The 72,089-nt window shown below is 39.7% G+C and overlaps 1 protein-coding gene across 1 annotated transcript; it reads left to right on the top strand.

Annotated features, from left to right (window-relative positions):
- The first annotated feature begins 49,757 nt into the window (after nucleotides 1-49,757).
- Nucleotides 49,758-53,855, top strand: LOC131675235 (uncharacterized). The gene has a single exon (XM_058954142.1). The coding sequence runs from the start codon at nucleotides 49,758-49,760 to the stop codon at nucleotides 53,853-53,855; it is 4,098 nt and encodes a 1,365-aa protein (XP_058810125.1).
- Nucleotides 53,856-72,089: the final 18,234 nt, after the last annotated feature.

The raw sequence follows: 72,089 nt of genomic DNA, 5'->3' as shown, positions 1-72,089 counted from the left end.
ATAGTAATCAATACTAACTCTTGAATACGAATATGTTTGGATAGGTATTATTCGCTGCTTTATGCTGTGCGGCTAGCCTGTTGCTGCTGTGTTTTGCTCGCTCTCTCTCTCTCTTCGCGGCTTATAACGTCACGGCGGTCGAGTTTCTTCAGCGCGCTGCCATACTACAAGCTTGCGCGCTCACTTTACCGTGCTCACTGTATACTTCTCTGGCCTCGAAATTTTGTTTTTGTTAGTAAGTACTCTCGGCCTTACAATGGTCTATTTATACAATGTTTATTTCGTGGCCAGAGTATGCTCGACTAATTTTACTGCTTTGAAACCTCGCGGTGTTTCCTTTTACACACACACACACTTTCTTTTTAATTTAGCGCGAGTCTCTCTCTCTCGGAATTTTCTTCGCGCGCGCCCTATCAATTCTCTTGTCGGGGTTCGTTCTTTTCTTTATGCTTTGTTTTCTTGTGCTTTGGGCGCTACTGTAACGGTTGTTGATTTCTTCAAAAATAAATCGTCATCCGTTAACAAAATCTATATGTCACCGCTGTTTTTTCCTTCTGGCTAGCTCTGTGCTCGACGCGCAACCTGAAAATGAGCGCGAAAGCACGAAGCAGCAAAGAGAAGCGATGGTCGAAGGTTCCTAGAAAACGTTGCGTAGGAGAAGGGAACGTAGAGAATGGTCAGGATTGTTAAATAAATATGTCGGCTTGCTTATACATTTCCGCCAGATTTATTCACTATTTACAATTATAAGGGCGCGGCTACTCATGTTGACCGAGAGATTCACGATGCGCAACCTAACCGTACGTACGTGCGAGAAAGAGACAGAAAGTACAAACTTGGCCTGCACGCAGCCGGCGCTGCTTACATGTGCTCGCTTGTCGGAATACCCTCGCAATCCCAAAAACAAGGGAAGGGACTTTCGTGAATGAACGCTGCTGCAGACAGCTTCACTTTTTATCTCGAGCCTGGTTACACAGAGGCCGTCGCCCAGGGTCGTCGAGGCTGGGAGGCCTATGAATCGACCCTCACGGATTGTGGGCGACGAGCCGGCTCTCACTATTCGGATGGCGGTCTTCAATTCGCTCGTCCTCACACGTGGATCTTTGCTGGATTCCTTCCTCGGTCACTGTGCTCGCACTTCTCGAATTCTCAATCCGCGGGATCGATATCTCACTCAATTTTTCCACACCGAAAAACAAAAGGATTCCGAGCGCGTGTTATCCGCTTGCTGATCTCACGTGTACTGGCCTGCCCGCGTGTTCTAGCTATCTCTCTCTCTTTTTCGCTACGCGGGTCTTTTGCGCATGGCGCGCTATTTCGAAGATCGCTCATTTATTTCTTAACGAGCCCGCTCGTTACATGTTTATTCATTAGATTATTTATTAAATACAATTTTATTTTACAATATAAAATATTGTTACGTGACATCTTATTACGTTATAATTATATTTTATCGAATAATATTTTGCTCTTGAGATTTCCGCTCGGACATAGTATAGCTAGCAGTATATTCGTGTGCGCGACTCGGTGGGAATGAGCGGCAGAGGCTGATTCACGCTGCGCTAGTATGCTGAGACAGCATGCTGCAGTCAGCGTGCTTAGCTAGGTAAGACGAGCCGACACGAGGAGCGTAAACGTCTAAAGCATATGCGCGAGAGAGAGACGGATACAGGGGACAAAGGCTATATAATAAACCGGCGAAAACAACGCCAGAGAATTAGTCAGTTAGGAGTGAGCGCTCAACTAAGAAGCCTGCATTTTTCCTACTGAAGTTAAATCCATAATAAGAGTTTGAGAATATAACTGTTCGAGTTGCGATTAAGTATTAGAAGTGTCGAGTACAATTGTTTTAATAATTTTGTGTAAAGGAAAATCATAGGAATAATCATTTTCTTGTGTGTTGCTACACTATTGGATAAAAAATATATTGGACCAGGAAAATCATACGAATTATCATTTTCTTGCGTGTTGATACACTATTGGATAAAAATATATTGGACCAGTTGATCTGATCAGATTCAAAGAAAAAGTGATTGGCCACATCACGAAGCAAATAATATTTTGGACTAATTTATATTTACAATATTAATACAAAGTGAGTAATACTTTTTATGTAACCAAAAAAATAATAGACATCGCGAGGCGAAAATTACGCGTCTGAGAATTTATATATATATATCTCTCTATTCTGCTTAACTTATTTATATTGTGAAAGAGACTAGAATAAATAATATAATTATAAACGCCTATAAGTGTATCCATATGCTTCCCCATTATATTAAAGAAAATCGCTATTACATTTTTCCTTTTAATAAACAAGCGAAAAACGTTATAAACGTTCAATTATTTATTTTACAAAAACGATATCGAGTGTCGACTTATAATTAACAGGGATTTCATTATTGACGCGCGAACGGGCCGGGGTGCCCGAAAGCCTGACTGCCGCCCGAGTCTAAGGCCGCTCGGCTGTTAAAAAGACCTTCGTACGGGACAAACTCGCCTCGCGCGAGTTGTCACCTATCAATTGGTAGCAGAGCGTGGTTTCTCAGGCTTTATCTTTTCGCTTTTCTCGCGCTGATAAAATCTTAATAATTAAGTGAATAACTTCACAAAAATTAACACACATTGATTAATTTATATTGATTGGCACGAGTATTAATGTTATAAGTAATACACTATATTATTAGTATATATATATTATTGATTGGTGTTGTAATATATAGTAATACATAGTGTTAATATATGTTGATGCGTATTAATTAATATTAATACATATTAATTAATCCGCCGTCTTTATCATTATTAATATTATTTTTTTTTCCTCTCATATCTCACACCTTAGTCTTGTGTAATATTTATGATTAGAAAAATATAATTTCTTTCCCGTGCTGTACGAAACGTGATACGGGTGAATAGGACGCTTGTTTTTGAGCAGGCTAAATTAATCCACGCCGGAGACGTGGAAAAATTGTTTTTCACAAGATCGGGCTCACAGGAATTTATCGGAGTTTCATTTTTTGGTCGCGTAAGCGTAAACGTCTTCGCGTCTGAAACCGGGTGCGTCCTTTTTCCGTTCCCACATTTCATGCTTAGTTGACGGAATAGCATTGGCAACTTGATTCTTTTGCTTAAAAATATTTGAAAGTCGAAACGCGGCTTAGCAAAATTCCCTTGGGGTATTATTTATGAACGATCGTTTAAAATTTTGATGTGCGCGTTTGCGAAATATTTTATTTCTTTTTTTTTATTCTGTTGTAATAGGGGACTGACACGTGGCATTATCCCGTACCATTCAGTTATTAAAATTTCCTTTAATTATTTTTACTTTTACTTTTATTACTAAACGATAGATATATATTAGTTAATAAAATATATATTTTATTGGTTAATAAATTAATTTATTAATCAATGATTTATTTTATTAATATAATTTATTTATTGATTAATGGAATAATATAAATTAATTATTAAAATAAAAACTTATAATTCTATATATATATATAATAAATTATAACTGATTTATAATAATAATTAGTATTTTATTGGTAATTATTATTTGAACAAATTATTATCTTGTTAGAAATCATTATCATTGTATTATCGGCTTTATTCATTTATTATTTATATTATTACTAAAAAAAAAAAAATAAATAAAAAATAAGACCCTGGGCCACATGAAATCCATAAACTATTGCGAAAAAATTTAGTGCTACCTTTTATGAAAAAGCAAGCAAGATACATAGCAAGATAGCAACGTATATAGGACCATAACGAAATGGAGTCGGCTACTCTACAGTTATTGACTAGTATGTCAGCGAGCTTTACCCTACAGAATATAGTACAAGGGATTACAGAGTTCGATGGAAAAAATGTGCAGCTCAAAGACTTCATCTAAGATATCCGCAATGGAAGAGCATTGATTACGGATTCACAGGAACAGAATTTTATCCAATTACTAATTGCTAAACTACAAGGACCCGCACGTGACTGCATTTATGGAAAATCCATTAATGCTGTCGACGACTTAATCAGGATCTTAAAGGAACGGTTCGCACCTTGTAAAGACTTCGCATACTACGATTCCAAGATCCATAGCCTGCGTATGAAACAAGGGGATACTGTTGGAGATTTTCATGACAGGATAAACATTCTGCTGAACTGTGCACAGAGTGCGTTGAAAGAAGAGCTCGGAGAAGACTACACCGAGACGATGATGACCCCAATGCGCAATTCGACTATTAAGATTTTCATAGATGGATTGCCAAAAGAAATTGGAGATTTAGTAGATATTAAACAGCCTAGAACCCTAGAAGATGCTTATAAGGAAGCATTACGTATAGAAACCAGAAACAAATCAAGGGCGAGGCATGGGGAGTTGAACCCTAATAAATGGACGAATTTATTGCGCGGCCTCAATGTTAACTTCGTTCAAGACCAACAAAACGACCAAGAGGAAGAATTAGAGGATAGTGGGATGAATTACCCGCAGAAATCCAACAATTATTTATACAGAGAAATCAAGGACAGCAATCGTATATGAATAATCAGAATAATCAAGGACAGCAACAGGTTCGATCTCAAGGGCAGAGATCGAACCAAAATAGGAATTGGAAGCCTCGTTACAAAAATTATCAGGACAATGGACCACATGCAGGACGGCTATATAACCCAGACAGACTCTTATCATCATCCCTCTGGAAAACGCTTAACAATAGCTTACGACCAGCAGCAAAGAGGCGAGCTTAGACCTAATCCAAAGTACCAGCAACATAATTATGTAAGTAATTTAAACTCAGATGGGGCTCGCCCAGCAGCGAATGGAACGGGCCCCTGTCAGACGTGCCGCCAGAACCAAGAGAAAGTTCAACCGAATGCGAAGACGATGTTGACCGAAATTCAGGAAGTATCAACGTCCGAAAAACCGGGAGTACCTCCATCAAAAGTAATGATACTACTAAAGAATCCACAATCGTTAATGAACCAGTCATCGCAGTTGCCTCAAATTGGGGACTTAACGCAGGAAATAATCAGATCTATGCACCGACAAGAGTAAGGTTTCGAATACCGGAAACCTGTAAAAAGTGGACCGTGTTCATGGTTGATAATGGATCAGCCGTGAATTTAATTAAGTTTAGCGCGCTGAACTGGACCACGAGGCTTGATCCGAGGGAAATTACTACCCTGAGTGGTATTACGGCACACACTGTTCCGAACATAGATACGGCAAAATTAACTATTAATGGAAAATCCACGAAATTCCACATAGTATGGAACAATTTTCCTATTGAAGAGGACGGGATGTTAGGCAGAGATTACTTGATCGATACCGATGCAGTGATTTCGTATTACCATAACAGCCTAATGGTAAATAGCGACGTAATGAACCCGATATCGTTTTTACCGAATGATGTTCCCATTGACCGATTACAAGATGATCTGATACAAACTATGAGTATTAGAGCTCGTGAAGATGAGGTATCGGATATTGAAATTGCAGCGGACCTAGATCGAGGAATAAATCAACTGGGTTGTAAGGAAAACGTGAATAATAAGATTGCGAATAGCGAAGAGGGACTGCCGGTTGGCACGGTACGATATACATTAGCACCAAGGACTCGTCATGTTATACAGATTAATTTGCTGAAGAATACGCTCGCAGAAGGGTATTTACCTAGAATAAATGTGGCGGATGATAAAGTGTTTCTTGGGAAAGGCATAGTCATTAACGATCATGGCCATCAATACCCATGAGAGGGAAGTAACAATAAAAGTGAACCCGAAGAAAATTATCCCATTTGAATATTACAAATCGGAATTCTCTAGTGTCACGAATTCGGATCGAAAAGGTAGCCTTCAAGGACCACAGACTATGGATCAACCCGAGAACCGATATAGGCAATTATTGCAACTGATTAGAACAGGACACCTGAACCCGCATGAACTCAAGAGTATTAAACGCTTATTGAAGAAATATCCAAATGTGTTTCTACTTCCTAGAGAACCTTTACCGTGTAATAATTTAATAGAACATGAAATACACTTAGAGAATAGAATACCGGTTAATACCAAACAGTATAGGCATCCCCCTGTACACCGAAAATTTATATCGGACCAAATTAAAAAACGATTAAGGAAAGGAATAATCGAAGAATTAAATTCACCTTATAACTCGCCGCACTGGATTGTTCCTAAAAGCCCGGCGAGTGATAGCACACCAAGGTGGAGGTTGGTCATTGACTTTAGAGAACTAAATAAAAAAACCATTGGTGATGCCTACCCTTTACCTAACATCGCTGATATTCTAGATCAGTTGGGAGGTTCGATGTATTTTTCAACGTTCGACTTAATCAGTGGATTTCAACAAATTCCCTTAAGAATTGAGGACAGGGAGAATACAGCATTTTCGACCTTTGATGGACACTTTCATTACATCAGAATGCCAGAAGGACTAATGAATGCGCCAGTGACCTTCCAACGAATGATGAATGCGTTGTTGCGAGCACTCTTGAATGTAGAAATGTTAGTGTACTTAGATAACGTCATAGTTTACGCTAAGAACCTACACGAACATGAAGTAAAAGTAGGGAAATTATTTGGAAGACTTACCAACGCAGGACTAGTTTTACAACTGGATAGGTAAATTTTCTATGCCGGGAAGTAAAGTTCCTGGGACACATTGTTAGTGCTCGAGGAGTTGAGCCAGACCCTAAATTGGTCGAGGCCGTAAAGAAATTTCCAAAGCCCAATGGAGTAAAAAGCATTAGGTCTTTTCTTGGACTCTCTGGATATTACCGACGGTTTATCCAAGACTACTTGAAGATAGCCAAGCCCCTCAGTGATTTAACGAAAAAGGACAAAGCCTATAACTGGGGACCAGAGCAGGAAGAGGCTTTCGAAAAGCTGAAGCAGATGCTTTGTAAGGCTCCGATCCTAGCCTTTCCTGATTTCAGGAAGACTTTTACCTTAACCACAGATGCTTCGGATTATGCGATAGGAGCGGTCCTATCGCAGGACGTGGATGGCCATGAAAGGCCTGTAGCGTATCTTTCAAGATTATTGAATAAAGCGGAAAGAAACTATACTACCACGGAAAAGGAGTGTGTTGCAGTTTTATACGCGATGAATCAGTTCAGACCTTATCTCCTATGTAAGAAGTTTACTCTGGTTGCAGATCACGAACCTCTAAACTTTATGCATAATCGCAAAGACCCAGGACAAAGGCTAATGAGGTGAGGTGGATGTTTAAATTCACAGACTACCAATATACATTCAAATATAAACCCGGAAAATTAAATTGCAACGCAGATGCACTCTCAAGGAACCCGATTAACTTGCAAGAGTATTTAGACGAAAAGGTTGAGAAAGAAAAGGAGCTGAATGAAAATATCCCGATGATTCAGGTAATGATGCTAAAACGTAAGACCGGAGGAAAAGAAATTGACGAACAAGAGACAGGAGAGCCACGGGAATCGATTGGTAAACGTAAGAGGGCTCATACGATTTCGAATGAGCCAAGGACAAGAGGAAGACCTGTTGGGGCCAAGACGAATAAGGAAAAACCAAATTTAGATCACAGTACCATTGCTGAAAGAACCCGAAGCAAGAAGGCTGTGAAATCCACAGAAAAAACTCTCCGATTACCGAATGAGCTCAGACCCGGCACTTCTAAACTCAAATTGGGAGTTAAAAAGGGACTAAATTAGACAAGGATAAACCCTTACCCAAGAGGCTAAAGGCGTTACGAAAAACTACATCGGATGCGGCAATAGATAATCCCGGATTGAAAACCGGTGAATCGGACAAGGAAACCTCGCTTAAAGTTACAGAGTGGGAAGGAGTAACGACGACTGATGAATCTGCCATCAAAGTTGCCGTGAAGGATATCGATAGCAACGAGTTCTTTAAAGATTCGTCTTTTGGACAATATCTGCCGAGTGGACGACAAAACGGGAACAGGATATTTTAGATCGACTGGAGAAGGAAAACATTAGTGCCAGTATTTCAGACTCCGACAGCGAAATCAGAATGAAACCAACAAGCTCCTATCAGGGACCCTTGTTATCCTCAACTAGGATAGAGGATAAAGATCCGAAAAATGTCCAAGACAGTACGGATGACAGACCCCCGATAGAAGATCCGCGACATAATGGGCTGAGAAAAGAAACCGAAACGGAAAGGGACGACTCAAGCGATGAAGTTCAGAGTGATAAATCGGAATTCACTAAACGAATAGAGCTAGAAGTTAGTGGACCTCAAACCATCGGGAACTCTGGAAAAGACGATGAATTATCAGAAAATGAAAGTTCTATTAAAAGATGCGAAGAACGAGCCCCGGGACAGAGGACTAGTTTATCGGCAAACGATGTGTGGGAATCGGCAGAAAAATTCGAAGCCAGTTTGCGAAGACATAAAAATTTAGATAATGAATCGTACTATTGGGACGACATGGGCCTTGCGCGAGACAACCGAATTATAGAAATGCCTTCTCATTTCTCAGATGGGGACGAGCCCCCCCGAGAGCTACAAGAGACGTTATGGACCCTTGACCCATATGACGAAATAAATGATTCTGATGAGGTAATGGCGAATAGGATAACGAAGTTAGTAGAAGATTCGCAAAAATTAATGGAAACCCACCTAGAACGCGCCAGTGACTCGGACACGCATCGCCCGGACGAAGATGAGCGTCGACGTCTCTCGGATGAAACTAAAGGGGCAAGTCCTGAAAGAATTAAGGAAATTGAAGAAACTTTACGGCAGCGGCGATATCGAGAGATATCGGTAACCCCGATTATTAAAACAGGAATGCCGGGAGCCAGAAGCACCCCCATGGTTAAAGGACCTCGACTTATGACAAAATTCGAAGGGCTAGAGGGGATACTCGAAGAGTCAGACCTTAGTAACAAGAGCCCTGTAGAGTTACACTTTTCGAAAACACCCGTAGATGATGAATTATTCTGCTTGTTACCGTCAACAGGACCAATTAACCGATATCGAAGACCGGAAGACTATTAGAACCTGAGTTCCAGCAGTAAAACCGGGAGCGGAAATTCTTCAATAGGACCTGCAAAATATATCTTACAAAATAATGTAAGCACGAGCCAACAATGTTTAACCTATCGTCGAGATAACATTGTACATTTTGTGTCACGAGACTGTAATAACCAAACTGCTATCTCGAAATTATTAAGCGAAATCGGGGCCTACGCAATATGAAATCTTTGAAACCTAAGGTCGGACAGATACTAACAACCAAATATAAAAATATGTTTCTCTGTAGTTATAAAAGACAGATATAATGACTTCATTACTATAGAGGCTATAAAAGTTGGACTTACAAATTTGAAGAAGATACTGATTAAAAGAAATATAGTAAATTTCCGGATTGCTAGACGAGAGAACATTGATGACCTTGGACCTGGATTACTAACGGAAATATTAATAAGAATTTTTGAGAAGAGTACTATAAAAGTAATTGTTTGTTATGGAAACATGGTTCTCCCACCGGCAAACCAGCGGATGGAAATAATTAAAACACTACATGACAGCCTAATGGGTGGCCATAAGGGCATTAACCAGACATACTAAAAAATTCGAGCAAGATATTATTGGCCAGGACTACGAAAAGACATATTAAATTATGTACGGAAATGTCCAAGTTGTCTTGAGAAGAAAATTGATCGCCACAAGACTAAGGAACCGATGCTGATTAGGGACACACCAATCGAGGCGTTCGACAAGGTATCAATAGACACCGTAGGAAAATTACGAACCACTTCTAGTGCAAACTCTCACCTGCTGACCATGCAATGCAATCTGACCAAATACATAATTGTAGTGCCGATAAAGGACCTTAGAGCAACCACTATCGCTGACGCGTTAGCCAGACACTTAATATGCCAATTCGGTGCCCCTAGAGCAATATTGTCAGATCGCGGGACAAATTTTCTTTCAGAAATTGTAGAATCATTATTACACTTATTCAAAATCCATCATTTAACAACTTCCGGATATAGACCTCAGACCAATGGGTCTCTTGAGAGAAGCCATGCACCATTAATCGATTTCTTACGAATATACTCGGAGCGTTTTGACGATTGGGATCAATTAACTCCCTTTGCGGTTTTTACGTATAATACGAGTATACATAATGGAACTGGTTATACCCCCTTTGAGCTAGTTTATGGACGAATCGCTCGTTTCCCCATGAAGATACCGAGGGAGGAAAAATTAGGGACCTATAATCAATACCTACGCGATCTAGTCTTACGTTTAACAGAACTAAAGATAGCGGCGGGTGATAATCAAATTCGTGAAAAGGAAAAATCTAAAGACCAATATGATAAACACGCTAGACCCTTTAAAGGGAAAATCGGTGATTACGCCTGGATACTAAACGAACCTCGGGTAAGAAAAGCCGATAGTTATTATAAAAAATCTCTAAAAATCGTTGAAATTTTGAATCATAAGAACGTTTTATTAGAACTACCCAATGGAAGAACAATACGAAAGCATATGGATAAACTTAAACTTCAGGCGTAGCTCTATAAGTACAATTACTCGCTTATCTTATCTGTTCTATATTCTTCGTCTATACTATTACTTTGTTCTGTTCTTTCAGGTACTATTTCTTTTAATATACTTCCTTTCATTTAATATGTATCTAATCTTACTTTCCTTTCTCTCCGTATTCGCCCCGTCTACTATGGACCCCCAAGCTTACTCTATAGAAAAGTTAGACAGCAACCCAGGACTTTATTACGAAAGAATAAATCCGATGAGAATAAAGCGGGCAGATTGGAAAGTATACATATCCATTGACTTTAATTTGTTTTTGGCGAAGACCACTGGTATAATTGACCTACAGTCACTTCTACAAAATTGTACTAGGCATCTCAATGAGGAAACTTGCGGTAATATAATCGGCATGGATCACATTGATCTGAAGACAATCGCTCTTGAACAACTACGAATGAAGATTTAAGGAGCTATTGAAAACATGGGACACATTCAGCCATCCGATGTCCAAGGACCTAAAAATATCAGGGTGAAAAGATTGGTACCTTTTGGAGGCATAGAAAGACTGAGTCATAGTTTATTTGGATTAGTGACCATTGACGAAACTGAGAAAATAGAAATCGAAACCCCCCGCGACTATACCTAATCCGTTGATAAAATCTGGAAATTCCTTGGGTTTACAAATCCAGACAGCAGAGCCTGTATGAACTTTTTTATCAAAAAAAAAATTTTTATTGATCATTTGTTTCAGTACCCACTATCGTCAAGAGTGACATGTCCGACCACTTGATAATAGACTCGACTTGCATCAAAATACGGTACTTAAAGCATAAGCCGCTGAGCGAACTCTTGACACGATTAGATAGTATCGGACCCATAGAGGAGTTTCATTCATTACAAAATCTCACGAACAACAGTACGAGAATTATTCTCTGCAAATTTACTAGAATTAAATATGCAGTTGAAGCAAGAAAAATAAAAAACTAGAACAAAAGCGAGATAAGTCGTGCCCGCATTGGAAAACCAAAACCGTCACGAACAAACAACTCTAGGCCCACAGAGAAAACCCGACTATTTTGTCGACTCCCCTGGACAATTGAAGAGAGTTATAGGGAAATCTCGTTTTTCCAACACTTCGTACAATTCGGACCCTTAGTGTATCATAAAGTGGTACGAGATAACAAGGGAGCCCTTGCTATAGGCTACGCTCAGTATTACAAAGCTGCTGATGTAGCAACAGCCTTAAAAGAATGCGACCCTATTTACGGCGCTAGATATGCTGATATAAGGAAAAGAAGATGGGACCACAGTGATGAAACTAGGCACCACTGGCTTTGCAACAAATGGATAGACGCATCAATCTATGAGGAACACGATACCACTTGCAAATGGCAGCACCAAAATAAACTCAGGGAAGGAAAAATAAATAAACGATACCCTAAATCAGAAGTGAGAAAAATATATAAAATGAATTCTACCAAAACAAGCTAACCTAACATAGGATTAAACAAATATGGACCCTCTACAGATCTAGTTACGCTCGCGGAAATTAAATCAATGGAGCCTACTCCTAATCCACGGGCAACTTTACGAAAAGCCCGACGAATTGACCTAACGGAAGAAGACGTGATAACAGGAATCGACCCTGAAGATAGAAGATACTTCGAATCAGCTGTATAAATTATAAGTCATAGGAAAATTTATTGACCCTTTCAATTGTATTATTATTATGTCATTTAGTGGACCTATAACTTTTAATCTGTGACCTATTTCATTACTCTTGTCTATGTCTAGTCTTGAACCTATGTACTTTACTTTCTCTCGATCACGCAACTAACCGGACCATATTTTACCTTAGGATGGAAGAAATTAACGGAATTCGCCTTCGAGCTGTTGCACCGGTAGATGACTCCCCCACTGCAATTCGAGTCAAATTTGATGACCCGCAACAAGAAGCTGCGGTCATCAAACTATTTAGTATCGTGGGGACTGTACTACTGGGGACCGATCTGCTACAACGGTAGCAGGCCCATCTTCCTCACATTATGGAGAAATCATTATTGAATTTCTTCATGAGGATGATTACGTTGCGGCAGTATTACGATTCTTCCCGTGTGCCGCAGGAGAATGGTCACCTCACATTTCACGTGAGCACTCTTCGGAAGATGAAGATGAGGAAGCAACGAACCCAATTAGGTTCACACCACGATCGACCACACCAGGTTATGCGAGGGAAGATGACGCCGATCGACGACTACACTTCCTCATACCGCACCGAGATAAATAGAATAAACCATGGCCAGAACAACGGGTCCATGACGACTTCGCGCAATTTGGACGAGTAGACTATATTAAAATATGGCAAGGCTCTTGTGGACCTATGGGAATAATAAAATACATATTTAGTTGAAGTGTAATTTCAGCATTAAGCAAGTTGAATAAGCGTTATAAGGCGAAACATTCGCCACCTCGACATCTCACAGCCAAACTCCGGAACAGGTCCATGTATGTTTACCATGGTGCCTGCAGACACTACGTCACCAAAACGGAATTAGAAGCACATAGGACCATTTACCAGTACCAAAACAGGAATGTGCTGAGAACGCATTGGTTCTGTAGAAGAGCAGTGTATCTTTCCGATTGGGACCAACATTTGCAAAACTGTAATCTAGAGCCTTACGACTACAACGGGTTCCCCTTTGATAGTATAAACAAGCTGACCTTGTTTTTGAAAATTCCCTTAGCCAAACCAATGGACCAAATTTTGTTACTCCAGGACCAAACTTCCTGTCTACAAGACTTAGAGGGGCTAGATCTAACAACCGGACAGGATAACCGCCAACTTGCGTTGCGCAAATAAAGATTGGACCAAATTGACGAGCTTTTGCCTCCTTCTATTAACTATTTTGCTTGCATATCAATAAAGAGGACCATTTATATTATTTTACTATTATTATTTATCATTATTGTGCATATTATTATCTTATTCTTGTACTATCCTAGTTGGACTCAAAACATTACCGAGGACGGCAACGATTCTAAGGGGGGAGGGATGTTACGTGACATCTTATTACGTTATAATTATATTTTATCAAATAATATTTTGCTCTTGAGATTTCCGCTCGGACATAGTATAGCTAGCAGTATTCGTGTGCGCGACTCGGTGGGAATGAGCGGCAGTTGCTGATTCACGCTGCGTTAGCATGCTGCGACAGCATGCTGCAGTCAGCGTGCTTAGCTAGGTAAGACGAGCCAACACGAGGAGCGTAAACGTCTAAAGCATGTGCGCGAGAGAGAGACGGATACAGGGGACAAAGGCTATATATTAAACCGGCAAAAACAACGCCAGAGAATTAGTCAGTTAGGAGTGAGCGCTCAACTAAGAAGCCTGCATTTTTCCTACTGAAGTTAAATCCATAATAAGAGTTTGAGAATATAACTGTTCGAGTTGCGATTAAGTATTAGAAGTGTCGAGTACAATTGTTTTAATAATTTTGTGTAAAGGAAAATCATAGGAATAATCATTTTCTTGTGTGTTGCTACACTATTGGATAAAAAATATATTGGACCACGAAAATCATACGAATTATCATTTTTTTGCGTGTTGCTACACTATTGGATAAAAATATATTGGACCAGTTGATCTGATCAGATTCAAAGAAAAAGTGATTGGCCACATCACGAAGCAAATAATATTTTGGACTAATTTATATTTACAATATTAATACAAAGTGAGTAATACTTTTTATGTAACCAAAAAAATAATAGACATCGCGAGGCGAAAATTACGCGTCTGAGAATTTATATATATATCTCTCTATTCTGCTTAACTTATTTATGTTGTGAAAGAGACTAGAATAAATAATATAATTATAAACGCCTATAAGTGTATCCATATGCTTCCCCATTATATTAAAGAAAATCGCTATTACATTTTTCCTTTCAATAAACAAGCGAAAAACGTTATAAACGTTCAATTATTTATTTTACAAAAACGATATCGAGTGTCGAATTATAATTAACAGGGATTCCATTATTGACGCGCGAACGGGCCGGGGTGCCCGAAAGCCTGACTGCCGCCCGAGTCTAAGGCCGCTCGGCTGTTAAAAAGGCCTTCGTACGGGACAAACTCGCCTTGCGCGAGTTGTCACCTATCAAATATACAATTATTTTTTTTATTAATAATAAGTTTGAATTTGTTTAAGTATTTGTCAAAAAAATTTCTCTATTATTAAAATTAATTGATTTATATCATATATACATCATTCATAAGTGGTTTTTGAATTGTTTATATCTTTAACATTTCTTTGAGTTGATATTACACTGTCGATCGAAAAACGTCCAATTTATAACTCTACTGATTGTGAGTGTACTCTCGAAACAATTCTAAACGAACTTAGTGAATCACTAATTGGTGAGGAATCGACTGTGCAACAAAAAAGAACGCACGAATGGGAAAAAGGTGTAGTAGACGAATTAAAAACATTTCATACTAATCAGTTTAAGTTACAAAATGATTTTTAAACAATTTCTGAAATTATTAATAATTTAAGTAATAAAGTTGATAGATTGACAAATAAAATAATTGAACAAGATCAAATAATTAAGAACTTAGAATCAAATTTAGAAAAGTCAAATGAAATTATTTCTATTTTAACCCATTAAAGCCCACGCTAAGACTGGTTGAGATAGCGACAAACAAACTATGCTATCTTTTGCATAAGTGAAAAATAAAATATACGTATTTTTTTTTATGTTATTTTCAATTGTTTATAACAAATTATTTAAACAAATTACAAAAAAATTCATAATTATCAAAATCTAAATGCGGGAATCGATTCTGGAGGTGAAATCAAGACGAAAACCTATATAACACTTTTTTGTCAGAATTCAATTTGTTAGTGTAACGTAGGAATAAACAATTGCATGTTGGGGAGAAAAAGTGACCATGTCAAGTCCCAAGCAAAATCTATCTGGAATAGCAAAAAATAAACTGTGCTATCCTTTGCATAAGTGAAAAATAAAATATATATATTTTTTCTTATGTCATTTGCAATTGTTTATAACAAACTATTTAAACAAATTATAAAAAAATTTATAATTTTCAAAATCTGAATGCGGAAATCGATTCTGGGGGTAAAGTTTAGACGAAAACCTATATAACACTTTTCTGTCAGAGGCCAATTAGTTATTGTAATGAAGGAAGAAACATTCGGCCTCCTGAGAGTGTTTCAAAAAATCGTATAAAATGAAGCTAATTATTGTATTTATCCATCAATATTGGCATGAATTATTGTAAATATAATCGGTGGGATTGAATTATTGTTCATTGCCATGTCCTTCTTTATGACTTTTGCAAACAAGCATAGAACATTTCTCACAATACCATTCCGTTCTTGTCCGACATGTTGAAATTCCACATTTCCTAAGACTCCCATGTTTCATCACGTGTTCTTGGGATGAAGTTTCACTCTGTTTCTGTCGTTTGGGGGGACGTTTGGAAGATAACTTGTCAATATAATATTCACAAACTTCTTGAACAATATCTTTGGAACCTTTTCTTTCGTCTGGATGTAACTTATTGTAAATCACTGTAGCGTTTGCTAAGGATGCTTGGATGAGCCGTAATACAAGGCACCATGTCCATTTCTTACTTCGAATTGTAGGCATCAAAGCATTACAGTGTTGATCATGTAGATCGACGCCACCCATGTGTTCATTATACATAGAGAAACAATGAGGAAAAAGAATAGATTTTTTCGATGATTCCTGCCATCTCTGCATTTCAACTTTTGGTTCATTTCCATATTTCGAAGAGAGAATCGATACTGGCTTTGAGTCCATAACTGTAATATAATTCAATTTTGAATTCACTTCATGCATTGAAATAGTGTATCCTCTTTTAGCTTTTTTTGGCATTTCGACTTTCACTTTCACACGATTATGCCGAACAGTTCCTGTCGCCGATAAACCATTTTTTTTCAAATGAATCATAAGATCTGGGTTTGTGAAAAAGTTGTCAAAATAAATATGATACTTTTTCAGTTCTTCTCTCTGTGTTTTTTCTAATAAATTCGAAAGTAACTTTATCACCACTCTAGACCCTAAACCAACGGCAACTAAAGGATTTCGTTCATCGATTCCTGATTTACCAGTGTAAATATCAAGATCATATATATACCCATCAGAAGAACAGACTGCCCATTCTTTTATTCCAAATCTAATGGGTTTATTCCTTATACATTGCTTGATACCAAACCTACCAAAGTATTTTACCATTATCTCATCTATTGATAAATTATAGTCAAAGAAACCAAATTGCATACAATTCTCACGAAACATATCATACAGAGTTCTAACCTTCCAGACTTTATCATTTTGATCAGTTTCTTGAAGTTTATAGAATCGTATGTTCTTTTTTATGGCAACGAAATTATTTCTAGACATAAGTTCCGCAATTACTGGACACTGAAGTATTCGCTTTTTTGACCAGTAATCACGAATACTTTTTCTAGAATTGAAGATAGTAATCATTATGATTGTAATAAATTTTTCTAGATCATCCATACATAAATCAAAATGATTTTCAGAAGTGGCTTCAATGATATGGTTTTTCATTGATTTCGAAAAGAAAACCTCAAACAACTCAAAAGCATTTTTGGATTGCAATGATGAAATAGGTGAAATATTGAAGTTGCTCTCGACATGCGGAGAAATATCATTCAAAGCATCATTTTTCCAACTGTACTTATGATTCGGTTCCAACAATTTCTGAGTACTTGTGTATGTACTTTTAACATGTTCGTAAGAACCTGATGGTAATTCATTTGATAATGTATCTTCATTTGGATCACCGTCCGAATCTCCATCTGAACTTTCATATTCATTAGGAATGAATGCTATATCAATATGTTGACCTTCATCACTATCAGAATCTTCAACTAAATTTGGTAGATCGCTAATTCTCCGTCTCGGCATTATCAGTAACGTTACCAATTTAGAACAAAATAAAAACTAAAAGTTTTCCGAAATTATTATTTCAAAGAATAGATCCAATGTATAAATGTTTTCAACCGTTAGCCCGCCACTCAAACGTGATCTCTAACACGGAAGGATTTACGAAATGAAATAAACTTATCCAATTACAGTATAAGATCTCAAAATTTATCAGTAAAAAATACTGATATGATTCCAGATACCATGTGTGAGAATGAAAACACTTATTTGTCAATAGTTTATTTCTACATAAAGATATCAAATTGAACTCTGACAAAAAAGTGTTATATAGGTTTTCATCTCAATTTTATCCCCCGAATCGATTTCCGCATTCAGATTTTGAAAATTATGAATTTTTTTGTAATTTGTTTAAATAATTTGTTATAAACAATTGCAAATGACATAAGAAAAAATATATATATTTTATTTTTCACTTATGCAAAGGATAGCACAGTTTATTTTTTGCTATTCCAGATAGATTTTGCTTGGGACTTGACATGGTCACTTTTTCTCCCCAACATGCAATTGTTTATTCCTACGTTACACTAACAAATTGAATTCTGACAAAAAAGTGTTATATAGGTTTTCGTCTTGATTTCACCTCCAGAATCGATTCCCGCATTTAGATTTTGATAATTATGAATTTTTTTGTAATTTGTTTAAATAATTTGTTATAAACAATTGAAAATAACATAAAAAAAATACGTATATTTTATTTTTCACTTATGCAAAAGATAGCACAGTTTGTTTGTCGCTATCTCAACCAGTCTTAGCGTGGGCTTTAATGGGTTAAAAGATAGATGTGAAGATAATTTCAATGATATTATTCGAGCGAAAAATAATGTTAGTATGGAAATGAATGAAACATTTTCAGTACTTCGTGAGAATATTGATAAAAGTAACAATAATGATTAAAATAGATTTATTGTTAATGAAACTATTATTGAAACAATTAAACAACCTGCTTTAACATGTCCAGTTTTTGATGATAGTTATAAATATCGACCTGTAAAATATTTAAATAATCTCAAACGCTATTTGCAAGCAAGTAATTACAATACTGCTCAATTGTTATATTTGTTATCTCAATCTATGACGGGAGTAAATTCTTCATGGTATGATTAGTACAGCGTGAGATTAAAAATTTTGAAGATTTTGAAATATTATTTAAAGAGAAATTTTGGAACGCTGAAATACGTAGAAATATTACTCGCGAAATAGAATTTGGTAAATATTTTGGTGGAAAATTGTCACGTTATAATTATGCAATACGTAAAATTAATTTAGTATTTGATATAAATGAAAATTTAGATGAAGAAGAATTAATAGATAAATTATCTCGGCATTTTGATAGAGATGTTCATCAATGATATCATTAATAAACTTCCATTTGAACTCCATATTCCAAGCAATCAATATTGTGGACCAGGATTAAGTTACAGACACGTTTAGCTCGCGGCGATCCAGGATTCAATCCTCTCGACGCAGCTTGCAAGCAACACGATATAGCGTACTCGAAAAATCGAGAAAATATCCAGGCTAGAAATATCGCAGACAAAATTTTAGCTGAAAAAGCCATCAGGAGAGTCTTCGCTAAGGATTCTAGTTTTGGTGAGAAAGTAGCTGCTTACGCTATATCTAACGCTATGAAATTAAAATCAAAGTTTGGTATGGGTCTCACGAAGAGAAGAAAGAAAACCAAGACGAAAGGACGCAAGAAAACGAAAAAGTTAGTTTATTTGTAAAGCGTGATCAAAGCGGCCACATTCAAATGGTCCAAGGGTAAATGTGCGCGCAAAGTCGTCGGTTCTGCTTTGAAAAAAACTCGTACAACCGTTAAACACGCTAGTGGAAAAGCAAATATCAACGTTCCACGAACTCTGCCAATATCAACTAAGATGGGTGGAGCTTTGCCCTTCCTCATTCCACTTTTTGCAGGCTTGAGTGCAACTGGCGCTTTAGCTGGTGGCGCCGCGGGAATCGCAAAAGCCGTGAACGATGCAAAGTCTGCAAAACAGCAATTGGAAGAGAACAAGAGACACAATAAAACGTTGGAGGTCATTATTCTGGGAAAAGGCTTATATCTCAAACCTTATAAAAAAGGCTATGGACTTTATCTTAAACCTTATCTGGGATCAGGTTTGAAAAAAAAAGTTCAAAATAAATCTACTGGATAGAGCCCTCACAAACGCCGACTTGATGAAGTATGCAAAAATTTTGAATATACCAAATTTTCGCGGAGTCTTCATGAGAAATGACTTACCGAATTCTGGACCATGTTATCACGAATCAGCTATAGTCAATCTTGATGATGTCTAAGGAACAGGAACGCACTGGGTGGCTTATCGCAAAATCGGAAAAAAACGTCACATATTTCGATAGCTTTGGAGATCTTAGGCCACCTATCGATTTAATGATGTATCTTAGCGATATCGAGATCAAATATAATACGAAAAGATATCAAGATTTCAATCCTCACGTATGCGGTCATCTTTGCTTACAGTTTTTGTGCGAGGGTATAAAAGTAAAGGCAACGTGAAAATATCGGTAGTCATGTTCGGACAGTCATGGAGGTTCGTTAACTCGGACTCTCTCGGGTAATTCTTCACTGTTGGAAGCCCACTATTTCCCACCAATCGAACTATCACAGCATAAACGTTATAAGTTAGGCTTAGTCGAGTTCCCAACGTTTAACTCGATACCTAATATCGACGTACATAATAATAAATTTTACGTCGCAAATCAAATTATCGACATACCTGTCGGGACCCACGAGATCGACGACATTGATAAATTTCTTCGCAAAGCTGTGCAGCTTCTCCACACTGATAATAATAATCATATAATATTAAGTTTGAAACCAAACAACAATATCTTGCATTGTACAATCAAGCGTTCTGAACCTATCCATTTTTGTCCGCAGAATCCTATCGGACGATTGTTGGGTCTTTCACAAAGTACATTATAGGCAAACGTTTCTCACAACTCTGACCTGCCCGTCAGTATTCTCAGGGTGAGCGCTGTGAGAGTCGAGTGTAACATAACCGCTGCAGTTTACTTTACTCTCACGTGATTTATCTTCCAGTTACGAAAAAGTCTATAGATTATTTACAATTATGCATCATCGATCAAGACGGAAATTTAATTAATTTTTATTAAATTTAATTAAAACCCACCATCAGTCGTTGACTAAAATTGAAAACGTCAACACGACGAACTCCAGTCATCAATCGTCATCGGAAAGCGAAAGCTTTAACACGTCAAAGCATAAAGTTCCTAAAAAATCTTTGGTTGAGAGTAGTTCCTGGTGGAAAATAAATTGCCTAATTTTTTTTTGCTGCTGCTTTCAACGAAACAATGGAGAACATTCTGGAAATACAGTCACCTGTTGTTTTCGATAAATCTTTGGCTCATTACGAGATCCACGCTCATCAACCTTACATCAATTCATCGTTCAAAAATAGTGACGAGATTTGTATAAATTCAACATCAAGACTTTCTTCTTTTACCATTTTACAGCTCGTTATACATTTCCGGACGATTACGTAGCAAGAATAACACTTTGTTAACGAATACTAATTTTATTAATAATGCTATTTGTCATATGTTTGAAGAAATTAGGTATGAGCTGAACGCTATAGAAATAGATAAATATAAGAACGTTGGTCTCACAACCGTTATGAAGAACTGGTTATCTCTCACTCCAAGTTAAACCTTGATTGCCGAAAATGCCGGATGGATAAATACCTTAGAACAAGAGGACCGTAAAATAACTAATGCGAATGGCGACTTTGACATTTTGATTCCTCTGAGCTTCATACTTGGATTCGCTGAGGACTATAGCAAAGTGCTAGTGAATATGAAACATGAATTCATTCTCATAAGATCGATTTAAATGCAGTTTATCAAACGAAGAAGAACGTGGCCGACGTTGAAGCTTATGAAGAATTCAAGATTAACATAACACGTCTCGAATGGCTTATGCCCTATGTGACTTCATCGAACGCAAAGAAAATACGTCTACTCGACTTTCTAAAAAGCGAACGAAGTATTTCAATGAGTTTTCATAGTTGGGAACTGTACGAATATCCAGCGCTGTCTGCAAATACAAATCACGTCTGGACAGTTAAAACGACAAATCAGTTGGAGAAACCACGCTACGACATCTTAGCCTTCCAAACCAAACAAAAAATGAACCAAACTCTAACGCTAGTATATTTGATCATTGTATCATCAGAAATCTAAAACTGAACCTCAACTCTGAGTGCTATCCATACGGTAATCTCAACATTGACTTCAGTAAAAATCAGTACGTAATTTTGTATGATATGTATGCCAATTTTCAAAACGTATACTACGGTAAGGATGCCGAACCGATGCTCAAAAAACTCGAATATAAAAATTACATGCCACTCGTAGTGATTGACTGTTCGAAACAAAACGAATCATTAAAGACTGCTCCAGTAGATGTGCGCTTGGAGTTCGAAACCAGAGAAAATATTCCCGAAGGAACTACAGCGTATTGTCTTATTCTACACGATCGTATTGTTCAGTATAATCCGATAAATGGAGATGTGAAGAAACTTATTTAGGAGAGGGGGGAAGAGTATTGAAGAATTGACTCTCTCCTTAAGCAGCTCAGTAGTAGCTCTCTATCGCAATGGAGTACGTAGTGAATATGCAAGGCTTCATGATTCCTGGCAAAACTTATGCTGTGAAACAGTTAGCGAGACTTCCACTTAACTACAACGAAGAACCGCTCGTACGCTTGTTCAAACCTCCCTTTCCATGGGGAAGACTAACGGAGAAATATAAGTGAGAAAATCTCTGGTTAGAACTCTACCATCATGGATTAATATGGAATTCTAGGGATTATAAATTACGAAGAGCATAAATTCATCATTACAGGTGCACTCAAAGATGCCACGAAAATTTTCGTTTCCGGAGATTTGAAAAAAGAGTGGTTAGAACGATATGGCCTCAAAGTTTTCGATTTAAATGATTGGGGCTATTCACCTTTCGAAAGATTAAAATCAGTTACCGTGTGCCCTAATCATAACGGCAAACACATAACGAGATGTGAACATCAAAACGTTAAATTAATGAAAAAGTTTTACATAGATGGCGGTTGTATGGATTGGGAGGAGAGCGATGAAGTCGTTGAAATATTTCTATAGTGATTTTGTTTTTTAAGTTAATAATTTGTAGAATAACATGTATATTTTAAGAACATGTAGAATAAGATGTATTTTTTTATCAATAAAAAAATTAAGTAAGCAGGAATTTGTGTTGCAATTTTTTCATTTTTGTCTTCACAGGTACTTGCACTTTTTTTCTATTAAACCATCTTCGGTAGATGAGACACGCACGCACGCACACACACACATACACACGCGCGCGCGCGCGCGCGCGCGCACATTGAACAGCAAAAAAATTATTCGTGATAAACCAATTATAATAAATATTTATGTATAATGTTTATTATAATTAGTATATTTATTAAATTTATTATCATTTGTATGTATCAGCGCTTGGGCCTTCCTCACCCCGTATATCAATCGTGTAGCTAATATACACAATACGAATTGCCCGTAGTACCAGTGGCAGCAGCTCTAGCGGTAGAGCATTGGCTTGCGGATCCGAAGGTCGCGCATTCGATTCTCCGATCCGTCCGTCTGTTTTTTCCGATAAATCTAAAAATTTAATACACACATACATACATACACACACACACAATAAAACATCAAAACGCGTAACACAGAACGCGCGCATCAAGAACACATCAGATCAGTCGGAGAGGAGGGGGAAGGGCAAGAACGCACGGGCGTCAGAGCACATCAGCATAGTATAGGAGAGGGGAGGGAGTGCGTAGAACGCACAGGCATCACAGTAGAGAAGGGGGAGGGGAGAGAACGCACGGCATCAGAACAGATCAACTCAGTAGGAGAGGGAGGAGTGCGTAGATCGCACCGGTATAATTCAGTAGGAAGGGGGGGGTGAGTTGACAATGCACGGCCCGTTTAGTAGGGGGAGATGAGGTGAGTTGACAGTGCTGAGCTGAAGATGCACACACCTCAACTCAGACACTTCAACTCAGTGAGCCGATACCCCTCTGAGTTAAGGTCTCTCTAGTTTACCTACTGACTAACTTAAACAATAACTGTTACCTCTAATGATAGTGTGTGGTTAGAATATAATAACCTGAATTCCGAGTACATTAAAGTTCTCAATGCTGAAAATAAGTTGACCTTTGCAATTACACATATACATTACGTTATTAACTATATATAACCTATTTATTTAGTTTGAGGTTATAATATAAAATTAGTTGTTTGTTAATGATAATAATTCATTTATTCAATCGTATTTCACATTGTCTTTTGTTAGCTTCTGATAAACATTATTAGAATCAAATAAAATAATTGTTACGTATTATTTGTCGTTAGATATAAAGATAACTAGATTTAATATTGCAGGTCACGACTCCTTTTTAATAAAATTCATTCAGAAGAAACGATTGAATAACAAGTCAAAAAATTGTGGCTGGACTGCTGTTTCGAAAAATAATAACTTTGATCAAAAGTTAAAAATTTCAACAGTAAATTCTAATAAAATAAATTCATCGAAACTAGTGTGGATTAATTGAATCGTTGTAAAAATGTAATATATCATTTGGGTATTTATGAATAAAAGAATGTTAATCTTCATATAGTCATGTTTTTTAATTTTCGTTTCAAAATTCTCTGACATCACATACTTTGGTCCACAATAAGAATTCAATATCAAATTTGTAGAATAAATCCTTAACAATATTAGAAATATAACAATCTATCTTCGTTTTAAATTACGTAAAATGTGTACAACTAAAAAAAAAGAACTAAATTGCATCAACTTTTAAAATACATTTAAGCTTTATAAAAAAATATTATTAATTACTATTGTGTTAATTACTTTATTGTGATCGATCGAATTGCTGTCAATATTGAAATTAATTGTAATGTTATGTATAAGAGAGGTAACATAAGGTGATTTTGAGCTATTTCAATGACTGAAAACTTTGGTAAATTAATTATTTCTAGTTTTATATAATAGTTACATTTATAAAGATAATTATTTTTAATTTTTTATGTACATATATTATTCATAACAAAAGTTACTATCAATGTGAGAAAAAAAAATAAACTTATGATTGCTTATAATTTGAAAACTAATAAAGACAGCGTCATCTAGTTTTCATTGACATTCAACTTCAACAATGATTATGAAAAAAATTATAATAATAATTTTTATCAAATTATTAACTTTCTTTCAAATAATTACAAATGCAAATGTATACATGGTATTTGCAGCTTTTAGTTCAAAAAACAACTCAACTATTTTTATTTTAAATTCTTGAACCAACGTGCTTTTGAGAATCTTTTGTGTGTTACGACGAACAAGATTGCTATCTCGTTATGTTTCTCTCTCTCTCTATCTCTCTCTTTGGCTTACTTAATAAATATAACTATTCTGTATATTCTATTTTGAATTATTTATATATGTATGTCACTTGTATTTATGTCCCGGCTAAGGTAAGTAAGAGAAGAGAGAAATACATATACGCAACGATACGCTTGATGCGCGAGAGCAAGAGACACATATAAGCACCGCGAACTCGTAACTGCGCGCTCATTTGTCGAAACCTATGTTCTCTTTTTTCGTACTGATATCACAAGAAAAGAAAAGAACAGAAATATTTTGACGCCTCATATTGACGATTGTCTCGAGAAAAGAAAAGGAGAAAGTGGAACTACTGCTGTGGCATCGCATATCGTGAGACTAGTGACCCTGATGCTGTACTGGACTGCAATGCTGGCACTTAGTGGAGTAAGCGAGATGGTTTAGACAAAGTTTTCGTATATCGTGGGTACTCACCTCCACAAGCACTGCAACCTTAGCGTAAATGCACTTTGGGCTCTCGGTCTCCTTTTTCCTAAGCGACGACAGGTGTATCCGAATTTGTAAGTATCAGTTCGATTCTCTCTCTCGCTTTGCTTGGCATACGCTCTCTTTCTCTCTTATTCTTCCTCTCTCTTGCCCTACTTTAGGTTACGACTACTTAACGTTACCTCATCTGATTATAGTATACTTCGATACATATGTTTGTTTCGTTACCCCTTTCTTTCGACTTGACCTCTACCTACGCACCGTCATATTTCGTGCTTTTCAGCTGATACAACGAACCTACGCCGTTCCGGTCAAGTAAACGTGAACGTATCCTATAGAAATATTTTTACGTATTTACATATGTGACAAAACTCTCTCCTTGTCACCAATTCTTTTGCGGGGTAAGTGAGGCACTTTCGATCAAAGCAATTGAGGGAGAAAAGAGAAGGGAGGTCAATAAATAAATTATGCAATGACAGAAATCATATTAAACTTAACCCATTATTATTAGCAACTATTCACACTAACATACGCGCGGAATATATGATCTAAGAGTTATTGATTCTCTAACAAAGAAATAAAACAAAAGAAACTCCCTAGCATCATCGCGAATAAATGTATTGCGGTATTTCCTTATTTAACAATTAATCACGCACTTATCCTATTTACAAACCTACTTAAAAACTACGCAAACCTATATTGAATGAGTTGTCCGGCACGTGAGCGCCTTGACAACCATCGTCCTCTAATTACATAAACTAAACGCAACAATGAACGGAAGCAATACAAAACTAAAATTAACATAATATACTAACGAGCGTACGTAGTAAAGTAGCTGGCACGTGAGCGCCTCGCTACCTACCCGTACGCGTTTGTCAGTCGTACCGTCAGAGAGAGAGAGGATTTAGCGAGAAAGAGAGATTCAAGAAGACAAAGGAAACTCGAACTTTCTGGGCGCTGGGCTGCCAACCAAGTGAAGGAGGGTTGTCGCTGGCGAAGCTATCGTCCTGGGCCTCTAGCGAAGGAGTCACCGCGATCGACGCAGAAAAAGAAACCGTTGCTGCAGGCGATGACAACTCTTGTCACTAGCGAGTTCAACTCTCGTTGTGCCCAAAACTGCACTCTCTGCACTCTTACTCGACTCGACTGGCCTCGTGCACGTACTTTTTTCTCGCGCTCGTGTCGCGGCCGCTCAGCGGCGCTCGCTCCTCTCCCTTCCTAACCTATTAGTTAGGCGGCACGCGACGCACCGCTTATCGGTCACGCGTCGCGCGCTTGCCTATCCCTGCATAGGCCTAATGCTCTCTCTCTCTCTCTCTTTCTCATTCTCTCCGCGCTCTTCAATTTTTCTGCGCTCAATTGCGCTGGCCCATCCTTGGCGCTAAAACAAAAAGGCCAAGTGTTAGGCGCATACTTTAATGCGCCCAATGTTGGCCACCACGCCTTGCCGAGTGGAGAAGGAGGGTGAAACGCAGACGAGAAACCGGCACATGGCCTGCTCTCGTCACAGCCCCTTCCAAGGCCAAAGTTCGCACTCACGAACGGCCTGACTCCCTTTCTCCCTCTCTCTCTCTATCGACCGGCAATGGTAACCAACGATAGACGCTACACTATATAATAATATCTTAGACTTAACTTAAATTATAATTAATTCTAAGTTGGTAACAACCAGATCAACCAAGGGCAAAGTCTAACAAACCCAGTAGTCTAATACGATTGATATGCCTAACCTTTCGTCGTAGCGAGCCGACTAATCCGCTGCATCAAGATCGCGACTAACTCAGTATTCAATCAAACCACGAATCTTACCATTTACTGCCGCTCCAACGACGCCAAAAACCGGAGCCTGAGCGCTCGAAGCTCCTCCGCCGAAGGAAACGAGGCACTTGCCCCGGAGAGTCTTTGGCTGGCATCCTCAGTCGCCTCGGACTCAATCACCTCGGCGCTCCGACTGCTGGGCTCACCTGCGGGGATCGGCGCCTGCTCCGTCCGCGGCGCGACTTCTACTCCCGTAACCTCAGCCGGACCGGCTTCAGTCCCGGCTCCCTCTGCAATAAGCGCCTGTAACCTACGCACGAGCTTCGCGCGAAAGCGCTTGCCATATCGGTGCCTGGGTTTTTTCGCCTTGGGCTCCCAGACGGAGGATTCAGGGCTGTCTACCTCGGGCACCGACCTACGAACCTTGGGCTCCGGCTCCACAGTCTTTGCCTGCGTAGCCGGGAGCTCTACTGGTTCGCTAGGGTGAACCCGAACCCTTACCTCTTCCACCGATCGTGCGTACGATGGTGGTACGTGGTCTGCCATGAAGGCATCGCGGCAACGCAAGCAGTTTTGCACGCGGACGTCGAATCGCCCACATTTTCTACAGACCGGACGCGAGAGAGGCGGGTTCCTGCAGGCCGACCTCAGATGTGATCCCGTTCTGCAATTGAAACAGCGGAACGAGGGCATGTCCAGGTCCTCATCTCAAGGGACCGGAGCCAGGTTTTGCAGGAAGCTACCTCTTACCAGCCGAAACCCGATTTCGTCGACCTAACACGGCAACGCGGAGGACGAGGCCGAGCTCGCTGCCTGAGGAGTCGGGGTATGTTGTACCGACCTAAGGGTCGGTCGCTCCGACACAACCGACTCCACTCTTCGTGAGGTCGGCGGCACCACAACTTTCATTCTCGTGCCTGCCTCTCCCGTCTTTTCGGCAACTGTACTCGCACTAATTCCCGAGGCTTTGCCTTTGTTGGCAGCTAACGAAACCGGTGGCTGGAGGGTGCCTGTTGCCTCAAAAACGGCTCCCTCCGCCATCCTGGGTAGTGTTGGTGCCTGACTAGAGGATGGCCTCTCAAAATTACACGCGGATAGGTTGAAACGCATTGTGCGCTTCTCCTACCCGCGTTCTGACGAGCCTCAGCCTCCTTACTCCTTTCGTCCTCTAAATACTCCGCTAGGAGAAATTGCGCGAGCACACCCCTCCGGACGAATTGGTACGTAGGGTCTAGTCTCTGTAGTGGGAGCGGCTTGAAAGGGAGAGTAGGGTGGACGTGTGGCTGTGGAGCCAGTCGAGGTAGCTCCTGAACCGGCATTGCCTCATCCTCGGAGTCGCTTGAGCTCAGCACCACCTCCAGTATACCGTTGGTGGCGCCTCGCACCGTGGGAATCCAGCTTCCCTTTCCAATGAAGCCCTCGCGGTACGGCTCCGATTTGCCGCCCTACTCGCGAGATGTCCTCCCGCGGCAGCTCGAGAGCCCGGCGATCTCTCGCCTAAGAGAAGACAATTTCCCCCCTCGCGGTGATAACTCTCGACTTCTCCGACGCTTCGCGTATGCAAAGCATCGTGAGCCGAAACGCTGCGCTACTACGTACCGCCTCGTCCCATGTACGCGTAGGCGCAGCCAGACGAATTATCGAACCCGCACGTCGATTTCCCGTTAGCAGACGGATCCCTTGCTGGTCGCTCACGAACGGCGTCGGGGGTGAAGGCAAAGGCGGCGGCAAAGGGGACCCCTTCGTCTGCCCGTCCCCGCCCCCGCCAACCGACGCCCGTGCCAACTGTAAGACACAGGAGGCAACCTCGGCGTCAAAGGAGGCCGCCTGCTCTATGCCCGAAAACAGGGCGGCAGACTCCGACGCCCGGTCTACCTCCATAGCCTCAGCAGCTTCCGTCGAGTTTACCGGTGCAGTCACGACGCCTGTAGGTATTTGGGCCTCGACGACTTGAATGATGCGGCCTGACTCCTCGATTTCAGCCATCATCACCTGACGTCGATGAACTTCTTGTACCTTAAAAACAAAACAATTCAGTTATTACACCTGTCCTATTTTCAAACTATTTATTTATCTTACGCGGTGGTATATATCGCTTAATTTCCGAGACGTGTACCTTAGCCATTCGATGCTTACTGTTTGACGCTAACTCGTAGATCTCGGGCGAAATTACTGAAATAATTTCAAAAGGTCCGTCGAATTTCGGATCGAGTTTCGCATTTTTACCATCCGCTGCGCTCGAAAGTGTATGCACTTTGCGCAAAACCAAATCACCTACCTGAAAAAGTACCTGATGCCTACCCTTATCGTAGTGTTTCTTTTGCTTTTCCTGAGCTTCATCAATGTGCCTAGCTACCAAGTCGCGTAATGCATGTTTAAACGTGATAGCCTATCTTCCCATGCCTTCGTATCTATCTTGACAATAGGGGCTTTTACCTCGATCTCGCGCCTTAAACTCTTTACCGGACGCGGATCCCTACCAAAGTTTAGAAACGCCGGGGATACCTTTGTAGACGCCTGAGTCGCCGTATTGATAGCATGACGAAGTTCATGCAAGTACCTATCCCAGCTACTGTGATCGGCATCTACAAACATCGCTATCATCGTTTTTAGCGTTCGATTTACACGTTCGATCGGGTCGCTTTGCTGATGATACGCAGGACAAAATATATGTTCGATACCGTATTCTCGCAACCTATCTTGAAATACTTTGCTCCTATATGCCTTCGGATTATCACTAACGATATATTCCGGAGTTTTCCACCTAAACAGGATTAACTCCTCAAGCGCGGCAACAAGAGCAGGACCGTCGGCCGAACGTAGCGGTTTTAACTCGACCTACTTAGTAAATAAGTCTTGAAAAGCCACCAGGTATTTAAACCTATTTTTGCTACGGGGCAGCTCTACTACGTCAGTCGCTACCACGGCCCATGGTCTTTCTATTTCACGTTTACCCATTAGGCCTTGAGGCGCCTGCTAGACTACCTCTTCTACTTCTGACTACTTGACATTGACTACTGACCTGCTAGACTACTTCTGACATTGAGAGCACTCATCTACGAACGTTCTCACATCATACCACACACCTGGCCAGTAATACTCACGAGCAATTCGATCGTAAGTCTTTTAACGGCTGAAGTGTCCGGAGAATGGTTCGCAATGAGCGTCTCTCATCACCCTTGCCCGGTACTCCAGCGGCACCACCATGCGCCAGCATTCCTCGCGATTAGTTATCGGATCGAGCAAGTGATCGTGCATGAACCGATACAGGATGTTATTCTCTACTCTCCAATTCTCGAATTTCTTCGGTCTTTGAAGAACGTCTTTCACGCGTTGTAGATACCAAGCATCCTGTATCTTATCAAATGCGCAAACCTCGAGGTCGTCCTCAAATTCTCGCGAAAGTGCGTCCGGCACATGGTGCAGCGCTCCCTTTCTATGTACTATTTCACAATCTAACTGCTGAAATTCTAGTATTCATCTTTCCAATCGACCTGTAAGCTTGCGTTTATTTAGGATTCTAGTGAGCGCACTATGATCCGTAACGATGACAAATTGTGAGCCTTCTATATAAGGCCTAAGCTTTTTTACCGCAAAAAGTACTACCAAAAACTCGATTTTGCTCACCGTGTAATTTCGCTCGTGCGCGTTAAGCATCCGACTGGCGTAGAATATGGGATGCTCGCCGTCGTCAAATACCGGGACGAAACACGCGCCAACCGCGAAGGAAGAGCCATCGCAGTGTAAGTAAAAGGGGCGCGTAAAATCAGGGCGCGTGAGTAGCGGCGCCTCTGTTAATGCGTGCTTTAACCTCTCAAATGCAACTTACTGTTCTTCCTTCCATTCCCATGGCTGGTCCTTTCGAATAAGCTTGGTCAACGGGACCTTTATCTCACTCTCGTGTTCGATAAAACGCGCATACCATCCTACCATACCTAGGAAACGGCGTAATTGAGCAACGTTACTCGGTGCAGGATAATCTACTATTGGCTTTGCTTTGTCATCATCCGGATGCAAACCCTCGCTATCTAACCTGTATCTTAAGTAAGTTACCTCGGTGCAGAAGAAATAAAACTTTTCTAAGTTGATTTCTAGACCGACACTTACTAGACGCTTCAGGACTTTCAGGACGCCAAGATTGTCTCTCGTTGAGCCTCTTCGTAGCTACTTAAACCTGCGCATTCTGCATAAACATCTACCGATTTATTACCTTTTTCTACTAACTGATACCAATCGCCTTGATCGCCTGCCCGCCAAGCGCAATTGCCGTAACTAATGTTGCCTCTTCGGATTCATTGCTGATCCTACTAGGAAAATTTACGCCCTCGTCTCTCTGTGCCCGAAACTCTTTCAATGTCGCACGACTAAACATGCCTTTAAACACGTTTTTAAACTCTACTATTTCCCTACTAACTTTTTCCGGATCCTCATATTCTACAAATACTGCTCGCTTGACTTTAGCCTTGACTTTCAAATATTCCCCTATTACCTTGTCTAAGAGAGGAGGCGCAAAACTGACGGTTCTTGCCTTGTTTTCGCCTTCCTCTTTTAATAAATTCAGGAAAGGAGGCACAGAACTGGCAATTTCTGCCTTGTTCTCGCCTTCCCTTTTTGCCTCAACTCTATTCCCTTCTTCTACGGTGCCTTCGCTCCTTGCGCGAAGCACTTTCTCTACCTCAATGGCCCGCTCAATCCATTTCAGGCAGGAGTCGTCGAGCGGTCGAGCCGTGCTGAGGTTTCCCTGTTTCACCTGGTTACAAGTAGGGCATTCTCTAAATACGTAACCGATTGTCCCACAAACCTGACAATATAATGTCGGCTCTGAATTTCGCGTTGGGCAGTTATTAGCATAATGTCCAGGTTGTCGGCACTTATAACAAACTATCCGCGGATTAACCTGAGCTATCGGGCATTGCGCCCTCCTATGTCCCACCGTGTTACAATTGAAGCAAGCCCCCGTAAATGGCCTATTTAAGTTGCTACCTCCCTGACTGCGCTGCTGCGGGACTAGACTAGAGGCTACACCTGCAGCCAGGGCCAACGAAGCCTGCATGCTCTGATGAGCAGGCGCGGCTTCGTTCGCAGGCTGATTTATGCCTATGGCTGTTGCGTCTCGGCAGTAGCCACGACAACTTCACCGTTCTGCTTCTTGCCCTTTTTACCTAGTTTTTTGTTTTGCTGCTGCGCTTTCTTTTTAGGAGATTCGACTGTTAAGACCTCGTCAATCGCGTCGTTTAAACCGTCAATAGTTTCGACCGATTTTTGCTTACCGGGTGACTTCTTCGTCTCTGCGTACGCAGATTCCGGAATTAGCGTTACGTCAGCCGTGGGCGGCTTTTGACACCTTTTCCAACCGGCCATGCGATCTTTGAGCGCCATACCCGCTTCTTTAAAACTATTTAGATCCGAGAAGGTCTTAGTTTCAAGATATCGCTTATATCTTGGATGTAGATCCTCTATAATCATAGCTAACTGGCGTCTCACCGAAATGGGCGGATCAAAACGGCGCAAATGCCGCGATATAGTCCGTAATGTTCTCGTTCTCGCCTTATGTCCTTTGACGCAATTCACCGTACAGTTGTTCTCTGTTCAATCGCCGACCGAATTCGCTAGAAAAACTCTTTTTAAAGTCTTTCAGCGTCTTCCACATATCGCGATTAACCTCGTACCACGGACGCGCCTTATCGCGGAATGCAGTGCCTATTGCTATCAGCATCTCTTCATCCGAGATGCTATAATAGCGCTGGCAATCACTTAAACCTGATAGAAAACTTAGTGCGTTTGTACTATCTTTACCGGAAAAACGGAGAGACCAGGCATTGAGTGCGCTTACTCCATCCGCAGTTATACCATTTACATACTTGATTCTTGGAGGAGCACTCTTTTTTCTTGGTCTTTCTGCTTTTACTTGCTTAGTTTACCGCGGCGATTTAACTTTATAAGTGTTGCAACTATCAGTATCCGATAAACTCGAGCTCGTATCGCTTCCACTGATATTTTCTACCTGTCTCGCCTGCTTTTGTTTAGGTCGCCTTATACTAATTTCGCTTTTCTCGCTAATAATCGAACCTTCATCTAATGGAGCTGGTATTTGCGCTTCCTCTCTAATAGCTACTCGTACCTCGCGCTCTCAGTCTTCAACCCATGAACTTACTCTAGGCGCGTGATATTTCGTGCTCGCCGATCTATTTGAATCGGCATAGAGGAATGTAATACCTGCCCTATTGTTTGGTGCGTTCGCGTGGGCCGGTGGCTTAGTCGCAACCGCTGGCGCGTTTAGCGCCTCGCGGTCACCGAGCGGCTTGGCCTGAGGCGGCAATGAAGCCTGCTGTTCGGCCTGAGGCGCTCTACCGTGCATCGCCTCTCTTTCAACTCTAAATACTGTATTCGCGCCATCTGTAACATCTTGCCGCACTTCTCGCCTATAATCCAACGCGGTACTGCTGTGAGGGCCCCACAAATCTGGCTTATCGCGCTAGTGCTACGCTCGCCTTGGTTTTGCGCGACTTGTTCGCATGCGCGTTCGGTCCTACTGTCCGACGGCGAGCGAGGTGCCATCGGTAACATGTCAATATTACCGAGCGCAACTGCATTTTGGCCCGGCGGCCGAAGTTGTTCAGAAGAAGCGGCAACACCTGCTCTTGCCTTTGTCGCCTGCTCTTGTTCACATGATAATTCGGCCGCCAAAGGCACTGCAGCTACCGCGAATTCATCGCCCAAGTTCGCGTTCCACGCGCTGCTTACCGTTGTTTCTTGCTCTTCGTCGTACAGCTTTCCGGGATTCGGCCTGACACAAAATCGCCCGAGTGCAGCGGTGGCTGCAAATCTGGCCGCTCTCTTAACAGCATATATCGAAAATACCGGGTTTGTAACTCCTCAAGATTACCGTGCAAGCTAAGTTCGCGATAGCGTATTAATTCCAACAGAACAGCCGGTTCTGTGGAATCAATTTTACGTTTTAATTTTTTTGCATGCGCATCGCGTAATAATCTGCGCATGACTATTTTATCTCTACACGCTAGCGACATTGTTATTTCTAAAATCGAAAATCCGTAATTTGACTACGACGCGAGCTTACGGGGGCTAAACAAGTCTCGACCGGTCCATGTAACCTGATACCTTACTAACTAATTTCTTTCTAAGCTATAAGCCGTCAAGAAATCGCCTTGCTTACGCCTATAGAAAGAAATTATAATTTATCAAAAATTTACTTACCGTAATTTTGAATAGGCAGTTTAGTAAAACTCTTAAAACAAAGAAAACTAAAACGAGGAAAGAACGCAGTCGTCAGCGTCAAAGCGACTCAATGACGTACCGCTGTCACCCGACACCACTATTAAGAAAGGTTACTGGCAACCACTAACAAAGAATACAAAATACCGAAAACTCGAAATTCTTTTACGCGTACTCATTGCCCTTAGTTCACAAAGAAAATCAGTTAACCGTTATTTCTAAAATTTATCACTAAACCATTTCTCTCCTTTGTCTCTCAATCGCCAGACTCACAAGGGATGCCATGTGACAAAACTCTCTCCTTGTCACCAATTCTTTTGCGGAGTAAGTGAGGCACTTTCGCTCAAGGTAATTGAGGGAGAAAAGAGAGGGGAGGTCAATAAATAAATTATGCAATGACAGAAATCATATTAAACTTAACCCATTATTATTAGCAACTATTCACACTAACATACGCGCGCAATATATGATCTAAGAGTTATTGATTCTCTAACGAAGAAATAAAACAAAAGAAACTCCCTAGCATCATCGCGAATAAATGTATTGCGGTATTTCCTTATTTCACAATTAATCACGCACTTATCCTATTTACAAACCTACTTAAAAACTACACAAACCTATATCGAATGAGTTGTCCGGTACGTGAGAGCCTTGACAACCATCGTCCTCTAATTACATAAACTAAACGCAACAATGAACGGAAGCAATACAAAACTAAAATTAACATAATATACTAACGAGCGTACGTAGTAAAGTAGCTGGCACGTGAGCGCCTCGCTACCTACCCGTACGCGTTTGTCAGTCGTACCGTCAGAGAGAGAGAGGATTTAGCGAGAAAGAGAGATTCAAGAAGACAAAGGAAACTCGAACTTTCTGGGCACTGGGCTGCTAACCAAGTGAAGGAGGGTTGTCGCTGGCGAAGCTATCGTCCTGGGCCTCTAGCGAAGGGTTACCGCTTCTGGGCATTGGGCTGCCAATCAAGTGAAGGGGGGGTTGACGCTGGCGATGCTGTCGTCCTTGGCCTATAGCGAAGGAGTCACCGCGATCGACGCAGGAAAAGAAACCGTTGCTGCAGGCGATGACAACTCTTGTCACTAGCGAGTTCAACTCTCGTTGTGCCCAAAACTGCACTCACTGCACTCTCACTCGACTCGACTGGCCTCGCGGTGCTCGCTCTTCTCCCTTCCTGACCTATCAGTTAGGCGGCACGCGACGCGCCGCTTATCGGTCACGCGTCACGTGCATGCCTATCCCTGCATAGGTCTAATGCTCGCTCTATCTCTTTCTCTCTCTCTCTCTCTCTCTCTTTCTCACTCTCTCCGCGCTCTTCAATTTTTCTGCGCTCAATTGCGCTGGCCCGTCCTTGGCGCTGAAACAAAAAGGCCAAGTGTTAGGCGCATACTTTAATGCGCCCAACGTTGGCCACCACGCCTTGCCGAGTCGAGAAGGAGAGAGAAACGCAGACGAAAAACTGGCACACGGCCTGCTCTCGTCACACACACATACACACATACATACACGTACATATATATATATATAAGCCATTCTTTCTCAACGACTACCCCTTACAAGTCAAAATTCATTTTGTTTATCAAATTTCTATACGTGGTGAATCCAAAAGTCTTGAAATCTACTTTTGAAATTCGAGTGGCCTTTTCCTCAGAACATCTCATCTAATCAAATATGTCCGCCAAAACCATGTGACTGTGCTTTTTTGTTTATTAATTTGATAATAAACCCAGCACCATGAAATTGATTGAACTCGAAAATATCCCAAATGAAAGGTCTTGAGCTTTACTTTTATAAACCATATAGTAAAGATTTTTCTGTTCGGGGTAAAATCCAATATAGCGCCCAAAATCACGTAACGTAAAGATTTTTGAAAAATCAACCGTTTCTCATCGCATTCGGCATGTAAGGGCTTTTGTGGTCACTGATCATGAATCCAATGATTAATTTGCTGAATCAAAGATGGCATTTTAACTTGGCGGATCCAAAATGAGCTTTTTTTTAATTTTTTATATATTTTTTTTAATTTTGCATGTTTTTATTTGTTTACAAATTTTTTTTTAATATATTTACTGGAATCGAAAATTTGACATTGATATAATTACTACTGAAGATCAGTGAATTTGCTATCAGTCGAATATCTTTTAATCATTAATGATTCATTTCTAACAATGAAGACATAATTTTTCATGATTAGTTTTTTACCATATGGTTTTTGAAAGTAAAGCTCAAGACCTATCATTTGGGATGTTTTTAGAGCTCAATCAGCTTCATGATACTGGTTTTATTTTCAATTCAATAAACGAAAAAGTAGAGTCCCGTGGTTTTGGCAGCCATATTTGATCAGATGTGATGTTTTAGGGAAAAGGTCACTTGAATTTCAAAAGTAGACTTCAAGATCTTTCATTGACTACCTATAGGAATTTGATAAACAAAGTGATTTTTGGTTTGTAGAGGGTCATTCGTTGAGAAAACATGACTTATATACTTTTTAGTGTTTGAGAGTTCATAAGAGTCCAATGACTTTTGCTGACATATACAGATATCGGGGTTCTTTAAGAGCTTTAGTTTCAGAATTTTAATAAAGGAATTTGGGAGGCGTCGTAAGACGTAACAGCATCATGAACTCCTTCTCAAGAAAAAGACATTAGATCAGCTGCTAATGATGTAAGTTTATACTATTTTTTCTTTTTGGATATTTTCTCTTAAACAACGTCAATGATTCATTGAATCCTTCAAGGAATTTTTCATATTCTACAAGCAAAGATATTTTTTAAACATGTAATTAGATGAAACTAGAATCGAAAGTACAGTTGTTTGCTACTAATAAGCACTTTTGATTTATGATTTTCAAGATATTCAATAGCTTTGTGAAAACTAATCTTTGCGACAAAGTTTTCACTTCTACTCCATTTTAGTACAATTTTTTGTGAACTTTAGTAAGATCTTTTACTTTAGTTTGGTTTTGGCGATGAATGTCTTGAGAAGTTTGTTGACAAGTTTATTTGGGTGGTTTTATAGTCTGAAATTATATTTTGTGTAGAATTTTTAAATTTTTTCTTCAACTGTAAGTATCTGGAAATCATTTCAGATAATTTCATTCGGTATGAACCATGAGCTCCGTACTATATTGCGTAGAACTTTCGACTGAAATCTTTCCAGGATTTCGATATTCGAGTTAGTAGTTGAATTTCATATGTACAGACTGATTTAAGTACAGCTGAATATAGTTTCAGTTTGTTTTTAATAAGCAGCTCTGATTTTGTTCCGATGAGTCAGTACACTTTCCTCCATTTGAGATCTAACTGTTTACGTTTAGTAAATATATGTTCTTCCCATGTAAGTCTTTGGTTTACGTGAATACTTAGATATTTTACTTGATTGCTTTGCGGAATATATTTATCATTTAATCTAATAGGAGAATAGATATCTTTTCGAAGAGTGAATGTCGTATGTATTGAGATGTTTTCATTTTCTATTAATCTCCAGGAGTTAAACCAATTTTTACGGTGATTTTTTATGTAGTTTTGTAATATTTTGGTTGCTTATGTTCTCTCTGGGTGTATTGTTAAAATTGCTGTATCATTTGTATATGTTGCTATAAAGATATTAATAAACTTTGATAGGTCCGAGGTATATAACAGATAAAGTGTTGCACTTGTCCTGCGGTACTCCTGCTTTTATTAACTAACATTTTGATACGTTTTTATGTATTTTAACTTGATAGGCTCTATTGTGTAGATAAGACTGTATCATTTCGTTGTGGACCTAAGGAAAAAATCTCTTAAGCTTGTGCTGTAGCCCTTTCTGCCAAACCTTGTCAAAAGCCTGGACAATATACCAGTACAATACTGTTTATCTTCGATGTCTGTCCCCGCAACAGATACTATTCTATTTTCTTGCTCAATCGTAGAATGGTTACACTTGAAACCAAATTGATGGTCAGGAATAAGTTTTTTATTTAGTATTATTGGGTTAATTCTAGATAGAATGAGTTTTTCAAAGATTTTAGAAAGTGCTGATAAGAAGCAAATTGGTCTATACGATATTACCAGTTCTGGTTCTTTACCAGATTTAGGTATAAAACAATCTCTGCTACTTTCCACTGGGAAGAAAAACAGAAGACAGGCTAGTCTGCATTAAAAATAATTGGTAGGTATCTTATTGCTGATAAGGGTAACATTTTGATCATTTTTCCTGTGATATTATCAGAACCGGGAGCTTATCTATTCTTAATATCATTAATAATTTGTAATATTTTCTTTATTTTAATCGATTTGATTGGTGTACTGTCTTGGACGTCAGAGCCTTCTAGTAAGATTTCTTCTTCTTTGGTGATTATTCTTATTCTTTAGTATGGCTTGAATACTGTACTAAGATGATTTGCAAACGCTTCAGCTTTTTGGTCGTCTGATCTTGTCTAGTTATTATCAGGTTTTCTGTATGAATGTAGTTGGATTTTGAAGTCGTTTAGTAGCTTTCCATAATGAGTAATCTGTTGCTTCTGTAGAACTCAGTGATCTGAGATAATTCTACAATTGAGTGTTTGTTTCTTCATAGAACATTTTCTTTAGATCTTAGGATGCTTTATTTACTTTAGTTTTATCTTGACTCGATCTAGTTATCTGATACCTTTTTCTAATAAGCTCTTTGCTTTGTTTTTTTCAGTTATTTTAGTGGGCTTTGTTGTTTTTTATTTCTATTTACTATAGTAGAGTATTTGTTGATAGTTTCAGCTAGAATTACGTTGAGTGAATTAATACTGCATTCTACATTATTAGATGTTTTAAAAAGAACGTTGCACGTTATGCGTTCCTTTATATAAAGAGTATATTTTTTCCAGTCGATTTTTATGTTATTATTTACTTTATTAAGTTTGCGGTGTAAAGTAATTAGTACCGACGAATGGTCTGATGATAAATCCAAGCATGATGACACTTCAAAATAATTTTTGTTTATACATTTTACTATAGCGAAGTTAATCAAATCCGAAAACTTGTTTATATCTGTAGGCCAGTATGTTGATTCTCCATCAGAATGTAGTTATTTTCTTTTAGTATTTCATAAAGTAGTCTGCCTCTGTATGTTAGAGTTTGACGATCTTGATTCCTACCACGGATGTTTCTCATTATAATCGCCTTCTACTATAAAGTGATTTCCTAGTGTATTGAATATGTCAGTCCAGTTTTCTTTTGTAATTATTTTGGTCGGAGGACAGTAAACCGCTGATATGATTATCGGTCCACCTTATCCTTGATGATTACACTAATTGCTTGTAAATAGATTTCACTAGGGTAAGTGTGATTGTAGTGGATTATTTTTGTTTTGATTGTAATCGCAGTACCTCCGTATGCTTTATTAAGCGGGTGATTGGTTTTATGTAGAGTGTAGTTTGATATATTAAGATAGTTTTTACTTGTAGAGTGTGTTTCTGATATTAACTAGATGTCCATACTTTCATAGATTAAAAATGCTTGCAATTCTATGTGCCTCTGCATAAAACCGTTTGCTTTCCAGATAGCGAGTTTTAGACTACTCATTATGCCATTTTGTTTACTAGTATAGTTGAAAGATTTAACATATCCATTTTTTGCATCAGCTCTTTCATAATTTTTTCGAGTTTACTATTTGTGTTTGCTTTGTTAGTATATCTACTTAGCTCTGCTTGAACAAGTGTTTGTATTGATATTTCTATCTCTGATCATTTTATTTTGATATTACATGTGGATATGTTATATTTGGTCTAACTCTATTGACATTGGCATTTAAATTTAAATTTGAATTTTGATAAACTTGTATACTGTTTTGATTTAATATTTTTTCTCTTAGTCTAGAGAAATAGTTTTTGCTGTGATTGCTTACAAACTGGGCATCCTTTATAGTTTGAGGTGTAATTTTCTTTGTAGATTGCACATGTTACATCTTTTATTTTTTGTTAAATTGGACATTCTTTAGTTTGATGCTGTTCAGCCCATTTCACACACACAGCATTTCTGTAACAATAGTTTTTTGTATGCCCGTATTCTTGGTAGTTTTAATATTGACGAATTTCTCTTTTAAAGCTCGGTTGCTCAAATTTGATTACCGTGGTGTAACGTTGTATTTTGCTCAACGTAACATACAATGCGGTGACTCTAGTTTTATTAGGATGCCAGGCATTGATAAATAAAGGTGAATTGATTACAAAAATTTGTGTCTGGTTTGTGTGAAGCCAGCAATAACCTTGATTGATGTTGTCGTTAAGAGAATGGTAGAAAGTGTAGATTTGTTTGTGTCGGTTCCTCCTATGTTTCGAAGTTGCCAATAAAACAAACATAAGTAGCATATCGGAATATAGAGTTTCATATGTACCGGCACGCAAATTTGAGTAAAGCTCTGCATTGAGAAAACATTTAGCGGTGGTCAACGGTCAATATTTGAGCGATCAAACCATCGATTACACTTCCTCCCGCCAGAGGAAGGTCTGGGGAGAAAAGTGAGAGCTCGTATAAACGAAGAAAAGAAGGCGAAAAAAGTTATGAGGGTGCTTAAAAGGTAGGACGTGTCGTCCATGCTTATACGGTTGCGTAGTCAGAATATTGCGGTAGTAATAAGAAGAAATGTAAGTAAGAAACAAAATAAATAAAAATAATGAGTAGTATGCACATAACTGTCCCAATAACCCTTTTCGTGCCTTTTCATTTGCGTAAGGTTTTTGAAGGAGATGGGTTGGGAAACAAGCAATAGCCGTTGGGTGGGACGTGTATCAAAATAGAAATTACGTAATACCATCCTTCAAAAAATATTCAATTGGTTATTAAAAAATACACATACTCTTGAGACGAAAAAAAAAGAAAAAAACAGGGTAGAAAAAAAAATTAGCGGCATTTCCGTCGCGGACGGCGTTCGTCAAAAGCGGCGGTGATCCTCCACAGGTCCTTGTCGGTGTAAAGGTACCAGGCCCCTTAATGTCGCTGTATTTTGACCGGCAGCTGGGAGAAGTCGACAATGTGATGTTGACCTATCTGTACCCGTAGCAGAATCTACCCCACGGAGCACAGCAGGTCATATATCGGTGTCCCATAGCCCGCCAATTCCAACATAGGGGACTCGGGACCCATTTGATATGACTGACGTTAATTATGGCTGGTGGAGTTGGTGTCAACGGCAGCAGCGGAGATGACGGCTGGGCCATTGGTGGTGTTCATGTCTTCCACCTGTGGGAGAACATAAGGTTTAAATCTTGAACATGGATCTTTGCCATTTTGTGACCCGTGGCGTTGGAGATGACATAAATCTTGGTACTCAGAATCACCGAGATATAAGTCTGAACTAAATTTAGGTGCTAGACCTGCGCTAAAACTTACCGCCGATAATGTATTTAGCCGGTGCCACACTATGTTGCCTAGCTTTTGATAACGGAATCGCGGACCACAGCTGCTCCATACGAATTTTTCACGTGAGAATATTCAAAGGAATGATTTCGCATCGATATTTGTAATGTAGGAGACATTCGGCAAGCGACGTTTGTGACCGAATTTAAGAAAGACAGGCGACACTTTGGATGATACCTAATAAAGGATTTTTTTTAAATTTATTATATGGAATACAATCCCTTATAAATATAAATAATAATACATAATAATATAATAGAAAAAAATCAAAGTAAATACAAAAAAATAATAACAACTTAACTAGAAGTACAAAGTTAACAGATTAATGACATAGTGATAAAATTTAATTAGATATAAAAGTACAAAATACAACAATAACATTAAAGTAGCAGAGAATTTTTACGATGGGGAAGAAAACAGCCGTCAATTAAACGGGAATAAGCTATCGGTATTGAAAGATGTCTGACTTAACAGCTCTTTTAAATAATTAAACACTAATACAGTGGATATCGATCGGAGCCGACAGATTATTAACAATAATATAGGATCGATCAATAACAGAAACATGATTAAGATTGCATTTACGAGGACGGATTTAGAAAGTATGTTGACGAGCTCGAATGATATGGGGTGGAACAGCATACAAGATTCGATCGTGAAAGAAACATGAGTCAATGAGATTGTGACACAGTTTATATATAAACAATGTCGACTAAAATTGAATAAAAGATGTAACAGAGCAAATATTGAATTTTGTTGCTACCTCCGAATAGTCATGAGAATACACGTCCATACGTTAATCAAATTTGTTAGCGAGAAAACGCAAAAAAAGATGCTGCACAATCTTTGGTGCGTTTGAAAAGTAATCATATTGAGGAGCCCATATTATAAATGCATATGTGAGCTTACACCGCACGAGAGTACAATAGAGAGCAATCATAGAGTCTGCTTGACTGAAAGAACGGCATTGCAATTTAGTTGAATGAACGAATTTAGTTGAATGCTCAACTAAGTTCGTGATTCCAAAGCCCGCCGTCGGCGGCCTTTTCATGCGGCTAAGAAGCTCATTAATTTGAATCTCCTTCGCAAGCAAGATCTCCGCCAGGGCAGCGGTGGCAGAAACAGAGACAGATTCTACAGGTGTCTCGTCGGTATCGAATATCAAAATATCGTAATATCATTAGCGGCTGATATCGGGAGGTGAATTATTTTGGATTTGTAGCACCATTCTCTTAAAGTACAAAGTATAATTAGTATTTTTTTTAAATTACCTAATCTGAGTAAAAATTAGACTGCGGAAGGAATTTCGATACAAATACAATTAAAAATTCCCACTGTGCAACGGTCCAAATCCGATAGAGAACAAATTTTAATTTTATTTATTTGGTAATAGTAGTTGGGGTGCAGATTACCATAGGCGATGTTAATTTCTTCTTCTCGCATGTAGAAAGGGCTGGCATAACGCATAATGTGCGTGAGACACCAGGTAGTCAGCTACTGGCTCAAAGCTGTTGAAAGTTGAAAGTTAGGTCCGAAAAATCTTCTCCTGAATTGCACCACGAAGTCATTTCAGAAAATCCAATTTTTAAGATGCAGCCGATACCACTGAAGAGCGATACCTTTTAGCATGATCGGCATAGCTCTTTAAGCGTTCATCTGCAACAGTTTGAGCCGATTCGGCATTTCTCTGCACGGCACAAGAATTTCTCTACATTGTGGTCTCTTCACCCGTTAAACTTCAACTACCATTTGCAGATGATGTTCTCGACATTTTTCGTTAAGTAAGTGTCCGGTCGAGACACGTTCGTAGTGACAGCTGCTAAAGGCACTCTTGTCGGTGACACAGACCAGCGATAAGTGTGGTCGCTAACTATCACTAGACTGTTTGAAAGTGACAGAAGCAACAGCGGTAACTGCAGCCCACATAAAAAAATGACATGTTTGAGTGAGCCGAGGGACGCGTGGTATCGATTAGGCGCGGCATGTTGCAAGGATCACCTTGTCTTACCACCGGTGATGGGGTGAATAGCGATAATGTTCCAATGTCGCACGTTGATAATCAGGAGTTTCATTGCGCAGCAACGAATAGAAAAAAAACGGCGGCGTTGTCGATACCTAGGGCGCCTGGTAACCAAGTTGTAGGACACTGACCAAATAAGACGGCAGGTAAAATGGTAGTTAATATGAATCCGACGGCTTTCTGGTAGAGATAGCCATTGTGCGCACGGGTGCCGCTGTGACCATCGTCACTTGAACCGGAAGAAAGGCCGATCGCAGAGCTTAAAAGGAGGCGATACCAGAAGAGAGATGTTGGGCCAAGGTGTCCAAAAAACTTGTAGTGAACATCAACACCGAGGGTGTCACCGTCACAACTATAGCTATGCTCGACGACGCCAGCAGGGAATTTGACTCTACTAGAGACACAGTTGGGGAGCTAAGACACCACATATAATCAAACCTTCTGCTACAGACAGTAAGACAATAGATGGTACCTCTCTCTGACTAAATTTTTCCCCTTATAAGAAAAAGACCCGAGCGAAAGTGAAGCCAATCTATTCGTGATGTGATTGGTTAAGAGTTAGTCACGTGATGCGTTAGTGAGACGGAGATAGAGGGAGTGAGATGCGAAGTAGGAAGAGTGAAATATAGTTTTAGAACAATAGAGGTCGCATTCAACATTCATCAGTGTCAGCGTACCGTGAGCAGTTATTCGTGGTCCTCCATCTTTAGTGAGCTGTTGAGAGTTGAGAGCAAGACAGGCCACGTTCCCCGAGGTAAGTTGAAAAAATATTTAATCCACCGTAATCACGGTAAACACATTCGTTGTGCATAATCGCGTTGTAGCGTGAAAGGTTATGTCTGCAAAAAATGTTATTTTCAAATTGCTTTTATAACATACGTATGTGTTATTTAACGATTATAATAATATTTGCAGTTGAAGTTAATTATGAAATGCATTCATTGTATTTTTTATGAATTTTTAAGTTGAAGTTAACATAGAAAAAAAATTGTCATATCCGACACACCACGTGGTTAAATTGCATTTCTCATGAATCTGAGTAAGATGCTGAAACCTCCTTTCATTTAAAAATAATAATTTTTTCAGTTTCTATCCACTAACAATGGACCCTCCAAATAATCTTCAATACCAGCTGACTGACGATGATGGCTTTGACGAGTTAGTGGACAAAGACAAGACCACGTAAGTGTCATAAATGTATAACTTCAATATTTTTTTGGAAATTTTTGTAATATATTTTGTAATTCGATTGTTCGCAGCGAGATTATTGGATATGTTGACGAAATAACTGCTGCACGTGACGTTGGAAAGCAAGGACAATTTCGTTTATTCAAATTCGTGTTGAGCAACGGAACAAAAAAGGTTTCATGCTGTGTGTGTCAGCGAGAGCTGATAGCAAAGTACGAGCCTGAGATACAAATCAATAGAGTAAGTAGAAAAAAAAAGAATAAATTATTTATTTTATAATTGCATGACTATAATACCATTCTTTTTGCAGGTACTACACATCATCGGCGGGCTTACTAAAGCTCAAGGCCAAAAGTACGCCAAGAAAGAAAGTAAAGGATATGTGCCTTATGAAATCATTATCCAAGCAGGCACTGACATTGAATACATAGGATTTCGCAACGTAAATGTTCCGTTCAATGAGGTACCACTTGACGTTGGGTTTGACACTATTGCAGAGCACACTTCTGGATTGATTAGTGAGTACTTTTTAATTTTTCAAGTTAATTTCTCTTTAGTTGTAAAAATTATCGCAGTTCAATGAAATTTTATTGTTTCGCTAAAATCATATTCAAGTGTATATCTATAATATGTAAATATTGTATTGTGAATGCATGATTTTTACAATTTTTAATCTGATCTGATTATTAAAAAGTTGTGTTTGTATGTAACTCAATTTGTATATAATGTAATATCTGAAATTCTTACAGAGTTAACTGGTTACTTGAAGCAGAAATTTCGATTGGTAGAGAATCATTACGGAGCAAGATCAAGCTACGGTAGCTCGGCAATAACTGACGGAACTTTGAAGGTGAACTTGGAAGTAACCAACTTCAACCCGACAGAGGAACTTCCTATTGGTGTTTTCGTGACTGTTACAGGACGAATCACTGAAAGTGGTACGTTTATTTTTGTCCCATTACTTCAGATAAAATATTGATTTTACTATTTTATATTTCTCAAATAAATTATCGTATTTTTTATTCACAGGTTCATTGACAACTATTACCTGCCCAAACATGACCGACATCGTTGCTGACTTCGATCATCAGCGTTTAACTCCACAGGAGTGTATGAACGTCAGAAAATTTCCCAAGCGCAGGGCTCCAGAATGAGGTTGTTTTCTTTTTCTTTTATAAGAAACAATAGCTTATATGCTATTTTCTTTTAATCAAAATAAATATTGAGAATATTTTTACTTTTCATTTTTTTTATAATGCATTTACGTTCAAATTCGCTTCTTTTCTAATTTTCTACTATTTCTTAATACAATTACAACTAATTTTTTTGGTACGACTTTATATCTATTTAACGTTCAGTGCTCATTGTCCTCATTGACTAAATGCAAGCTCCATTTTTTACTGCATTATATACATAAGTCTGATTGATTGAGTTTCCTTGAAAAAAAGATGATAAGTAAAGTGAGATAGGAGTCATATACACGCTCATGAATATATTCTTTAAAAAACTCGCGAATTTATAGTACAAAAAATTGAAATAACGTTTTGTTAATGTTAACATTATCAAGTATTTCCTTTGTCATAGTTTAAAATGTAACAATTAAAATAACTTTTTATAACAGTTTATATATGTAACGATTAAATAATACAAATTACGCGTTTGTAGTAGGAGTAAAAAAATTTTTATGACGTTTTTACATCGATTTTCGTACAAAACTTATCAGTCAATGACTGAAGTTTATACACAACTTTAATTTAACAAAATGCAAGCTCAAGTTCTCTTTAAGTAATACAGTACTGAAAAAACTGACTGAATAGCTTTTAGAATAGTATTAACGCGGTCGAGTATGACCTTAGTCATTATTCATAATGAAAAAAGATATATAACGTTTCGTATATATTAATGCATATAAAGATAATCTCTCATCTCTCACACTATTTATTAGCTATTTTCGTACCCTACTTATCAGTCACAGACTGGAGTTTGTACACGACTGATGTTTAAAAAAATGTAAACTCAAGTTCCTATTCGGAAGCGATAAAAATAAGCTTTAAGCGAATGTAAGATGAGTGAGCATGTTGAGATACAATGAATGTTAACGCGATCGAGTATGGCCTTAGTCAATATTTATAATGAAAAATAAAAAAATAAATAACGTTCCGTATGTCTTTATGCATGTAAAAATAGAATATAAGAGCTTCAAATTTGTTTATTGTGCGTACATCGGTCGAACTGTTTGTGTAAGAAGTATATCGCATTTTTTGTATAAGAAGTAAAGTAAATAATGCTATAAGCATAATATTTTAGTTGTAATAACCGATACTTTGAAATAAAAACACATTTGTAAGTTCGTTTTAGTAAAATAAATAATTTATTATGCCTGTAAGAAAATTGTCAAATGACCTAGAGAATAAAATGTTTCATTGGATTCAACTTTTGTATTCAAGACTCAAGTAATGTGTTAATTGATACTTATCAATAATTAAACTGTAATTTGCCAGGAATGTGATTGAAACATTTTTTTTCTCCGGTAATCATCAATGTGATGAAAATAACATTTGTAATGAACGTGATTCTAATAAAACTTTTCCTATCCCTCATGTGTCTTAAAAATAAAATTGTTTTAATATCAAAACATTTTCCTATATTTTCTTTTACAGAATTAATTTTTGAGAAGGTAAGTAATTAGTATTATTTTATTCTACAATATTTAGGGCAAACTAGGGAGTGAACTAACGTTTAATATTGCTACTAATTATTATTGCAAATGTTATTAATCGTTATTGCAAATATATTTTCAATAAAAAGATATACTCTATAAATTACATTGATTGAACGTTTAAAAAATGTTATATGGATTATCCGAAAGCACTAAATTATATTTTTTGATATGTACATTCTTCAACTGTGCAGTTTTGCTTAAAATATAAATAGTACTTTACTCTGTACTTGGCGATATTGGGTCTCCAATCGAGACGGTCATAAGACAATACGCGAACTCGGGCATGCGCATATGGTCATTGAAATCTATAGCAACCGTAATGTCCATGGTAATGGAACGGTCGTCACAGAAACCACGTTTTTTTTTTAAAGCAGTAGTTGCTGTGCACTGTTGTGTAATCTTTGCATATAAGCATAATAAAATTATCGACATAGCTTTCAATTCATTCTTCTTCTGCAAAGCTGCATATTGCTGTTTTTAACAGCAGTAAAATATTACCTTAGGTAAGTTAATATAATACATTATTGGAAACAAAAATATTTAGAAGTTCTAACCTTATTCATGCACAGATATGATTTGATATTTTTGCTACTTGAAAATATACTAATATAGGTAGCATTTATAATAACATAATAAGGCATTTTTAGTTTAACATTTTAGCATGCCATGTTATATTGATGAACAGTTGAAGCAATTCCAATGTAATGACATTTCATTTGATAGAAAGTATCAGTGATCGCTTTAAAATTGTTAAAAACAATTACTCAATTACTTACTTATTCTTGGAATAATTTGACTATTTTATTACTATTTCTTACATCCATCTCATAAATATTTTGATTACATGATTGTTTAGACTATAAATTGTGTATTGATAGCGAAAAATATGGCAATGTCTTGAAATTATTTAAAAAATCTCAGATGGATAAATGTTAGCCTAACGATCACTATAATGAGCTTTTCTACTTATATCCATCTTTTGTTATTGAGAAGAGATGTTTCATTTATTGATGAATATATTTCTTTCATTTCAGGTTCCTCAAGAGAAATTGATGCACTTATATAGGCACATTCAATTTGATCTGTTACGGTATAACGACATGCATAAGATTAGCCACAAAAATACATCTAATTTAGTTTTCTTTTCATATATTACTGGACAGAAATAAAGTCATATATCGCTCATAGTGATTTGATTGGAATGTTTAATTTATGAAAATAAAAAATAGCTTATAAATTGTTAACTTACATCATATATAGTTGTCGTTATTATTATTCATAAGTGCTTTCTATTTTATTGTTTTTATTCACACCTGCTTACTTAACAAAAAAATTAATTTCTTAAGAAAGAGATGCTTGAAAGAAATTGCAATATTCAAATATTGCTTTCTAGATAGACTTTTGAACACAATAGAAAATTTATGTAAGAATAACCAGAAGAAAGTATACTGACTGTTTGAAAGAAATTTTGAAAAACAAAGATTAAGAAAAAAACGAAACTGGATAATGAAATAAAGAAACAAAGAACACAGAAAAACGAAAATTGATTGAAAAAATAAAAAAGATAACGAACTTCAAGTAAAACAAAACCAAATTTGATAGTAGAATATGCACTAAGCCAAAAAAGTACATTTGTACTTGGCGTGTATTTGTACTATATCATTCTACTTTTCGGAACAGATTTTAACTGTTTTTTATTTTATACGAGAGAGACATTGAATATACTATTATTTTAATAACATCGAATACCTTATTATTTATACTTTGATTATTAAACAGTAAAATATTTATTTACCATTATTATCGTATTTTACTTTGTACATTCAAATTCATTTTTTTTTTTTTTTATAATGGGGAGAACAAAAAAAAACGCACTCCAGCGGAAGAAGAAGTGTATCAAGCTCAAAGACGTTTGAGAAATGCTGAATGTCAGAGAATTAGGCGTCAAGTTGCGCGTAATCTTATAAATGATGAACGTAGAAATTCTACAATTGCACAAGATTATTTAGGAAAAATGAATGTTTTATGTAAGCATTGTAAAACAAAACATTTTGAATCGGAAAAAGTTGATAAAAAAGGCTTATCTTTCAATGATTGTTGTTCCCATGGAGCAGTAGTTCTAGATGCTGCCCCTGACTTTCCTCAAGAATTATCATCTTTGTTTGATGGAACTCATGCAAATTCAAATGATTTTTTTGATAACATTCGTTATTATAATAATTCGCTTTCGTTTGCTTCTTTTAATGCCAATTTAGTTAACTTTCAACAGCGCCGTCCAGGGCCATATTGTTTCAAAATTCATGGGCAGATATATTATCAAATCAATACAGCACTATATCCCTGCCTGAATGAAAGTCCTGCTTATGGACAGCTCTTTTTTGTTGATCAAGAAGAGGCTCTTCATGTACGATTATCACAAAACCCGCATCTTAGACAAGAAACACTTACGACGTTAGACAGTATAATAAGAGAGAACAATATATTTGCACAGTCATACGCAATGATGAAACAAGAAATAAATGAGCAGAGATCTCGAATGAATGTCGAAGAGGAACTTGAATTGCAATTATTATTTACCTTGAAACCAGGAAATGATAGACGACGATTTAATTTTCAAAGAACAAACGAGGTTGCTGCTATTTTTTCAACGACAGCTGATGGTGAAATTCCAGAGTCGTATGTCACTATTAGAAACAAAAATACAAAGGTATTGCAATATGTTAGTACTATGGATCCTAACGTGGAGCCATGGATATATCCTTTGTTTTATCCTTATGGTTCACGAGGATGGCATAGAAATTTAGAACGTATCAAGGTAAATGATAATGATTCAAGTAGACGAGTAACGCGAATGGCCTATACTAAATATAAAATGGCTATAAGGCAGGATGAATTTAATTCCATTTTACTAGGTCGTCGATTGTTTCAACAATGGGTTGTAGATTCATATGTTAAAATCGAAAAAGATAGAATTCAATGGTGTAAAGATCATCAAAGAGAGTTAAAAGCAGATACATACCAAGGATTACATGATTATTTGCAAAATTCTGCAAATGACATTAATGGTGAAGTAGGGAAAACAGTTATTTTACCATCGACTTTTTTGGGTTCACCACGTCACATGCAACAAAGTTATCAAGATGCCATGTCTTTAGTTGGTAAAACTGGGAAACCGGATATTTTTCTTACGATGACTTGCAACCCAAGGTGGAAAGAGATTCAAGAAAACCTTTTACCAGGCCAACAGGCATGTGATCGACCAGATATTGTTGCTCGTGTATTTCATTTGAAAAAAAATCGATTACTCGACGTTGTTATAAAAAAAAATGTTTTTGGAGAAGTAGAATCGTACGTATATGTTATAGAATTTCAAAAACGTGGGCTACCTCATATGCATTTATTAATTACCTTAAAACATGCTCATAAAATAACCACACCTGATTTGGTTAACAAATTTATATCCGCTGAATTACCTGATAAAGATATTGATCCTGATTTATTGAATATCGTTGTAAAAAATATGACGCATGGACCTTGCGGTGATTGGTGTATGGTAAATAACAAATGTTCAAAAAAATTCCCAAAAGAATTTCAAAATGAAACAATTATGGATGAAACTGGATATCCTCATTATCAAAGAAGAGATGATGGTGTTTCACATGAACAACCTAATGGCCATATTATTGATAATCGATGGGTTGTACCACATTGCCGTAACTTATTAAAAATGTTTGATTGTCATATGAATGTGGAAATTGTTTCAAGTGTTCGAGCTGTAAAATATTTATATAAATACATTTATAAAGGACATGACGCAGCTACTGTCGTTATTGGGACCGAAAATACATCTAAAGATGTTATCAACCATGATGAAGTTTCTAATTTCATAGAAACTCGGTATGTTGGACCTGTTGAAGCATGCTATCGAATTTTGAGTAAAAGTCTACAAGACAAAAGTCATACTATAGAGCGATTAACAGTTCATTTACAAAATCAACAGTGCGTTATCATTTCTACTGATGCAAACAATTCTGTAAACAATCTCAATGAAGTAAGTAGTAAACTGCTTGATTATTTCAAGTTGAATATTGAAAATGAAAATGCACGGCAATATCTGTACAGTGATATTCCAAGGTTTTTTACGTATAAAAAAGAAAAAACAAATGGCATCAAAGTAACCAAATGGGTAGCACGTAAATCGCATTTCAACTGTTTTGGAAGGATGTTTTCGATCAGTCCTACACGAATCGAGTTATTCCACTTGCGATTACTACTATTGCATGTACGAGGAGCTACAAGCTTCGATTCATTAAAAACAGTTAACGGCATATTACAACCTTCATTCATAGCAGCATGTCTTGAATTGGGATTAATAGAAGATGACCAAGAGTGGGCTAAAGCTCTACAAGAAGCAACATTATGGATGATGCCACGAAGACTTAGACAATTATTTGTTCGCATTTTAATACATTGTCAACCAATTCATCCAGAAAAATTATGGGATGATTTTAAAGATGCATTATCCGAAGATTTTTCAAGGACAAACAATACTGATATAAGTCATCAAATGGCATACGCTGACATAAGTAATATGTTAAATCATGAAGGTAAAAGTTTGTCTGATTTTCCTGCTATGAATCAAACAGTAATTACTCATTTATTAGTTGAAAGTAGCGATCAGTTATCACAAACACATTTGGCAGATATCGGAGAACAACAATATAATTTATTGAATGAACAACAAAAAGAAATTGTTGATGTTATTTTGGATTTAGCAACTGCTACTAATGATAAGGTGAATAATAATAATTGTTTATATATTGATGGCCCAGGAGGCTCGGGGAAAACTTTTATCTATACAACTATTTATAATTTATTATGTTCAAAAAATATTAAAGTTACTTCAATGGCTTTTACAGGGATTGCTGCAATTTTGCTTCCAAAAGGAAAAACAGTGCATAAAACATTTGGCCTTCCAGTTCCTATGTATAGCGATTCATCTTCAAGCATTACGGCGCAATCTAAAGAAGGTCTTTTGTTAAAAGAAACAAGAGTTTTCATTTGGGATGAAGCTCCAATGGCTCCAAGATATGCACTGGAAATAGTTAACAGAACGCTTAAAGATGTTATGAACAATGATTTACCTTTCGGTGGTAAAGTTATCGTTTTAGGTGGTGATTTTCGACAGCTTTTACCAATTAGACTTCATGGAACAAGAAGTGAAACATTGAATCTTTCAATAAAATACAGTGAATTATGGAGGCACTTCATCAAATATAATCTTACAACGAATATGAGAGTTTTACCTCACGAAGTTGATTTTGCAAAATTTTTAATATTAGTTGGCGATGGAACATTAAATGACCAACACGATAATTTGACGTTGCCTGATCATTGCATTCTCGATATCAATAATGATGTTGTTCAGACTGTATTTGGTAAACTAATCTTAGAAAAGAAATTTGATAACATGAGTAAATGTGCTATTCTAGCTGCAAGAAATGCTGATGTCGATGAGATAAATAAATTAACTACTAATTTGCTAGATATCAGCACGGAACACATTTACACAGCAATCGACAGTACTGATGGATGTGATAATGGGGAATTTGATGAAGTACTTTTACCTGAATATTTAAATTCCTTAAACCCTTCCAGTTTACCTCCATATGAATTACGATTAAGAAAAAATTGTATCGTTATGCTTATTAGAAATATTAGTATTTATGAAGGTTTATGTAATGGTACACGTTTACGGATATTAGATTTTTCACATCATTTGTTGAAATGTCAAGTTTTAACAGGAGATAAATCTAATGATATAATATTTTTAAATCGCATCTCATTGTTTTGTACTAACGAGTATCCATTTTCTTTTAAAAGACGTCAATTTCCTGTTAAATTAGCATTTGCAATGACGATTAATAAAGCTCAAGGGCAAACATTTGATAATATTGCAATTGATTTACGTAGAGACGTTATCAATCATGGACAATTGTATGTAGCAATGTCTAGGGTACGATCATGGGATACCATTAAAATTTTTCTTGGAAGCCATCGACAAAATAGTTTCAAGGTTAAAAATTATGTTTACAAAGAGCTTTACTCATAAAAAACATATTCGACTGTTAAAAATTTGTTGTATATAACATCATATAATTATTTAATAACTTTCCTAACAAAAACTATAATTACAATGTTTATTCTACAACAATATGTTATGTCATGTTACTCCAAGGAAAATCGTATGAACGTTGCAGAGGTAAAGTAGGTACCGGTACGCATTTGGTAACATATTATAATGATGAAAGGCATATAGGCAATCCCCCTCCCGCGCCTCTTTTCAAAGGGTAATGTAGGCTGAGTTTTTTTACATACATCATAAGTGAACGTTCAGTTTAAGGTGGAATCCGAACCACCAATTATGTTACAAATTATATCACGTAACAACGACAGCTTGAGGCGCGCGTAGCGCGCTGCGTGACTCTAGTATTTCTAAAATATAGTCTTGAAATTTAAGTCACGTAACATAAAATTATACTTCATCGAAAAATAATTAAATAGTTCTTATACTAGAGACTTCAAGCTTTAATTTAAAAATATATCGTCTCTCTGCAATGTTTTGAAGCTGAATAATCGTTTTTCAAAGTTCGGTAATTTTTTATGATAAATTTTCTATGCCATACTTTTTTTAAGTAATGTATTTAAAATATTGTAAATATGCAATGATATGGTTCGGATATTGGAGAAGAACTTTCGCGTTTTAGCGTATCATTAATTTATAATAATTAATTTATAAAATTCACTTATTATCCTTTATAGACAGGTTGTAAATAAAGATGTTGAATAAAAAACAAATAAGTGATTGAAGAAATTTATTACACATGAGGCGTACATTAATGTAAAGAGTAAATTTTTTCTAGTCTGATTTCATGTAGCTGTTTGCTATTTTAAGTACTTATGCATGCAATGTAATTAATACTGGTAAACGCCCAACGTGAACTCCAAGCATGATGATGCTTCAAAGAATTTTTGGTTTATGACTTTAACAATTGCAATATCTATCAAATGTAGTAGCACATTTATGACTATTGCCCAGTATGTCGATGCTCCCGTAGATATTGTTATGCAGTTATTTTGTGTTTCAAAAAGTAATTCATAAAATATTCAACCTCTGAGGATTGCAGTTGGTGATTTTGATCTCCACCATAGATGCTTCACATTATAATCCCTTCCCACCATATTACCATTTCCTAGTGAGTGGATAAGTCTGTCCGATATTTTTTCATTATTTTTTTGTTTGGGGGTGGTAGACAGTTGACTATATTATCGGGTCGTTTATGGTTACACTTATTACTTGTAAATTAATTTCACTAAAAATTGTTTGTTTCTAATGCAAGAGTTATATAAAGAATTTTCTTTCTGAAAAAAATGTATGCTATAAAGTTGAAAAAGGTATGTTTCTATGGTTATATAAAATATTTCTAGATACTCAACAGTATTCATCAAAAATAAATCTTCAAAAGTCATCATCGTGAAACTTATGATTCTCTATTTATTGCAGATAAATTTAAGGCACGTCTGCATTAGATAGAATTTTTGTCACTTCATAGATTCAAAATTTCAGGTCGCATTAACTCGACATAATATAGTTTATCATATGAACAATTTTAAAAGTACTGGCAGTATAAAAGACAGAAATCATAGCAATAAGCAATGGAAAGTCACAAAGTCTAATGATAACTACATTATACATTTAAGTTTATGTAATAGATAAGTAATCCTTACAGTTAGACTAATCGCTGCTAACGTTAACCATTAAGTTAAGAAATCAGTTAATGAAATAGTAGTAAAATACAGACTATGTGAAAATAATTTATTTGAAAAAATTGCTATAAAGAATCAACTCTTGAGAAAGCAAGCTGTTATCACGATATTAAAATACGAGTAAGCTGAAGAAGATAAAAAACTGAACAATAGAAAATTAGAAACAAGTATTATAAGCAGATGATTTAAATTTCAAACTTTTGATTGCAAATGCTCAACTCCTGTTCTAAGATATACAGAAAAGAAATTTGCAAAAGATTGTACGAGTATGCAAAAAATGAAAACAGTGAAGTATGGTGGCGGTTCTGTAATGGTTTGGGGATATTTGAGTGGATTATAAATGAGAAGCATTGTACTCGTAAAGATTGATGAAATTTAAAACAAAAAAAAAATAAATAAATTATTCAAAAACTCTCCATACTTGTGACACACGCTTGATTAACCCTGAATTCATTTTTCAACAAAATAACGACCCGAAATATAAAATTTTTAAATTATGGAGAAATTATATTTCTAGTCGGGAAGTGGGTTTCGACTCGTGGAAGGGAGTAGACCTGTCTTGACTGTGAGTGCGAGTTTTAGTGAGAAAGTTTGTGAGGAAAGGTGTTTGAGGAGAGAGTTAGAGGTGAAAAGAGCGTGGAGGCGGAAGAGAAGTGGAGTAGAGAGAAAGAGGTTTGGAGAAGAGCAGGAAAAAGCAGAGAGAGAGGAATAAAGAAAAAAGAAAAGTTGAGGTTAAGAGAGAAAATCAAGAAGCGGGAAAAGTAGGCAGAGAGGAGGGGCGTTAAGAAGTAAAGGCGGAGACAGAAAAGGTAAGACAGGAAATAATGATGGAATCACGAGCAGAACTAGAGAGACGAATTAAGGCGTACGGGTTAGTGATGGAAAGATTTGTGACAGCAGAAAAATTAAGAGATAAGAGATGAAGGATGGATAAGAACGACCCAGAGGAGGAAAAGAGCAAAGGTGGTGAGGGGGAGAGAGAGCGGAGAGGGGCCGAGCTAGAATATTAGAGGAGAAATGCGAGAGGCAAAAAGATGCAAGAGTGAAAGTGAGGGGAGCGAGATAGAAGGGGTGGGAGGAGAGAAATTGAACAACACAATAAGAAAAGTGAGAAAAAGTAGTAGTGCAGAAGATATAATGGAAAAGATACGGGCAGATATAAGGGATATAAGAGAGGTATGGGAAGAAAAAAGGAGAGAATGGACAGAAACGTTAAAGAACTGATGGAAAAAATGGAAAGAATGGAGACAGAGGGGAAAAGAAGAGAAGAAAGATAGGAGAAAGAAATAGGAAAAGTTAGGAGAGTAAGAGAGAGAAGAAAGAAGGAGAGAGACGAAAGAAGAAAGGGAAAAAGCAGAACTTAGAGAAAAGAAACTGCTGGAAAAATGGGGAGAGAGGATGAACCAGTTGGAAGAAGCGTGCGTGAAATTAAAATAAAGTATAGAAGGAGCAAACGAGAAGCAAAGAGGAACAGAAGTAGGCAATAAGGAAGAAATAGAGTATATGAGAGGAAAAAATCGATAGAGAAAGTAGGATAAACAATATAATAGTGACAGACTTAGAGGGTGGGTTAAGGTGGGAAAAGAAGAGTGAGGCAGAGGACTGGTTAAGGGAGAAACAAGAAATTAAAGGGGAGATAGTGAATCTGCGAAGAAAAGAAGGGACAGCGGGGAGGAATGATCGGAGATAAAGAGGAAAAAAGATGCGACAAATTATATGCGCTTTATGGGAACAAAAAGAAGGAATTATGAAGAGGAAAAAGAAGCTTGGACAGAAAAATATCTACATAGATCAGGACTGGACGTGGAAGCAGAGGAAGATAAGAGAGGAAGTAAGAAGGAAAGCGAGAGAAATAAAAAGTAAAGATAAAGAGGTAAAGATGTAGCATAACGGATTGAAGTCAGAGGAATAAGAATGGTGGTGGAGTGAGAAAGAGGGAAAAATGGTAGGAAAAAGAGCGGAAAGGTTTCGAAAACAATAGGGAAAAAAGAGAGAGAGGGAAGAGAGGCAGTAAAGATACTATTCTGGAACGTGGCGGGGATTAGGAGCATGGAGGAAGACGACTGGGAATATGTTAGGGAATTTGATATAATAGGGCTAACCGAAACCTGGGTGAAGAGGCAAGGGTCAAAAACTGGGGTGGAGAAGCAACTGAAAGGGTATAACATGAGCGGAAAGACTCAAGAAGGGAAGGAAGAAGGGGAAGAGAAATAGGGAGAGGAATAATGGCGGTAAGAGAGAGGAAAGGGATGAGTAAGGTTGAATGGAAGAAAGAAAAGACAAGTGAGGTAATAGCAGGAGAAAGAAAGATCGGATGGAGGAAATACATCATAGCAACGGTGTATATGCATTATCAGAAAAAGGAAAACTATGAATACCTAAGCGAAGAGATAGAGGAGAACAGAGGAAGAACAATAATTAGAGTAGGATATTTCAACGCAAGAACAGGAAATGAAGGGAGAGAATGGGAGACAGAAGAAAACCTAGAAGAAATAAAGACCGAGGATAAAGTGTTAAACGCAGAGGGAGAAGAAATGATAAAATGGCTAGGAGAAATGGGCTTAGTTATAACGAATGGGAGAAAAGAAGGAGATGAAGAGAAAGAAATAACATATATAGGAGAGAGAGGAATGTCAACGATAGACTATGTAGTAGGTAACGAGGAAGGTGATGAGGCAATAAAAAGGGTTTGAATAAAAGAGAGGGTAAAGTCGAATCACTTATCTGTAGAAGAGGAATTGGAAGATAAAATAGAGAAGAAAGAAAAGAAAAGGAAGAAAGAATGATAGACGACTGGAGCGAAGAAGGTATAAGAGAGTATCAGAGATGGTAGACGTAATAGAGGGAACAGAAAAATGGAAGATAAAAAATAGAGGGAGGAACGCAGTCGTAAAAAAGAAGATAAGGAAAAAAAAGGATCGAAAAAAAGCTGATGGAGAGAAGAATGTAGGCTAAAAAGGGCTAGAGTGATGACAGAGTTAAATAAGGTAAGAAAAGGGGAAGGAGACAGAGGCAATTACCTAGAAGCAAAGAGAGAATACAGAAAGGAAATAAGAAAAGCGAAAGAAGCTGAAGGGAAAATAGTGGCAGAAGAAATTGTGACAGGGCTATAGCGATGCTCGCTGGCCCTGTGTGCGGCACTCTCCTCGCATGAACGCAGCGACCAAGTATACGCTATATAGCGACTACATACTTGTGTCGTTGCAGGATCTGGAGGGAGGAGCGCGACGATCGGCGAGGTGTCGCCGTGAGTGCGAGTGAGAGCGAGAAGAGCGAGAGAGAGAGAGAGAGCGATTTTGACTGATTTTGACGGCAAGAGAAGTGGGAGCGCGGCGGCGCGAGGCTTGGAAAATTAAGAGAGAAGAAGGGCAGTTAGGCGCGAGCTCTCAAGTAATTAGGGCCGCCTAAGGAGAGTCGGAACGAGAGGACTTTTCGGCCAGAGAGTAACGACGGCCAGAAGTACGACTGCCAGTTGCCAGGAGGGTCAGGTATTCCACGTCGAGCCCGGACAAGCAGCGACCATTCGCCGTCCACGAGGCAAAGGCTGTGCTGCGGCCTCTCCTGCAGCAGTCCCAGCCATCGCCAGGGCGCCGTTACCAGCGGGCCTGCGCTTTCGCCGGCGTCGTCTCTCTGCCGACGGTCCGTCGGCATCCGGTGGGTCGAAAACCTATTCATCTCTCTCGCGCCAGCTCTCGCTCGATAACGGACATTAGCGTATTTGATTTTATCGCGCACGCTGAGCGATCTCGCTCGCGTGATCTCGCGAACTTTTGTCGTGGAAAGGCTGAGCGAGCGCGCTCGCCGCGGCGAAGTTAATCTTGTAGCGATATTTGTGAAAAGGCGTCAATAAATGAGATCGCCATATGTAATGTCATTGAAATAGAGTGTCCGTTTCTTTGTGTCAACCTTTCCCAGCCAGCGCGAACTTCGGCCTGTGAAAGTCAGCGCCGGCTTTCTTGACCGAGATAGAACCCAGAAAAATTAGCAGAGACCAGCCCATGGCGCACGGAGGCTGACAACTCTTGCATGGCATCCCTTGTTTAATCTCGGCAGGTTATCGTTGTTCGCATCGCTTTGTTCTGGTTGGAAAGAGGTGATCGCGATAATTCCCTTTGTGATAAGCTTGAACAGTGCGGTGTCTCGGCCGATCAGCGCTTTTCGGCGAATTCGCGGAGTAGCGAGCGAGAGCCGTGGAAATAAGCTGGAAAAGGGAAAATTTTAATTGCATGGGACATTTTGAGTTTTCGTCATTATTGTGTCGTCAACACATTTGGCTCGAGTTACGCGGAAGCCCGGAGCTAGTGAAACGGGCTGAGGCGAGTATCGCGTTGTTGTGATTAAGCGTTTACGCTGTAAATTTGTGCGTTGTTGTTACGCAGATTGCGATTGCTCGAGCCGGGTGTTTTGGCTAGTTAAATTTGTACGTTTGAATGTGTGTTTCTGAATTTGAAAGTTGCGAGAATCGCAACGATCATTCTCGGCTGTTTGAATTGTTGCTGAGCGCGAGCTCAAGGTTAGACGTGTTTATAGGCTGAGTAAAGTCTTTGTGTTGCGTACTCGCACCATAGGCATGCCGGCTTGTGCACGTTGAGCTGTTCTCGAAAACAAAGAGGACAAACGCGCTTAGGCCTAGTGAAGGCGAGATAAGCCTAGGAGAGCTTAGTCTGTTTTGGTGCCTGTTTGTTTACCGCGCGAGGTCGCGTGAAAAACGATGCCGGTGGCGAGATCGCCCAAGCATCGGAGAGCTGCGGAATCGCGGCCGCGGCCGGAGGCGTTTAGAAGGCGGGTTATGAGGATTCCTGTAGTGAAGTCAATATGGGAGCACATTCAGGCAATGCAAATTCAGGAATTGTTGACATGGATGACGTCGAACGGATTAGTTACGGACGGCACGACCGCGATCGTGCAAGACAGGGCATTTCGCGCATTTTTGTATGGCGTGCGTCATGAACCGGCACCGCCTGTGAGCGCCGACGATTTTCTATCAGGGGAAATACCGACTGTCGTTGATGCGAGAAGCGCATCATCGGCGCGGGTCGGACTGCTGGAAACTTTGAAGGCGGAGGTGAATGCAGCGGTAAGCGCTCGACGAGAGCGGAGTGACGTCACGCGGGTGACACGTGCGTTACCATCGGAGACGCGAGTTCGCGCCACAGATGGTGCGATCGCACGTGAGGAGGTGCGCGGAAGGAGAGAAAGAGCGGGCTTGCATCGTTCGGTGCCGACGGATTTCGCGCCAACTCTGGGTATTGCGAACACGCAAACAGGGATTGTGCGAGTGCGCGCGGAGCGGCGACCGGAGAGTTTCCATGGTCGGGAGCCATCGATGTGGCAGCGCGCAGTAAAAACGTTTTGGCCGGCGTGGCTGACTTCGGCAGCATCTAGGGTAAATAATGCTGAGAGCCGGGGAGAACGCGAGGGCATAACGCGTGGCCCGGGAAGTACGAGCACGCCGGTGCGTGATGGCGCGCAGCTGGGGGCTAGGTACCGACCTTGTGAGACGAATTACGATCAGAAGCGCGTGAATGACACCGCGGGTGCGCGGTTAGGTAAGCATGAGGCCGGTAGAGAGCCTGACGAAACAGAGGACACGGACTACGATTCGGCACTCGATGACGACGAAACGTGGCTAGAGAGCGCGTCAGTGAAAGAGCGCACGAGCAAACTGAGGGGCCGATTTCTTTATGGGCAACAAGCAGACGCGGTCACGGCGGTAAGAAGTTGGTCTTTAGCATTCTCGAAGAAGGGTGGACTGTCAGCGGAGCAATTTCTGAGGCGATTGCATGAAATGCAATCATTTTACAGATTCAAGGACGCGGAGATATTGCCGGCGTTAATGTTGTCGTTTACGAGCGCAGAAATGGCTTTATGGTGGGAAACGAATCGCCCGGGCTGGAACACATTGCAGGACTTTAAAGATGAATTCCGGCGCCAGTTTTATCCGCGGCGATCGCGCGAGGATGTTTACGACGCGCTACGCCGCCGAACCCAAGGCGAAGATGAGCCAGTAGGCGAATTTCTCACGGCCTTCCTGTATATTGCGAGTAGGTTAGAACCGAAGCTTTCGGAACGTAGACAGCTTGAGTTGATTAAAAACAACTTATATCCGAAACTTCGCAATTACATCAGGGCGAAGAAGGTTCAAACGCTCAGAGATCTTCGCGTGTACGGGGAGAGATTCGAACGCAGACGGGACATCGAGAATCGCTACCGCCCGCCGCCAGCACCGCAGGAGTCGTTGATGCCAGAAGTCGCTTACCGCGGAGATTTGTCGAGAACCGCGAAGGCTAGCAGCGGTGCGAACTTTGCGATGGGCGAACGAGTTTATGCGGTCGGGAACGAAAATAGTAAGGACCGCCAAGGAAAGAAAAATAAGTCGGCAACAAAACCCGTAGGCAGAAGCTGCAATTCGGATAGCGAAGGTGTAGCTCAACGGAAGGAAGCGGTTTCGTCAAAAGAGTTGCCGAGAGATGTAGTGGCCGTGTTATCCCAGCTAGCTCATTCGCAGAGGGGCGCGCCCGGGGGAAATGCGAGGCCTGCTGCGAGGAACGCGGCAGGGCGCGTGACCTTTGAGGGCGTATGCCACAAATGCGGGGGGCTGGGACATCGGAAGGCCGAGTGCCCAAGCCCAGAGAACTTGAAATCAACGCGATCAAGTTCAGAACCGTTGGGAGCTGAAGGCACGAGTGGCAGAGGGGTTTCTAACCGAAGTGCGAGTCGCAATCGGGGAAAGAGCCCAGTGCGCTGCTACAAATGCCAACAGCCGGGACATTACGCGAACCGGTGTTTACAGGGAAGTAGAAAGGGGCTAACGTGCCAAGGCTGCGGTAAGGAAAATAAAACGTTAGAAACATGTCCGCAATGCCAGGTGTGGCTCAAAGCCCTGGAAAACTTAAAAGCGGGACCCAGTTGCCCGACGGATTCCGCGTAGTTGTGCGTAATAGGGCACCCAACGGGGCAAAAGTCGCGTTTATGAGGCTGTTTTATAGCAAGTTCGCAGAGTTTCAACAGCAGGTTGAGCGAAATGAAGCTAGTTTGGGCGCGAATAACGCGAAAACGGAGGCCTCTATGCAACGCGAGGGCGCGAAAGATAGAACCAAGGAGAGTTCGAGGAAAGAGTTCGACTGGATCGAATTCAACGAACGATGGAAAAGAACGCGTGAAGCAGGGCCCGAGCGCGCGCGAGGAAAGCGAGCGTTGGAGTCGGGAGAAATGCTGGATGCACGCGAACCAGAGCGAAATCGAGTAGGTGGCCAAGGGAGTCCGACGCTCGGGCGTGGGTCGAGAGGTAAATCGACGAGAACGTCCGAGGTGGATCAGCCGGGTATGAACTCGATGGAAACTGCAGAGACCGCGCGGTCTTCGAGAGGTCCTGAGGGGAAAGCGGCGCGTGCGCGGCCGGTTCCGGAACAAACTCGGACTGAGAGATCGCCTCAGCAGGCTAGAAACTCGAAAACTGACGACCCTGACGGTGTAGACGAGACGTCGTCGCGATCCGTCACCTCGTTCAGGGAGTTTATGGTGCTGAGTGGAGAGGTAGCAGTTTGGGCGACACCGATCGCATCGGGTTTGGAAGCGTCGGATGGCGCAGGATGCGAGTCGACACGCAAAAATTTGACGGATAGTCGGGAGAACAAGAAGCGAGGCGAGTTATCGAGAACCGGTGTAGGTCTCTCGCGCCTCTGTGTTCGTTTTTGCGTGGGCGAGCCAAAGGTGGACGCGGTAGAGAATCGCGAGTTGCTGGTAGTCCATATCGCGGGGAAGCCTTACAGTGCGCTGTACGACTCGGGTGCGATGGTGACTATTGTGGGTCCACGGATACGCGGCGACTTTGCGGACAGGATTGAGCCATGCGACTTCGCGTTGTTCGGGTTTTCGGGAGCGAAAACCGAGATCGTGGGAAAACTTCGGCTCAGGGTTGAGATCGACGGAGTATCACGAATAATCGAAGCGCGAGTCGTCGATGTGCCAGTGCAATACGACATGATAATCGGCATGGACTTCATTCAGGAGTTCGGTATTGGCACGAATCATGCGAATGGGAAATGGCATATAGAGGATGGCCCTTGGCACTGGTTCGCGGAGCTGAAGCGCGAAAGAGTAGAGTTCCCGAGTGAGCCTGGACTCGCGCGTGTTCGCGTTGGAGCTGAGGTCGCGGGGCTCTCCGAGTTGCGATCTTCGCAGCGCGAATTAGTGGAACGTCTGGTGCGTCGGGTGGTACCCGAGAAGTCGCCTGCGCGTACGCATTTAATTAAGCATGAGATCGACGTGCAGGGTGCACGTCCAGTAAAAACTCCCTTAAGGCGATATTCGCCACAGGTGATGGAGTTCATGCGAAGCGAAACAAGGAAATGGCTGGAATCGGGGCTAATCAGAAAATCGACAAGCGATTGGAGTAGCGCGCCGGTTATAGTCAGAAAACAGGATGGCACAAATCGAATGTGTATAGATTTAAGGTCAGTGAACAAGGCGACGAAAACAGATGCATATCCGATGCCGAGCATTGATTCAGTTCTGGATCGACTGCGTGGGGCGCGTTATATTTCTAAGATCGACTTGAAAAACGCGTACTTACAAGTACCGTTAAGCGAGGAGAGCAAGAGATATACGGCATTCGCGGTCCCGGGATTAGGGTTATTCGAGTGTAATTACATGATCTTCGGATTAGTAAATGCTCCGGCGACGTTCATGCGACTGATGGATACGCTTTTTGGACCGGAATTTGAGCCATATGTTTTCAAATATCTAGACGATGTAATCGTGGTGACCGGAACTTTCGACGAGCATTTGACTTGGCTTGAGCGAGCTCTGCAGAAGCTGGTAAATGCGGGACTCGAAGTAAACGTGTCGAAGTGTGAATTCGGGTGCTCCGAGGTGACGTTCTTGGGATACCGATTGGATAGTCAAGGATTGCGACCTGATCCGGACCGGATTAAGCCGGTGATTGACTTCCCGCAGCCTCGAAACGTTAAGCAGTTGCGACGTTTTCTCGGTATGTGCGGTTGGTATGCGCGATTTATTGAGCATGAGAGCGAGATGAAAGTACCGCTCACGAAGCTTACGCGCAAGAGCGAGCGTATGGCAAGACTTGATGCGTTACGCGATCTTGTGATTAGACATATCGAAGAAGCACAGAACCGTCAGAAGAAACACTACGACAGAAAACGTCGAGACGTAGAGTTTTCGGTCGGTGATCTAGTCTTGAGGCGAGCACACACTCTGTCAAGCGCGAGTGCGGGGAAAAACGCAAAACTGGATCCGCGATATACCGGTCCGTATAAGATTTTGCGAGTAGTTTCTCCGGGAATTTATATGCTAACCACAAATAACAGCAAGCAGGTACCAATGGCTCATGTATCTGAGCTCAAAAGATACGTGCCTCCTCGAGGTACGAGGAAAGGTAACAGCCGAGAGTGATTTGTTTGTTGTGTGATGTTTGGGTGAGTGTGATGTTTGTGTTGTCTGTTTTATTTCTTTTATTTTTTCGGACGAGTTAGGAAGAGACAGAACCGTGATTATCTGGTCAGCGGACTGGACGCTAGATGAGGTAGCAAGGCTAATACATGCATGGTTTATTACAGGAGAAGTAGTTATGCTGGAAGAAACGCCAGGCTTCTCTGGCGAGTACGCCGAGATGCCAGGAATGGTGGAGGAAGGCCAGCAGGCACATTCGGCGTTAGAGCTGCCTATCGTACCGCGGGGCGCGTGTGACCTTGTTGATGTGGGCGCGGCTACGGGGCAGAACCAAGGCGAGAACGCTAGTTCTGTTCCCGAGGGGGGCGCCGAAGGCGAGGTAATCGCGGGCAGGGTCTTAGAGGTAGCGGTAGCGAGACCATCTGAGTGGCACACGGAGCGAGGTGCGCTTCGTGTTGCTACTCGCCCATCTGGTCGGAGCGCGGTGGTCGCCGCTGCTGTTGCGGCCGCTGAAGCGAGGGCAAGGGTCGCCGAATGGCCACACGATCTGCCGGTAGGCACCGTGAAACCGTCACCGAGACGAGGATTCGAGAATCAGGTGGCGATGGCTGAGCCTACTGGGAGTTGGCTGCCGGTGGAGGTGCAACCATCCACTTCGTGGGCAAGCTTGTCGAACGAATGGGACAACAGCAGGGCTGTCTCACCGTTGTTGATAGCGGAGCTTCGTCGAGGCGTGCGGACTCCGGAGCGAAGGCAGGAATTGATTGGGAGGTTTGGCCCGATCGTGGATGAATTAATTAGGCCGGAGGATCTGCTGCCGGAGCGTCCTTTGCGCTTTAGCGCACCGGATCCATCAGCTGCATCGGAGCGTCCGCGACCTCGTGGGTTGCCGCCGGTAAGCGCGACGTGGTGCGCGAGTACGGATGGAGTTCCACCGGAATACCTAAGAGAACTTCGAGAAGAGGAAGACGCGGCTAGATATGGAACGTCGAGAAGACGCCGTAAGAACCGGAAAACGCCGAACTTCAATGACTACGAGCCATCGTTTGCGGGTGCTGCGCTGACAGCACAAGACAATAGAACGGTTCAGGTTGGACTTGAGGAGGCGCGAGAGGAGCCGCAGCGAGTAACGCAGCGTGCTCTACCTGCCGCAGAGCCACCGATCATGGCGAGTTCGCTAGATTCGGTGCTTGCGACACAGGAGGTACCGGTAGCTATGGATGTTGAGGCGGAAAGCGTGGATACTCGGATGACTGTTTTGACTGGGGCTGACGAATCGGAATCGACGCGACAGTTAGGTGAAAGCGGGGCTGATGTGACGTTATCGCATCAAGCTGCTGATAGACCAGCTAAACCGTATAACGTAGGTAGTGGAAGGGATAGGTACCGCGTGTTCCCCGATGGGACACGCATCCCAGCACCAAGAGCGGGGGTGAAGGTTCGTCGCCGTAGGGAGAACCAGCAGGCGAGAGCTGCGGAGGCAGAGGTAGCGAGATCGCAGCCACAGCCTCAAATCGCAGACCAGAGTCAGCTCGGGGTAGCGCATTCGCGACAACAAACTGTAGCGGGGAAGGTGTGAGCCGTGATCCGGTAGCAGCAATTTTGTTAGAGTTAGCTCGTTTAACGCCAGAACAACGGGAAGAAGTGACCAGGATCCAACGCCAGGCATGTGAACTCGCTGCCAGGGCGATTGGCAAGGGCGCAGCCCCAGATAAAGCATGAGAAGGCTGAGGTACCAAATCTGTTCACTTTAAAAGGGTTTTATGTTGTTTTGATTTGTTTTATTTTATTTTTATTTTGTCTGTGTATGGCATGTTTATTTTTGTTTATTTATTTTTATTTTTATTGATTTTGAAGGTTTTGGCGAGCTGACTTATTGAAGTTTTTATGATTTTGATTTTGTAATATAGTTTTAAGTCGTTTTCTCGCTGGTCCTGTGTTCGAGCGAGGAGGGTTGCGTTGGGTAACCCACGGGTGCCTGCGGCTTCCGCGGCTTAGCGGGGGGCTGTGACAGGGCTATAGCGATGCTCGCTGGCCCTGTGTGCGGCACTCTCCTCGCATGAACGCAGCGACCAAGTATACGCTATATAGCGACTACATACTTGTGTCGTTGCAGGATCTGGAGGGAGGAGCGCGACGATCGGCGAGGTGTCGCCGTGAGTGCGAGTGAGAGCGAGAAGAGCGAGAGAGAGAGAGAGAGCGATTTTGACTGATTTTGACGGCAAGAGAAGTGGGAGCGCGGCGGCGCGAGGCTTGGAAAATTAAGAGAGAAGAAGGGCAGTTAGGCGCGAGCTCTCAAGTAATTAGGGCCGCCTAAGGAGAGTCGGAACGAGAGGACTTTTCGGCCAGAGAGTAACGACGGCCAGAAGTACGACTGCCAGTTGCCAGGAGGGCCAGGTATTCCACGTCGAGCCCGGACAAGCAGCGACCATTCGCCGTCCACGAGGCAAAGGCCGTGCTGCGGCCTCTCCTGCAGCAGTCCCAGCCATCGCCAGGGCGCCGTTACCAGCGGGCCTGCGCTTTCGCCGGCGTCGTCTCTCTGCCGACGGACCGTCGGCATCCGGTGGGTCGAAAACCTATTCATCTCTCTCGCGCCAGCTCTCGCTCGATAACGGACATTAGCGTATTTGATTTTATCGCGCACGCTGAGCGATCTCGCTCGCGTGATCTCGCGAACTTTTGTCGTGGAAAGGCTGAGCGAGCGCGCTCGCCGCGGCGAAGTTAATCTTGTAGCGATATTTGTGAAAAGGCGTCAATAAATGAGATCGCCATATGTAATGTCATTGAAATAGAGTGTCCGTTTCTTTGTGTCAACCTTTCCCAGCCAGCGCGAACTTCGGCCTGTGAAAGTCAGCGCCGGCTTTCTTGACCGAGATAGAACCCAGGAAAATTAGCAGAGACCAGCCCATGGCGCACGGAGGCTGACAACTCTTGCAAAATAAGAAAAGATAAGACGAGAAGATAATTCTGGGATAAAGTGAATAGCAATAAGAAGAAAAGAATTGGATTAGATGAAAATATAGGAAAAGAAGAATAGTTAAAGTACTTCAAGGAACAACTGGGAGAGAAAGAAAAGGATGAACGCAAAGGGGAAGAAACCGAAGACAGCGAAGGAGAGGAACGAGAATAAATCAAAGTAAAAGAAGTAAAAGAGGTAATAAGAATAATGAAAAAGAAAAAGGCGACAGGAGAAGATGGTATAGCAAATGAAGCGTGGATGGAAAGCACGGAGGGCTTGTTAAAAGATATGACAAAATGCTTAAATAGAATATGGAACGGAGAAAGATATACGGAAGAATGGAGGAAGGGAATAGTAGTACCAATATATAAGAAAGGGAAGAAAGAAGAAGTAAAATTCTATAGAGGAATAACGCTGATGGACACGGGATACAAAATATATGCGGAAATACTGAGGAAAAAGCTGAAAAGAGAACTAGAAGCTAAAGAAACGCTAAGCGATACGCAAATGGGATTCAGGAAGAAAAGAGGAACAATTGACGCAATATATATATATATATATATTAAAAGCAATAATAGGGAAGGGAAAAAGGGAAAAAGGAAGAAAACTGTACGTATTCTTTGCCGACATGAAGGCCGCTTTTGACAAGATAAAGAGGAAGGAAATATGGGAAATAATGAAAAAGAAAGGGATAAATAGAAAAATTAGGAAAAGAATAGAAGAAAATATAGGAAAACAGGGAGTAAGGTAGAAGTTGGAGGAAAAATAATTGAGGAGTTCGAGACTTACAAAGGCGTAAGGCTAGGGTACCCTTTGAGCACCACGCTATTTAATCTTGCCTTCGCCGACCTGGAAGTCAAGATCAAACAGATGTAAGAAGGAGGGGTAGTGATAGGAAGGAAGAAAATATGGACATTAGGATATGAAGATGATATAATCATGATGGTAAAGAGTGAAAGTGAAATGAAAGCAATGCTGAAAAATTAAAGTGTACCTGGAAGAAAGGGGATTAGAGCTAAATGTAGGAAAATCAAAGATAATGAAATGCAGGAGAGGAGGAGGAAAGGGAAAGAATGAAGAATTCAAATGGGAAGGTGAGAAGATAGAGATGGTTGAAGAATATAATTACTTGAGATATGTGATAAGCAGAAATAACGGAAATGAAAAGCAGATAAAGAAGGTAGAAGGGAAAATAAATATGTGACTTGGAAGACTATGGGGGCTAGGAGAAAAAAAATTTAGAGAAAATTGGGAGCTAAGGATGAACCTGGTCGACGCACTGGCGAAAAGCATGATTATGTATGGAGCAAAAATCTGGGGATGGAAGAGATATGAAGAAATAGAGAGATTATAACTAAAATACATAATGTGGGTATTGGGTTTAGATATAAACACGCCAAGTTCCTTAATACGATGGGAAACAGGAAGACAAGAAATGAAAGAAACAGCATTAGAAAGAGCAATGAGGTATGAAAACAAAACAAGACAAGAAAGAGATGGCTCAATAAAAAAAAAAAGCATGGAGAGAATTAAAGAAAAGAGAAAGAAATGAAAAAGATAAAAAGGGTAAGAAGGAGGAGAGAGAGGAAAAGCTAGAAAAAAGTAAAATATACAGAGAGATGGAGGAGGGAGACGAAATGAAAAAAGAGTTTTGGGAAGAAATAAGAGAAGAGCTAAAGAAAAAAGAAGAAAAAGAACTAGAAGAAAAGCTAGAAAGGTCAAGATACATAAAGGAGTGGAAAGAACTGGAAGAAGAAACGAAAAAGTACAGATTAAAAAAAATTCAAGGAGAGGGAAGAATAAAAGGCCTACAAATAAGGGAAAGGTTTAGGTTATGTAATGAAACGAGAGGAAGCAGGTATTGGGAAAAAGAAGAAAATAAGAGATGCAGAATGTGTATGAAAGAGGAAGAAAATTGGGAGCACATAGTAGAAAAATGTCAAAAAAGCAAAAAGGATGGGGATGAGTGGGAAAAAATAATAATAGAAAGCAAAGAAAAGATATCGTAGATGATGGAGCTAAAATGGAAAAGAAGAAGAAACGAAGAGGAGAAAGAACGAAATTTCAAAACCCTAAGGACAGAAGGAAACAGAAGACAGAGACACAAGACTCGCAGACACATCTATACGAGGTGTGTTCAAAAAGTAAGGTGACTTTGTATTTTTAAGAAAAAATATTTATTTATTTATCAATATTTATGTTGTCCCCTTCAAAGTAATCCCCCTCAGATACAATACACTTATGTCAACGGTTTTTCCAATCCTCAAAGGACTTCTCATAAGCACTTTTCGGTATAGCCTTGAGCTCTTCCAGCGATGCAGTCTTTATCTCTTCAAACGTTGCAAATCTCCGTCCTTTCATAGGTCTCTTTAGTTTTGGGAACAAGAAAAAGTAACATGGGGCCAAATCCGGTGAATATGGTGGCTGAGGCATGATTGTGGTGTTGTTTTTGGCCAAAAAATCTCTCACAAGCAAAGATGAGTGAGCAGGGGCATTATCGTGATGCAAAAGCCATGAAATGTTTTTCCACAATTCTGGGCGTTTTCTTCGTATTGCTTCTCGCAAACGGCGCATAACTTTAAGATAATACTGTTTATTGACCGTACGTCCATATGGTAAGAACTCCTGATGCACCACGCCATGGTAATCGAAGAAAACAGTGAGCAAAACTTTGATATTTGATCGAACTTGGCGTGCTTTTTTCGGTCTTGGCTCATCTGGGCTATTCCATTGGGACGATTGGACTTTGGTTTCGATATCATAACCATATACCCATCATTCGTCACCAGTTATGACCCTTTTGAGTAAATCTGGGTCGTCGTTGACGTCATTCAACAGTTCTTGAGCGATGCTCATGCGACGGTTCTTTTGGTCAAAATTTAGCAATTTCGGAACAATCTTCGCTGACACACGTCTCATGCCCAAAACGTTAGAAAAAATTTCATGGCACGAGCCAAGCGATATACCAACATCCTCAGCAACTTCTCTGATAGTGATTCGACGATTTTCCAGAACAATTTTCTTCATTGCTTGAACGTTTTCATCAGTTGTTGACGTGCTTGGGCGTCCAGAGCGAGGCTCGTCATTGGCATCTTCCCGGACATCTTGGAAGAGTTTGTACCACTTGTAAACATTTTTTTTACTCAGAACAGTTTCACCGTATGCCACCGTCAACATTTCAAGTGTTTCGGAGCACTTTATTTTATTTTTTACACAAAATTTGATGCAAATCCTTTGATCCATATTTTTCGATAGCAAGAAATCGCCGAGCACGCAAAACACTTAAACCTTTACGCCTCTCACAACCAAACAAAAAATGCTATACACTTGAAATCGCCGTTTATATGATGTTAAAATTTAAGTTAATAACAAACTTTTAATAAAAAATATGTAATATTATACATATAATATTATTTCTAAATATTAATATTTTGTTTCAAATATATTATTTTTAGAATATTTAGCTGAATTGCCCTTTACTTTGTTTATTAATAAAAATAATTTGTTAATAATAAAATATTTTTTCAACTATAGACATATATCATCAATTATTTTCATTGCTTGTCATATATACGAGTATGTATACAATACTTTGAAATATTCCTATCGGTTTACGAAATACTCAATTAAACCATTTAAAGAGCGCAATTAAGTAGCGAATTGCACTGAACCGATCTAATCATATTCTTAGGTTTTTAGTGGCGGTGATTACAAAATTCAAGTTAAAATTGGAAAATTCAAGATGGCGGCGGCATTAAATAAAAAAACTACTATATCTTACATAAGATATCAAATCAAAAAGCTCTCTTGACATTTTTTTGGATATATCATAAGTTTTGAGAAAAAATAATATTGTAGTTTTCGAAACATATAATTCGTATCGACATTGCTTAGAATTAACTGTTGTTATACTCTTATGTTTTTCAGAGAATTGATTTCAAGAATTGAAACGAAAATTGGAAAATTCAAGATGCTGGCAGCAATCTGGCGAATCCTAAGGAAAAAAAGTTAAATATTTGCATAGAAGAAAATACTACTGTGTTTTGTATAAAATTTAAAAAAAAAAGCTCTTCTGATTTGGTTTAAAATTGCATATTTCTGAAAAAAATATCATAATTTTAAACAAAAATTTTTTGCTTTTTTTTG

This window comes from Phymastichus coffea, unplaced genomic scaffold, assembly GCF_024137745.1.
Source record: "Phymastichus coffea isolate CEN01 unplaced genomic scaffold, Cenicafe_Pcof_1.1 PCOF00017, whole genome shotgun sequence".
NCBI lineage: Eukaryota > Metazoa > Arthropoda > Insecta > Hymenoptera > Eulophidae > Phymastichus > Phymastichus coffea.
Note: the sequence above shows the minus strand (reverse complement) of the source record. Positions and strands in the feature narration are given on the sequence as shown.

Excerpts from the sequence above, each read along its gene's own strand:
- LOC131675235 (XM_058954142.1), top strand. The coding sequence starts at position 49,758 with ATGAATGTTTTATGTAAGCATTGTAAAACAAAACATTTTGAATCGGAA.